Genomic DNA, 72089 nt, shown 5'->3' with positions numbered 1-72089 from the left:
GCATGAAAAACCAAAATAAATTGAATCTTTGGTTAAATATGTTCACACTTGCTTATTGCTTATAAACCACTCATGTTTAAAATGAAATGTCTAATTCTATCTGCAAATAAATCCTCTATTCTGTAAGGAAAAAAGAGTATTGTCTAAGTATGAATCATATCATTGCTATCACTATTGTTAAGGTTAATTCATGTGCATCTATAAACAAAAGAAATGATTAGTAAAAAGATCATAATGTGAATCTGAAAGAAATTAAAAACACATCTACTCAAAAAACTTATGAAATTATATGGAAATTCAATCTACTGAAGACGATAAAAAATCCTTACTACTCAACAAGGACCTCCATGAGAAGTAGGTAACTCACACTATCAATCAAACAATCAAGCACACATGGAAATGAAAAGGTTCTTCCTAAACAGAATTAAAAACAAAGTTTTAAGTCTTCACTGTGCATATATAAATCATCGTTCTTATGTTTGTTTCGAGATATTTTTATAGTTAGCCCATATCATTAAATTTTTAGAGCTCTAATCCCAACCTTTCTAACGGAATGCTAAAATTAACTATGAAAATATAACATTAGAAAATTCGCTCATGATTTCCTATTAAGAAATAAAATCATGAGGCAAATATCTCATTCCTCGCTCACCTATTATAGCTGACAGAGTTGATTTTATCCTTGATCAGGTAACTAGAAGCTCCTTTAAACAATATGGTTCATGAAGGTAGGAGGGAATCATTGAGTGAATTGATCGCCACCTGTCCATATATTTCGCTCTCCAGCTGGCACCTTGGAACCTATCAAACCATGGACTTGGCTGCAAAATTAGACATTACCTACAGAATCATCCTAATTCGGTAGCTAAAGAAAATATTACACTAATAATAAAGAACATTAGCAACTTACGAAATACAAGACAATTATATACCTACCATGCCATAAATCCTATGATTTGATGCTCACTGAGTGATTATGATGGTCATAGAAGAATAAGATAGGTGAAAAAGGGTGTCAAAAAGAAGCAATTATGAGGCTCAACATTCCCCCACACGGAGGTCATTCCATGTCCCCATGTAAGAATTCAAAATTGATAGCCTTTCTATGTCACTATACTCCTTCATAAAGTTGAGCTACAACATCCAAGTTTATTTTCTTTACCTTCTTCTTAACAGCTGCGATCCCGGGCTTCCTCGCCAGAATTTTGTATTTCAAACTTATAAGCTTCCTCTTGAGAGACTTATTCTTTTCCTTTAGATTTTTATTCTTATCATACCACAGAGGAAGATGTAAGAAAATGTTGTCATTTAGAGTCCTTCGTATTTCACTATGCACTTTCAATGTTTCATGTTCTTGCTTTAAGTGGTTGTTTAGTGTCTCCAATTCAAAAATTTATTGTTTCAAAGTATTCATAATTGGAGGCTCTTGTGGACTATTAGACTGAATTCCTTGATTTGAGGATGTAGTTGGCTTTTCTGTAGATTTCTTCTCCAGATACTCAATGCAGTCATATATCTCTTGTTGCATTAGGTCAATCTCTTGTGTTATTCTCATTGTATTAGCAATTGGTGATGAAACTGGTGACAAAGTTGTTGATGGAAATATAGGCGATGGGCTCTTCAGTTCTTCATCTTCCTCCAAGTTGAAAAACTCTACAGATTTCCGAGATGATTCCTTTGTTGATTTGTTGAGTCTGGCACTTCTCCTAACAATAGATGAAGTTTTAGCAAGAGGAGTTTTCTTTTGAACTTTTTCCTGTTAATTTTTTTCATCATGGTATGGTGAGGATGGAGGTGGTTTAACCTATGTATTCCCTTGGTTGTTTATTGATTGGTTCATCCCATGAGATCCCACATTCACGCTTGTGAGTGGCACAGGGCTGATTGGATGAAAGAAAGATTTGGTTGGGCCCATGTATGGTTGGGTGGTATGTGGAAGTCCTAAACCTGGTTGGATTTTGCCTATGTTTAATAACATATAAGTTTCTATTTCTTTTGATTAATAAATTCACTTGTTATGATGTGGCTTTAATGGTTTTTGTATCATTGTTAGTTATCTGGTTATATTTTGGTTAGAAGTATGGTGACATGACAGTTCTTAGTCATGGATCTTTCCATGTTTTTACTTGTAACTGAATGAATAATGAATGCAAGACCTAATTTGTGTTTTGATAGATAATGTGAGAAGACAATGACCCTTATTGCTAAACCTAAGATAAGTTTTCAAATCCTTATGTTTCAACTTGCATTCATGAGCTATAGGTTGCATGTTCATCATGTGTTTAGCAAAATTACTGTCGTGCTTGGGATTGGTTAGTTCAACCCTTGATCAAGTTTTGTGTTAGAGAATTTTTCTTGGTGTCATTTATTGCCTTGGAAAGTCTCATCAAAGTCCAGGCAGTGATTTTGAGACTAGCCCTAAAAAAGTGGCTTAAATCTTGTAGTCTCTAGCACAAAACTAGCTAAAAAAATGCAGTATCTTTCTTGCATGCGTTGTGGGAGTGAATGGAGGATTCCAGTCACATGCATGCCTATTCATGGGAGAAGCTGAGGGTTCGATTCATTGAAAGGCTAGGCTAACTGAAGGGTTGGTCACCTAGAGTGGTGGATTAGCTGTTGGGGGTCTTGTAACACCTAAGGGCGGTCTGTAAGGTCTTGTTTTGTCGAATCCATTTCATAAGGTCATATAGTAGGTTGAGTCTTCTCATAGTGTCCCTCAGCTCATATTTACCCAAGGAAAGCCAGTGAAAGTGGGTACTTATGGGAGGAGGCAGTTACAGGGTGGCATCAAATCGTGGTTCAACAATTCAACTAGATGGGATTGATGCATGCTTTTATGCATGCATTTTCATGTTTAAGGGTTTTTTGTATGAGGTCATAACATGTAGTTTATGTCATAATAATTCCATTGGTATGTTATGAGGTTGAAATTTTGCTGAGATAGAGGAGGAGATGCAGATCATCAGAGAAAGGTTGCAGCACTAGACTTTGAGGTAAGAGTAGATCGTCATATAGGTATTGTATGTTTGGCATGCACGTATGTTGGTTAATGATTGTCATAATCATTAGGGTTGTGTACATGTATGCCAGTCTATGGTTGTTGCAATTACATGTATGATAGATGTTAGTTAATATGTGTGATCATATGTAGCTGTGTCGGTTAGTTGTGAAGGATAGTAACTTGTTGTTATATGCATTGTGGTTATATGCATGATGGTTATGGCCATTGTAATTAGGATATTAATGTTATATATATCATGCTAGTTTTGATTGGCCTATGCGAATGGTTGGGGTTATGAAATTCATGTATGAGCCGATATGCTAGTGATATTGTGTTATAATAATATAGACTTATTGTGCATATGTGATTGTTATGCATGAACAAAAACTTTTTAGGATTTTATGATGTGAACATGTTAGCTCGTTACTGTTATGGATATCGTGACCTTAATTATGTTTGGGTTGATATGTTGTGAGTTTATATCATGCTAATCTAGATTGATTGTGCATACATGACAACCTCCCCTGAGATACATTGAGGTATGAGTTTGATTATGTCATCTATTTCATGTTTGAGTGTTTGATTATGTCAACTATTTGGTATGATTTTTATTATGTTGTCTACTTGGTGCTTGAATGCTTGATTATGTCATCTATTTGGTGTTTGAGTGTTTGGTCTTTATTATGTTGTCTATTTGTTGGTTGAATGTATGACTAGTTGAATGATATGAGTTTGTATCTATAAGATTGAATGAAGGAATGAAATTGTTCAATATGCTTGCACTAACACATATGTGTTGAGAACAACTGATATGCACTTGAGTGTAAGTAGGTGATAGTTGTAGAATTATGTATTATGACTGATGAATGTGATTTGATTGTGGATTATGAAATGGTTGTTAGACTTCATCAAGGTTGATTTCAAATTAATAAATACGATGTCATGATCTTTGGAACATGTGGCTTACATGTGTGTTCAATTACAAAGCAGCGTGCTTAGCACAACAAGGTAAGATATCCGGTATATTTTTATATTTATTTTATGCACTCATAGTTATGTTTTTATGTAAGTATGATATAGGGAATTGAATGGCGAAGAGACCGCGATGAATTCTTGGAGAAGGCTCAGGTTGAGCTTTCCTTTGGAAGTATTGGGAAGCCATGGGGATTGAGTCATGGTGTTTGTTGCTAGTACTTTTATTATGGTCTTTTGTGATTTGTTCTGATTGATTGTGACTTTGTTTATGTCTAGTGTATGGCCATACAACTTTATTTGTCATGTCATATTCCTATTGGTTTTCCTAGGTTTCTTCTTGCATGCTTTCTATTTTTTCCTTTTTCGTTTTAAGGGTCTTGGGGATTGGTTGGGGAAAGAGGTATATTATTTGAGATAGGGAAGAGAATAATGAACTCCAATAGGTAATATAAGACTAGGATGAAGCCTGTTGCATGTAGAAGGGCTATTGAAGGAAAGGGTATGGAAACTGGTTGTCTTGGTGGGGTCCATTGGGGTAAATGGGTGGTGGTATGACAATCATGAGAAAGGTAATAGGAAAGCTAAGGTAAATGGATTTGAGGTGTCAAATTCCTTGGTTGTGTTGGGAAATATTGTTCTCAATGTTGTGCATGCGTTGCATGGATATAGGGAGTTCTCTTAACCTAGACCTTATGAAATGTGGTAATTGTGTGGTGATCATGATTATGCCAATGTGTATATATGTATAGATATTTATGCATGTATGGCGTTGTCAGACAGGGTCACCAGGGATCATTATTTATTTATTCTAATGATTACATATATGTATGTATGTATGTATGCCATTTTCCTGACAAGGTCATCACAAATCATGATTGTTTTATGTTGATGTTTATATGTGTACATATATGTATGCATGTCATTGTCTCACACAATTGGCAAGGATCACTATTATAGTGGAATGATTGTTTATGCAAGTGAATGGAATCAAGAAGTTCCTAGAATTATGTGGACATAGTAGCCCAAAAAAATCTATGAGGTTAGTATCATGTGGATATGAATTGATATTACATGTTTATAATATGAATATGTTTATTTTATAATAGGTAATGCTGAGGGATACATTAGCAGAATGAAAGAAGTCTAATAGGAAACATGTTGGGACAAGAAAGGATAGTGTAAATACACTAGAAGTAAGGTTTCCTGGTAGAGATAGTGTGGCTTCTGGTTGTGAAATACTATTGTTTTGTATCTATTGTATGTGATGTACCTATGGTGTTGTGTGCATAATGCATATAAAGTGTTGTGTTATTGTCACATATGTGGTGCTCCGTACATATAGTGTTACATTCATGTTGCATATATGGTACTATGTACATATGGTGTTGTATATGCGGCGCTATGTACATATGGTGTTGCGCACATGTTGTTTATGCAATGTTATGTACATATGGTGTCATAGGCATGTGGATATGCAGTGCTATGTAGACATGGTGTTGTGTGCAAGTTGTATATGGGGTGTTGTGTGCATTTTATATATGTGGTTTTGTTGTACATGTGGCGCTATGTGCATCTAGTGTTGTGTACAAATTGTGTAGGTGGAGTTGTGTACATGTGGTATTGTTTACACATCATAAATGTTGTGTTGTGCATATTTGGTATGGTGCTATGGTTTTTGTGCAATCATTGTATCGCGACATGTATATTCATGGAATTGTACAGTGGATACATATATGTATTGTTTTATACACAAGTTATATGTGTATGTGGCGTGTTGTACATTGGGTGTAGGTGTATGTCTGCTGTTGCAAACTAGGTGTAGGTGTATGTGTTGTGTTGTACACAAGGTATAGGTGTATGTATTTCATTGTGTAATGTGTATGTGTATATGTTCTACAGTGTGATGGGACAGACATGTATGCTATTGTCTCTTTTGAGGGTTGAGGAAATTTAGTCTCTAGATGCCCTTGTTGTTGCTATTGAGGGTTTAGGCAGTTTAGTCTCAGGATACCCTTATTGCAACAGAGGGTTGAGGTGGTTAGTCTCAAGATACCTTTGCTGCGGATATTGAGGGAGGAGGAAGTTTAGTCTGTCGATTCCCTTGTTGCTTAAAGAGAAGGCACTAGCTGCTTGTTGGTTTTGGAAATTGATTCAATGTGTGTACAGAAAGGATAAAGAACAACGGTAGAAGAAAAATAATCATTCAAAACATAAGTATCAATATTTTATTTTAGTTTTATATTTTCATGTGATCTATGAGTTTGATTTATGATGGTTACATGTGATCTATGATTTTGATTTATGATGGTTGTATTTTGAGCTAACCGGATATGATGTGTTTATAAATGATGATTTGATCAAAGAGATAGTCTTACTTGTGGTGATAAGAAGTGGAAAGAATTGAAAGTGTACCTTATTGACGGGCCACCAATAACGTATGATTTGAATTTAATTCAATTCCTTTTTAATTTAATGGAAATTATGTGCTTGGTATAGGAAGCAGGGAAATTCCCAGTTGGGGTGGTTGGAAAGCACTATGATAATAAGTAGGAGCAACAAAAGTAATTGGAATAGGAATAAGTATGTTGGTAAAGAACTTTAGGATCAAGGCCATTGTGCAACATTGGTAGCTAATAGTTTCCATTACTTTCCATGAGCATGATTTTGACCGGTAGGATGGTTTTGAGGCAAGGATGTGGCTTGGTTTTTGGTCCTTCTGATGCAAGGAAATATTTCCAATGGATGGATAGCCTAGGATAGGGGATGTTGGGAAACTTGCAAGGTGTATGACTACATGGAAGGGGGTGGTTGAATTTCATGAGGGATTGTGTTGTAGAGAAGGAAAGGTTGGAGACCGATTTGTTATGGTCATTGGCATGTCTAGATGGAATGGGATGTGCATTGGTAGTGTGACCTCAAACAATGAGTCGGTAACTATTCACTGAGAAGACAAGTGAGGCAAGATTGTAGCGTTGAACATTAGATGTAGGTTTGACTTTGGAAATGGATTCTATAATTCCTAGGATGGGGGCAAATCCTAGCATTACATTGAGGGTGTGGGTGTCAACCTTTGGATTTCCTACACCTACACCTAGTGTACAATATTAGGACCTCCCATAGGTGTCTCTTGCACTAGGATGAATGCTCATGGTATACTAGGCAAAATGACTTATGGAAAGAGAGTTTTGGGACAAAATTTGAGGGAAGAGAAGATGAAGGAGTTCAAGATGTAACTAGTGCAAGTGACCTTCCCTACAGATAAACATAGCTACGTAATCTATCACATGTATAAATCCATTGAACATTAACAAAATGAGATAACCTATGATGGAAAATATGATTTTAATTTAAATAACATTTATTTTATGCCATAACACTATTATAATCACTAAATTGACTTCTATGCTACAAAAAGAAAATGTAAAGAAGAACAACTAACATTCATATATTTCCAAGAAATCATAAACATGAGAGATGTGAGGAGTAGTCTTGCAACCACGGGGTTTTTATAGCTTAGTATCTACTGAAATGAAAGAAACTATGAACTACTTATAATAAAGAACAAAACATAAGTAAAAAAATAGGGACCAAATCCTTTGGGTTGGGCCCAAACCCAAGGGTATCAACCCTTTTAGACTAACTGAGATGTAGCTTAAATCCTAATGAGATTCCCATCCTCTGAGCAACTTGGTCATCCATGTGAATCTCTTTGATGGCCCCAGTGGCCTCCGTGATATCCCAAGTCTCCTCAAATGGTGTGCCCTCTTGTGGGTAAAAACATGCATTCCTTTCTCTCTGTGTCCACTCCCTCTGCTCTTCTTCTTCATCTCTTCCTTCTTGTAATCATAGTAGCAAGGGTCGATTGAGTTTCAGTCCTATCCACCTAATTTTTATCCTTTGTGTTATTATCTTGTAAAATAGTGCTCTCTCTAAGTCATTACTTAGCCTTTCAACTGATTGATATTCTCTGACTTGTAGCCTATCGAGTAAGACATGCCATCTTCTCTGGAAATATTGCAAACTTTATGTTCCCAACATTCTAAATGTGCCTTCAAATTGTAGAATGGATTCCTCTTGGATAGCGATGTATTTGGGTGCTAGAGCTACATCATTGGAGAGAGGCTATGATTGATGATGAAAACATTAGGGATTAGTAGCTATGATATAATATATAGGGGTTCCTTCTCCTCTAGTTCTGTTACCTTTTTCATGTCCTTAGCCCTTGTCTCCTCATGAGTAAACCAATATGGTAAACCCATTAGATTCATGTCTCCCAATCTTGAATTGTAATCCAAAAAACTCAGATTTGTCAAACTGAGATTGTGCATATAGAATTTAGCTAATTTTTCCCTATCTTCCATGTTAGTTTGGTTGCAAAACTCAATAAAATTCATGTAGTCCTAAAAATGCGTAGATCCATATTGTTTTATAGTTCTGATTTGGAACTACAACCATTGTTCTTTGAGGATGACAGCATAATAATTTGATGGCTTCTTGCAATGTAGGTCTTCCATAGAGAGACGTGCAATGGTGGAATTTTTTTTTTTTATCTCTTGTATCCTCTCTCTTAACCTTTTGTTTTCTTCATGTCGCTACTCCTTCATAATAGACTCCCTCAGGCTCAAATCACTTAACACCTTACCTATTTCAATGAATTTATCCTCCATGAGGCCCACATATTCCACATTCTTGGATTTGGAATTTTGCATCCACCTATGGGTTATGCCTCTTTCTATCTCCAACTCATATAGGAGTGGGATTGTAAACTTTTCAGGGATAATCCTTCCTCCTTCAATAAATTTTAGTAGGACCCCAAGCTAGGTTGTGGGTCAGGCTATTAGGGCCCTTGTAGGTCTTTCCAAATTGACTTTGAGGTGGTGGCTTCCTTTTGTAGCTCTTTCTTGTAATCCTATAGCTTCCCCTATTCTTCTTGTAGTAGACTCTGCCCTTCCTTTAGCCAACCCTATCTCTCTTATAGAAAACCCTAATCCTCATGTAACCTCTCTTTTTCTCCTTTCTCAAAGGAATATTGTGTCCTTATCTTCTTGAAGGTGTCTAAACTAGTGGTACACCTACCCACAAGTGCTACAGGTGACTTGGTTTTGGTATTATGAGGAGTGATCTCCTCAATCTTCCCTTCAATTGGTCCTATTTCTTCCTTTTTACTAGTGAATCGTTAATAACGATAGGGACCTTTGTAAGAGTTTTTGGATTCCCTTGTCTAATTTCAGTGATCTTCCTGGTTCTGAAATACATGGGACCTTGTCTTGATTACTCTTGCGCTTGACAGGAGTGCCCAATGTAGCTAATGTTGCAACTACCTTTCGTTCAATATCCCTTGGAGATATACTTGTTTGATGTGGTTTTTCTTCTGCTCCTTGGGGTTGAGAAGTCTTCTCATGGGTTACTCTTTCTTCTACTTCCTTCTCCCCCTCTTCTCCTTTGGTTTATGCTTCTCCGTTTTCTATCTTTGCAACCTCTTTTTCCCCTGCTTTTGTTGCTTCTTCTTCTATTGTTGCTAACTATTCCTCCCTTTTTGCTCCTCTAAATTCCTTTGTTTTTTCCTTCTCTACCTCTAACGATATAGGTTGGTGTCTCTCTAGGTATGATGGCTTGAGTCACTATGAAAGTATCCCTATCCATGTCCATGAATTTATTACATAGGATAGGGATTCTAAAGTGGTTCAAAGCATAAATCACTATTAAATTGATGAGTCCATGGTGAGCTAACTGCTGGTGTTTTCCTTCCCTCACCTTCTAACTCATCTCCATGATTGTCTGTAGGAGTAATTGGGGGAACTATGTCTTTTAGGGAGAGGCAAGCTTTCCTTGAATCTCAACTCATGCAACAACCTGAAGTGGTGGGAATAAAACACACTTAATATTCCTTCATAAGGTATATACTTGAGGATTGGTATGCTACCTCATCCTAAGGGTAAGGGAGACTTTGTATTCTCACTCCATTCTTATCTTATAGAAGCTTCTCTTTTGAAGGGAATAATTTTTTCCTACCTAGGACACTCACTTGTTTGTCTTCTTTGATCCACCTAATTCCTAGAGGAAAGGTGGTCACTCTTCTTATGGTTTTAAGACTGAGAGAGATAGATAACACTTTGATAACAATAGTGGCATTCTCTTCCTCTTGAGAATGTAATGCCATGGAAAATTCATGAGCAAGGTCATCATACCCCTTTAGCAACTCAAAGAAACCCAGCCACTGGTGTCAACTCAAGATGTCCACTACATGAGGGTGTTATTCAATTATCTTGGTATCTGAGGGTTCTATTTTGTTAAATTCTCCCCCCATTTCTTCTACCATTCCTCCTTGATTCTATGTAGGCGTGGAATTCAAAAAATTTCAAACAGTCTCACTAGTTAGCCCTGGTATTGCACCAACAATGTTGCAACTCCCAAGGGCTCCTCAACTCAAATTATCAACCTAGGCTTCGTATAAACTTAGAGGTGGCAGTGCTATATGAACAACAAATTGGATTACACTCATGCCACCCTTAGTCATGACATTAGATGAATGTGCTTAGAGACCATTCCTCATACTGAATTAAAATTAAATCTTGTTAATGAAGGTACAATTGAAAACTAATTCTATCTATGAAAGTGGAAATTCCACTTGATCAACTTGTAGATGCTAACTAATCAATTCATTAAAGGACAACGGATAATCCACTTGTAGAAAGAAAGTTATTATATGTTGCAAAATTCATCAAACTGCGAAATCTACTTACAAAAAGGAAGCCACTTTACCTTACATAATTCATCAAAATACTAATCATAATTTAATGTATCATATACCGAGTCCACACTTTCTTGAAAATTAGTAGCCTACTTGCATCATACTTGTGATAAAAAAAGTAATTCTAATCTATTTTGAGGTGAAGAAAAGTAATGGTTTGAGTCGCTTACGATCTTCCCTTGATCATTAAATCACAACTGGGGGTCTATATTCCTCTTGACTAAGCTAATGTTGAAGTGAAGGTCAAAATTGATGAAGGAAAGTGGTGAAACATTGTTAAGTATCTTGGTACTGGTGAGGAAGAAGGGTGCTTGAATTGACATCAACCAAACTATTCTTCTCTTCTTTTAACCAAAAAAAAATTCAAAAATACATCCTACTGACCGAGTGATTGTTACATGCTCATAATTTGAAGCAAACCTCTCATGAAAATGGATGTAGAAATGAGGAAGTAGGGTGTCACTTACTTCTTGTAAAAATAATTTTGTGTTTGCATGAAGGTTCTGAGACAATATCAAGCCAATGTGACTCCTTTTTCACCTAAAATTCCTACCGCGGATCTGCTCGGCCCTATTCTATCACTTTCAAGGCTTCTTGTAGCTTTCTTCCATAGCACTTATTGACAAGGTTTGAAACTACTTAGTGGCACTCTAGGTTGTATGATACAAAAGCTCTTCTTTCCTCTACCTATTTTTGGAATGAGTGATGGTCCAAATGAAGTTGATCCCATCACAAAATATCCTCTTTTCGTTAAAATCATGGAGCTCCCTAGTGACATGGCATTAACATGATTTTCCTCTTTTGGACCATTGTCCCCACTTATTGTAATGATTTCTCTATCCTCATGATTACCACCACACTCTTCAAGGACACCACTTCATTTTCAGTTGAAATTTCCATGTTCAATGGGTGACTTAACTCAAAATTAATTTTACCAGCTGAGGGTCGCCAAGTTCATTAGCCATCTCCAGCCTATTAAAACACCTTTCCTCCTCAAAACAAATTTTAGTCAATTTATGCATAGGGAGGAGTTGAGGGTTTCCATAACTGATCCTTCCTGTGGATCACATTTTTGTAGAGGGTTGCATGTTACAGTTGGGACATATATCATTATGATCGATGGAGTTGACTCTTTGACTTATTTCCTGTGCATGTCTTCATTCCTCATAATACCTTGATTGCTGATTTTGATGTGTGTGTACAGGTGCCTCTGTGATGTCCAAACTATAGTTGTTAATTGAAATCCTCCTTGAGGATCATGTGCATATTCATAGTTGTAGAAAAGACTCCATCATCGCTTATTGTGGTCGAAAAATAAAATATCAGTGACTTTTGTTGTAGTTGCACATGCTACTACATGAGAAATTTTCTTCGTGTAGCAGTCTTTTGAACCTCCCTTAGATTACTCAGTTTCCATGATGTTGATGAGGAAGATGATGAAGATCCATGAGGATAGGGTTAGAGTCATAAGGGAATAGTGAATACATAGTATAAATAGAAATTAGTGGCTTATGTGCATTTTTAGAGGTCGAATAGAGTGGAAAATTTGAGCAAATGTTTGGTGAAATGGAGTGGATGGGTGATGGATGGATCATGGGAAAAACATTAGAGGACCTTATCTATCATTTCCTAGAGTCATATTGGTATTTTGGGTTGTTCAAATAATTGGATCCCTCTCTTGTATCTTCACAGGCTCCTCCCATAACATTACAAGACCTCCTGTAGAAGTACAAGTCCTTCCTATAGCATCATGGGGAGGAGGTGAAATTCAAATTTCTTGTTGATGGGATGGTGGAGAGAGATGGTCATATGAGTGGAGAGGATGGAGATGACGTGTATGAATGGAAGAATGGATGATATCTGGTAGGATTTTTCCTAAAACCATGAAATGTGCCACTATGTGCAATCCCGGAAAATAAGAGAAAGGTTAGCAGGCATGGTATAAGCTTCTTCCTTATGTTCTTATTTTCCCATTTGTTTATTTTTCATTCAATTTTTGAGGCAAACATGATTCCTCTGAGGAGGATTTCATCATGCATTCCTACCCTAGGTACGTCATAAGAGGTTTTCACCTAGGGATATTTATTATTTTTTCTCTTTTTTTCTTTCTCCCGGGCTACCTCAGAGAGGTTTTCAACCCCAGAGTTGACATTTTTTTCAAATTTCTAAGAATGTTGTGGGCTAGAAGCTATAAAAGTCACAATCACATTTAATTATTTGCTAAATTAACTTATAAATTCTTCTTTGTACACAGGTATTCTATATATATATTCAACCTATAACCATTTACAACTAAGGGAATTCCTTCCTGATCAATGGTTTTGATCTAGAGACATCCATTTTCATGACACTTTTCTACTAGCTATGGACCAACCATCTTGTCATTAGATTCCATTTGAAATATTTGAACCTAGAATCATATAATAGGGCCCAATCCCCTTCTTGAAAAATATTTTCCTTGATATCACTAGTAGGAAATGAGTAATTAGTGAGTAGTTGACTAAAAAAGCTAGTTACCACATATTTTCCAAGTGAGATACTACCAAAAAATGAGAAATCTTAAGTGACCCAACTAAAAACAACTAACATAAATGACTAATTTAGTTATGGGTTGAAATATACAACTAAATAATAGGTAATACAACTAAAAATGACTAATGTGAATGACTGATTTAGTCTAGGAACCAAAATATGAGTACCTAACAAGTACTAAAATAATATAAATCAATTGTTTATGTTAGTAATTTTAATACGAATCAATAGCCTTATTTTACTTCCCCTAAAATTGTACAAAAGGAATAAGGTATGAAAAATCAGGCTATTTTAACCATTATCCTATATTGGGCTTTCCTTCTTTCTCTCTGACCTTACCTCTATAATGAGAAGCCTAGCCTTTCTCCGGCCTTTCACAATTATGTGCGTGCAATTGCTGCCATTGACTGAAACATTTCAAGGTTATATATATATATATATATATATATATATATATATATATATAGATTAGGAATTCTTGGGGTATTCAAACAATGACCTAAGTACCATTGGGGCATTTCTTGGAGTTGAATTTTATCTTGGATTTAACAAAATTCACTAGTACATATGGGTGGAAAATCTGATGTTGTATTTTGATAGTTCATTTGTGTTGTTGGATTTTACTTGCAAATTTTTTTAAAAGTCCCAAATTTCATCAAATATCCTATGGACACAATTATCATAAGATATTATGTAATACATTACTTAGATAACTGACACTAATTATATTCTGAGGACAATTGAATGTTTACGTGATATCTCACAAACATTCACTTTTTGTCAGAAATACAACATTTGAGCATATCAATTTTCAAGTAAAATTAACAAATACATATAACACTTTATAAATCACTAATTCAAACATGAATTTAATTCATTTACATTTAGACCAGTACCCAATTTTTCCTTGTCCTCATGTAATTTGTGAGCTTAATGATCCAAATATTTAAAGTCGTTGAAAAAATTCCAACAATCAAAGAGAAATAAATAGCTGGAAAAAGAGTTGTGAACCATCAATCATGGGAACCATTGGTTCAACACTAGAATAGGTGCTGCAAAATCAGTTTCCATAGGGTGGATGTTGCATTTAACTTGAAATTTTTAGTAAAATCTACTACTCCAAAGGCATCCTTCAAGTATGTGTGAAGTCAAAGGTTTTCATATTGAAGCCTTTAAACTATTGAACGTCAAGAAGCCTAGTTGAAAATTTTGGTTGGGTTTCAATTTTGTGTGTGTTCAATCGTAGGAAAAATAAAACCCGTTAAATTTCATACACCTAGTGATGAAAATATCTCCTTATTGATTTCAATAAACTCAAGGGCACGAGCTTAGAAAATTCCATATCGTTGTTAGGGTTTAAATTATATTGGTTTTGTACTATTGAAATCGAGTTGGAATTGGCACTCCATAATTGGAAGATCAAACCCAATTCTCTGATTGGATTTTCTTAGAAAATTTTGATTTATATGAGAGGTATTCCTTGATCCCCATAGTATCCTTCATTTTGACTAAATGCAATTGTGTGTACATTGTATGATATTCCAATGATATCGAAACATTATGAAATTTAATTATGTAAATGATTTATTAGCATGTTTACATCTATTGTCTATTTCTCCATGTCTATAATCTTGTATTGACCATAGGCATACACATGTCTAGCTATGGGATGTTGGTTTCATTCTTAAGCTTGTGTTTTCTTATCATGATGGTGTATTTTTCTATAGGCATAATTGAATGAAGTGGATTCTCACCAATAACTTTCATGGCAATTTGTGCATGTTGATTTGGTTCGTTTCATTTGAAGGCCTTAATCTAATCACTAACAAAATTTCAATTTTGATATTTAATGCATTTTTCCATTGATAACAATACTTTTACTAATTGAAAATGTTTCCTATCAATATCTCTCCCTTCTTCTTTGATAGAGAAAAATATAGTTAGAAAGTAATACGAGGGAGGTAACCTAGAATTTAATGAACTAATGATACCTATCCAACCATCAGAGGTTTGTTCAAAGCCATGTGAATTTAAGGATGAGTTAGAGGTCACTCAAGGAAAGAAATATCCTTCAAATGGTAGTGTGGAAACTTTGGTTCCAATGATATTTGAGAAAAATGTCATTCATCGTGACATAAGTATACGTGTATATAGGATTGTTTAGCGACAATTTTTTGAGAGTTAGGATAAAATTAATTAAGTATTTTACAAATTCCAATTCTTCTATAAGAGTGATAGAAAAATTATAATGGAAAGTTTAGATGGTATTTATAATATAATAAAACAAAGTAATATACAAAATTATAGGGGAAAATTTACATGATATTTATAATAAAATAAAAGAAAGTGATATACAAAATTATAATGGAAATTTTACATCATTTCTGAATTCAGGCTTTTGTGATCCATAATGAATTAAGAGAAGTTTTTCGATAGAAATCACATAACATAAACTTTTGGCCGATGCCTTTAGAACCAACCAGTGTGGTTCATCATCAGGACTAGATGAAGAGATGAAGAGGCAGACCATGGAAAAGGCTTAAATAGAAAGACATGTATAGGAAGGACTACATGGAGCCTTTGCCTCTACATTGTTATATCCTTTTTCATGGTCTGCCTATTCATCTAGTTCTCATGATGAACACACTGGTTGGTTCAAATCACGTCGGCCAAAAATTTCTCTTATGTGATTTCTATCATTTTTTTTTTCTTAATTTATATGATATTAAGAAAAGTGTTAGAGAGAATTTTTTAGATTTTCCATTTAACTTTATATCAGTATAGATTCACCTTAACCATAGAATTATATAAAAAATAGATAAAATTTGTTAAGTGTAAACTTATTTTAGAGTAAAAAAATAATGTGTAATTTTTTTATTGCTTAAAATATATTTTTGAATGCTATAGAGATTATATAACATTATCAGTGAGCTATTTCATCAGCACACATTAAACTATTTTTTTTCTTATTAATATATTTTTAATTATACACATATATTAATTCATATTAAAATATTTTATTTATAACCCATGTTTGATATTTTATTCTATACAACATTAAAATATTTGATTTCTTTTTAAACTTTTAATTACTTTACATGAAATTATATTAGATCATCTGCACAATTAATTAAATATGCACAACATATTTTTTTCGTTTTTATTATAGATCACATTCTTTTTCTATTTAGAAATTATTTTATTTTTATTTTAAAAGGGATGGGCATACTTACACATCACTTTCACATGGAGTGGTAGAATGAGCTCCTAACACTAGATGTAAGGAGTTGCGGTAGAATGAGCTCCTAACGCTAGATGTGAGGAGTTCCTAACACTAAATCCAAGATTGTTACCTAAGTCTTTGACTTTGAATTCTTGTTTGGGGTTAACATTAAATATGATTAATTTAAAGAACCATGGTCACACATTTGTTAAATTACATATGCCATTTGTTTGACTCTTCTTTTACGTTCTACCATTGTTAGTTTTCCCAATTCTTAGAATTCAAGAAATCATAATCTATGATGGCGGCTTATCTTGCACTAAGATTTCCTTTACATGTGTTCTTCTTAATGACCTATCGTTTATCTCTATTTATTTTAATACTTCTCATTGTGTCAGTTCAACGAGATTAATTGCATATTTTGTCTTTTGTAACTTTCATGTCTAGTATAGTCTCATTGAATATGTTAATCATTTTCCAGCCACATACCTTTTGTCATAAACCTTCCCCTAAAACCATTTACATGACCATTTTTCTAGTGAAAAAATATTTAATCATATAAATAATCTATCAGATGGCCTTTAGTGCTTCTCCCTAGTAATTCAACTCTGGAGATTTGTAAGCAATAAAACTATTATGTAATTTCTATGTTGTCATGTCGGGAGGTAACTCCATGAAATTGAATTGTATTTTAAATTAAGATGCATCATGAATATATAGATGGAGAGGGAGATTATTTGGTTTCATCTCCTAGTGTCTCTTCGGCTTCCAATTCTCATTATTTTCCTATTTACAATATTTAGATAGATTTACCTAATCCCAAAGATTAGGTGGCAACAGTTCCCCCTTAATATGACGGGATGCTAGTGAGTCCAAGCATCATTTTGAATCCTTCAAACTTTTCTCTTCCAAGTGGTTTAATGAAGATGTTTGTGATCTGGTCACCTATGGAACAATGGTGTAGGTGGATTGTCTTGACCTCAACATGATTTTGAATCAGATGGTATTTTCTATTGATGTGATTCATCCAATCATGGAACTTTGGGTTCTTGGCCAACTTTATTGTAGAAGAATTTTAAATCAAGAGACAAGTTCAACGCACTTGCTTCTCTTGCAAATCTTCTAGAATTTTCCTCAGCCACACATATTCTACCTTAGTTGTGGAATCTGTTGGAACTGATTGTTTGCATGACCTTTAGGACAGAGCCACTGATCCAAGGCTCATAACATAACTTGAAGTAGATACCCCAGTTTCTTTATGTCCATCAAAGTGTGAATCAGAGTATCCAATCAAGTTGAAGTTTCCCACCTGTGTATACTGAAGTCCAAATTCTTGAGTTCCCTTGAAGTACTTTATAACTCCTTTTACAGTAGGCTAATGACCCTCACAAGGAATTTTCATAAACATGGAGAGTATTCCAACAGAAAATGAAATGTTTGGTTTGGTAGTAGTTAGGTAGTTGAGACCTTCTACGAGTTGTCTATACCTCGTTCCATCCTCAAAAAACTTTCCTTTAGTGGATGCGAGTTTTAAGTTATATTCCATTAGATTAGTTAAGGGATTGCACTTAGTCATGGCAGACCTATTCAACACATCTCCAATGTACTTCTTCTAAGAGAGGAATAGAATCTTTGGATGTTGAGTTACTTCAATACCAACATAGTAGTCAACATAGCCCAAATATGTCATTTCAAAACCTTTCCTCAATTCCTTCTTTATGGATGCAATGTATCTATCATTATTCCTTATCATCTTAAGATCATCTACATACAACACAAGATATACAATTGTTTTCCAAACTTTCTTGAAAAATAAAGTTGCATCATCAAGATCATAATATTTGAAGTTGAGTTTTAGAAGATGCCCAATTAATGTCTTGTACCAGGATCGCGATGCTTGCTTGAGGCCATACAAGGATTTTACAAGCTTGCATACTTTACGTTCCTGAGCTTTCAGAACAATTCCTTCTAGTTGGGACATAAAACATTTATCTTTCAGATCTCCATTCAAGAAAGAAGTTCTTACATCCATTTGATAGACTTTCCAACTGTTTTGTGTTTCTAATGCAAAGAGTCTCTAGATGGTAGCCCATTTTGTTGTGAGGTCAAAAGTCTCCTCATAGTCGACCCCTTATTTTTGTGCAAAACATTTTGCCACAAGCTTGTATTTATTCTTGTCAAGTGAGCCATCTACTTTATACTTGTTCTTGAAGACCGACTTGAATCCTATCGGTTTGGTTCCCAATGGAGGATCAACTATATTCTAGGTGCCATTCTCTATCAAGTCATCATATTATTTCTATATTGATTCTTTTCATTAACCATGAGAAGTTGTTTCGTTGAAGGAAGTTGGTAAGTAAACTATTAGAGTCGGTCTGGTCAGCCCTCCGTCAGAGATCAAAGCTCTTTGTGCATTTCAATTTTAGGTGTCCCGCTCCATCCACTCAGCTGCATTTCGCTAGGGACATTCCATGATCTAATAGATATAGCCATGCTAGTCATTTTCCCTCATCTCTGGCCCCTATTGGTTTAGGTCTTGGTCCATAATCACTGAAGTTCATGATAGTCAAGGTCTGGTCCTATTACAGGACAAAGACATTGTTATTGTTGGGTTTAGGAAATCATCAATGTGGTCTTTGAAAAACATGTCCAGAACAAGCCATCCAGGCCAGAGGGAGACCCTATACAGCTACAGTTCAAAAAGCTTCATCATCACCTGAAGAGACATCGACTCTTCTTCAAAGCTCTGTTTTGAAGAAAAGTCAAACAAGGTCAACTATGACAAAATTTTCCAAAAATTGACAGTTGACATTTTCAGATGCAGTTATGGATTTCGAAGCCAGAGGCCCAGTCACATAGTCCCCACAAAGAAATGCAAAAATTTTTATCATGAGAGCCAAAATTTCAAAGAAAAAGGGAAAAAGAAGAGTGTTTTAAAGTCAATAAAAAGTGCAAAACATAAACATTATAAAGTGGGTTTTCAAAGAAGAAAAAATTGAACCCAACTCTCTGAAAGCCTATATATATTTGTTTTGACCCAAAACTAAGTCATTGTGATAAGGAAAAGCTTGAGAGAGGCATTGTTGAAGAAAAGAGAGCTAAGTAGGAGGAATTTGAGTAAGGAGGGCAGATTTCTAGGTGGTGCGGCGCATAGACCAGGGCGCACGGCGCACTGGGCTTGGCGCGTGAAACACACAGCCAGGGAGCTCAAAACACTTGCAAATTCATTCTATATCCCAGTTGAAGGCTAGCAAACAAGAGGTAGGCTCGAATGAAACCCCTCCTCTATAAATTTGGTCAATGGTTGGTGTTTCTAAGATGTCGAATGAGATCCAAAGCATATTGGCCATCCATGCAAATAATCACCAAAGAAAAATGATAAACAGGGTTTGCAAATTTGTGAAGACGCTACCAAGGTTGCTCCCATCCCCTTGTCCCCTCACTCCTTGTCATTTGCCACCTCCATTCCACCTTGCCTCCTAAGGAAATTTCCCTAAAGCCCTCTCCCATGTTTTTCCAAGAAAATTAACATCGTTTGACAGTGTGCGGCGCACACACAAGGTGGTGCGGTGAACTTAGGGTGCGGGGTGCACTGGGAGCCCGACCATAGTGTTAACACTACATTGGCACGACGCATACCTGACGCGTGGTGCACTGGGCAAAGCGCGTGGTGCACAAGCCTGTGAGCCTAAAAAATCACTGAATCGCCCAAATTTTCATAAATGGCTCTCAAAATTGCAAAAGTGGCCCTAGATATTTTAACCGTTGATCCTTAACTCAAAGAAAAATATGTTTTGGTGACCATGAAATCGAAGGCAAAATTTTTATTAACCAAACCCAAAAATGACACAAAGGAGGGCAAAAATCTAGGGTTTTGCTACAGTAACATGATTGCTAAATAAACTCCTATCCTACCTCTATCAGCTAATTCCCCTGGAGCAGTTTCCCCTGATGGTTACCCTAGCTATATTGTAATCATATCCATTCATCCCTTTTATTCCTATAGCTCAAAATATCCCAAACCCTACCCCATCAAAACCATAACCCAAACACTCCCAAATCCCTGATAAATTTCTCCTTTAAACCCCTATTCCCCTTTTCATCATTCCCCTCCTAACACTCCCATATTTTATTGTCCCCTTGGTGACAAATTTTCAGAGCATTCATCAGTTTCATTGGATTCAAAGGCTAGCATAAAAATCAAGGTACAAGCAGCAGTAATGGCATCAGGAAATTCATCATATTATGAGGGGGATACACACAATGACACATCTTTAGGAGAGAGGGCCCATAGGAGACATCACCAGAGTGGCAAACATCTCAAAGACGAGCCAAACACCCTCACAGAGCTACAGGCATGCCCAATTGCCATGTCTTGTTTCCAGCACTTGGCATGTTATGAATTTTGTCAAAGGGTGTCGAATGTCAAAGTCCATCATGAGTTGGCCCCCCTTTTTACAATTCATCTATAGGGAGGCCAATCTGTCCTGGATGGGGTCACTTTCACCTTGACACCAGAGGCTATATCAGTGGCAACAGGGATACCAAACATTGGGGAGCAGTGGCATAAGAAAAAGAAGGTGGAGAGGCATCACTATGAGCCTTACATCAAGGACAACTGTTTGAGCCAGCTCACCAGCATTTTTCCATTCAGGTTTTTGAGGGACGAGTATGCCCCACTCATGAGATTGATCATGAAGTATTTCAGTTGCGAGGGGAGGTTTTCTCGCCTTTATGCCTATCATATCTGCTTGCTCATGCACTTCACCAGGGTGCGGATGATGAGCCTCCCATTCTTCATCTGGAACAACATTGAGAAGATGAAAAAATTCATGGAGTGCAAGACCCCACAACAGCAGCTAAACAGTGTCTATCATTTTTCTCTCATCCGGATTTTAGTTGACCATCAGTTGGGATTGCGGGGTATTGCTTGCGAGGACTTCATCTCCCATGATTTCTTCAGTGCTCCATTGGTGATATCAGGGGAAGAACATGAGGTGGGACATCCTTCACATCAGTTTGAGCGTGAGGCAGAGATTCCTTCACATCAGTTTGAGAGTCATGAGACTGCCACCATGCCAGTATACATCACATACCAGAAGGGCAGTAGACCATTGTTCGCAGCAGCTAGGCGAGTGTTATCTCCACCAGGGGTGGAAGGAGCCTCGCTTCCACCATCAGCATCACAGGAGCAGGGTAAGGGAAAGGAGTTAGTGCAGGAGGAAGGGCCATCAGGTGAGCAAGAGACCGAGTTTTTTCTCCTCTTGGATGACGAGACAAATGCAGAACCAACCAAAGAGGAGCTTATAGAGATCATCAGAGCAGCAATCAGAGATTGAATACTTGAACCTTGATCCAGAAAGGGCCAAGTTGAACATGAACTACCTGGAGTGGAGAAAAAAACAGCTTGAGGACCAACAGACGATCATGGAGCTGCAGAACATCCGTGAGAAGCGCCAAGCTGCTCAAAGAAGAAGAGTTCCGCTCACCTCTTTGGAGCAAGAAATCAATGAAGACCGGGAGTGCAACCTTAAGACGGTCAAAATGCATTTGGAGAGGCTTTTGGACAAAGAAAACAGGGAGAAAGGCATGCTGAGGCGCATGGCTTATCACTTCCAGGCCCACAACATGAGTTCCAAGGCAAGAATCAAGAGCCTAAAGGCAAAATTGAGCAAAGCAAGAAAAGAGGCAAAAGAGGCAAAGGAGGCTAAGGAGCAAGATCAGATTCGAATCTTGGCTGAGGCTTCATTGGCACAATAAAGCACTTCATAGGGAACCTCCAGCCCAAATTTCAAAAAATTTGGGCAAATTTTGGTCACAAGAAAAAATTTTGGGCACAAAACAAGAAATTTCTCCCTATGCGTCGCGCCACTGGCACGACGCTAAAATTATAGGACTCCAATCGACGAATGACTTGCACATTTGGATTCAACATCGAAAAATACGTTTACTGGTGTCCGGGCAAGAAATTTTGACAAGTTTTTGGTCTCCTAAAGGTCACAAAACACCCAAAAATGGCCTCTCTGCCACTTTTTTGACACACAGAAAGCAATCTTGGGAGAATGAAGCTTTGGAGTGGAAAATGAGCTTTAAATTCACAAATTCCAGTTGGGTTCGAAAGTAGATAGGACAGGCTTTCCAAAAAGCCCACTTCTGTACATTTTGGACACCTACAAGTGCCCCAAAATAGGCTCCAAAGTGGCGCGACGCACAGGAAATTTGGCGCGACGCACAGGGGAAAAATCTGCCAAATTGCTCCCGTTTCGTGAAATTTTGGGTTGGGACTTCTCCAAGTGGGCCCGGTCATCTACACTTTGGTTTTTTGGCACCAAAGGTGGCATTTAAAGAGTTTCCTCTCCAGATGGGCATCTATCCAAGTGGCAAAAGAATGCAAAGGGTCACCCCACCCAAATGTCATGCTTGAGAGCGTTGCACCTGTAGCTGATGGTTGGCTCTCCATCTCCTTTTCGAAATGATTTGAGTAACTTCCCAACCCCTGGGCATTTCTTCTCTTATCTACACTTTCTATATATTGTATGCAAGTTATTTTCAAAGGGTTGGATGGCTTGTAACTTCTGGGAGACTGTCGGAAAGAAACTCTGTTTCTACACTGTGTATTTTTGACAGAGAATTAATGAAAGGCAGCGGCTCTACTTCATGAGATTCTTGTGGTCGTGAGTGTAGAAAATGTGTTCTTACATTCCATATGTATCTTGTTATGTTTCATATTTCATTTCATGCTTCATTTCAGTGAAATTTTCTAAGTGAGGTTAGGTAGAATACAATTTATATTGCTCTACCTATGGGAAAATTTCATGTGCAGTGTTACTCCTCTTTTGAAAAGGATTCATGCGACCATGCCCTTTTCACTCTCTTCAGCAATCTTTCCATTCCGTGTTACCTTAAGCTGAAATTGTTGCGCTTTCCGCCTACCTTGCCTCACAGAATAATCCTTTCCTTCATATTCGATTCTCTGTTCTTTGCTGAGCACGAGTCGCATATACATCCCAGAAGCTCGGTCACTTCATAAAATCTTTTCCAAAATCCCTTTCACTTACTAGCGTAAGGTAAATATTGTGTTGTAAGTCATTTCAGACCATTTTGCATATCCATTCACTGAGTGTGACTCGGAGAGATCCCTCTCCTGCTCTAGTAGGGCTAGCTACCAGACTGAGCGTGGTTTGTGGTTACCCTAATTTTTGCCTTCCTTCAGCTTAAGGTAGATTTAGGTGCTAACATAGTGGCGACCATACTGGGGATGAAATGGTTTACTTGTAGATTTTTTTGCCCCAGTACATATCTCAAGTTCAGAGCTAATTGTTGATGGTGAACAACGATCAGACATAAGAAGACGGCTGAAATCATTCACCTGGCCACTCCATTCACTGAAGAATCCATGCAATCAATCTTTCATGGTGACTCCACTGCAGAGGGATCAGTAGCTTTGAGATTTCTTATGTTGGATCAGATTGCAAGAAGATACGCTCCCATGAGCCGAGATCACATCCCAGGTTTTCCAAATAAAATGCCCAAGGTAGATTGGTCAAAGAATTTGCCTGTGTTCAGAAATGTGGAAGGTAATGACGCTGCTCTTCATCTGGTGAAATTTCACATTCACGTGCATAAATTAAAGATCAATTTTCCTGAAGACTGTTTGATGAAAATGTTTATGGCTACTCTGGAAGACGAAGCCCAATCTTGGTATGAAAGTTTGCCACTTGCTTCCATTTATTGTCTAAAGGATTTTCATTCAATATTCTTTGAGAAGTATAAAGAATCTTATCCATCATTAAATCTAGTTCATGACTGTTGCAAACATGCTTCTACTTTTATTGAAAGCCTTGAAAAATATTATGAAGATGATAATTTCATGGATGATGAGATCATGGAAGCCCTATATGAAAATCCCTTTCAGCAGCGTAAAGACAATCATGAAAATTTGCAGCATGATCAAGATTGTAGTACGGTGGAAGATGAAAGAATTCTGCATCTTGACAGTCAACATGAATTATATGAAATAGATCAGTAGGTTGAAGAGTTCCATATGGCTGAAGTTGATGAAAGAAAAAGTGTTGGTTCAGATCTGTCAATAGAAGAAGACGACATGCAAGTAAGTTTAGTTCTAATTCCAAAATGTCATAATGTCAGGATAGCTATTTCAGTTCCAGATTCAGACTGTGATGACCAAGAATGCCTAGTATGGAATCCTATGAAAGAGAACTCTGCTACTGAAATCATCTAGGATGAATAAGACAAAGTTTTGGATCCAAATGTTCTAAGTTCATTAGAATACAGCCTTCATGAGGAGGTAATCTAGTTAGTGTATGAAAAACAACATCAGACCTTCATTCAATACATTCACACTACAGAAGATCAAAACATTCAGGATTTCCATTCAGATTCCTCTTCATATGTTTCATGTGTTGAAATGTTTTTCCAAGAAGATATCTGCTCATCTACCTGTTCAGAGTTTTTTGAAGCCCAGGAGCATAGTTTTACAGAAGCACATGATGAAGGAAGATCAGAATTTGAAGCAAAGGACACCTTGTTTCTTCAGCAGGAAGAAAATCTTCACGTTCTTCAGGATCCAATGGCAGATTTACTGCAGTCAGCCATGAAGGTGATTATTGCAGTATTCGGTGATGAAGGAGATCAGGGTCAATTAGTTTTTTGGATGCCCATTTATAAGTATCTATTGTTGACTAGAAGATCTGATCAAGAGAATCAATCAAGGAGGCATCTACTTGATTGGTTACATTGGAAGACACATTACAAATGATTGTACATATTGCATTAGTACGGAGGTGGCTGTCATCTTGATTTGAAACCCTCGAATCTTGATGGACTACTGCCATTGAACAAGCTTTGTAAATACTTGTTTTAGTTAAGTCATTCATGAGTCATTTCCTTTTGCATAGAGTCAAGTTTTTCAGTCATTTCAGTTCTCATTGAGTCAGTTTGAGTCAAGTTTCAGTCAATAAATTGAGTCATGTTGGTTTGTCAGAATAATGGACTCCATAGCCCAATGGACGAAGGCACTGTCTACTCACCCAAAGATCTGCAGTTCTTGGAACCTCCAAGGAGCTACCATCCCCCATTGGAGCCAATGTTAGAGTGAGTCTGGTCAGCCCTCCATCAGAGATCAAAGCTCTTTGTGCATTTCAATTTTAGGTGTCCCGCTCCATCCACTCAACTACATTTCGCTAGGGACATGCCATGATCTGACGGAGATATCCATGCTGGTCATTTTCCCTCATCTCTGGCCCCTGCTGGTTTAGGTCTTAGTCCATAATCACTAAAGTTCATGATAGTGAAGGTCTGGACATGTTACAGGACAAAGTCATTGTTATTGTTGGGTCTAGGAAATCATCAATGTGGTCTTTGAAAAACATGTCCAGAGCAAGCCATGCACGCCAGAGGGAGACCTTATATAGCTACAGTTTGGAAAGCTTCATCATCACCTGAAGAGACATCGACTCTTCTTCAAAACTATATTTTGAAGAAAAGTAAAACAAGGTCAACTATGACAAAATTTTCCAAAAATCGACAGTTGAAATTTTTAGATGCAGTCATGGATTTCAAAGCCAGAGGCCCAGTCACACAGTCCCCGCAAAGAAATGCTGAAAATTTTACCATGAGAGCCAATATTTCAAAGAAAAAGGGAAAAAGCAGAGTGTTTTAAAGTCAATAAAAAGTGCAAAACATAAACATTATAAAGTGGGTTTTCAAAGAAGAAAAAATTGAACCCAACTCTCTCAAAGCCTATATATATTTGTTTTGACCCAAAACTAAGTCATTGTGATAAGGAAAAGCTTGAGAGAGGCATTGTTGAAGAAAAGAGAGCTAAGTAGGAGGAATTCGAGTAAGGAGGGCAGATTTCTAGGTGGCGCGGCGCATACACCAGGGCGCGCGACGCACACAGAGGGTGCGACACACCGGCAGCCAACCCACAGTGATAAATCAGCAAGGGCACAACACACTCAGGGCGCGTGGCGCACTAGGCTTGGTGCATGACACACATAGCCAAGGAGCTCAAAACACTTGCAAATTCGTTCTATATCCCGGTTGAAGGCTAGCAAACAAGAGGTAGGCTCAAATGAAACCCCTTCCTCTGTAAATTTGGTCAACAGTTGGTGTTTCTAAGATGCTGAATGAGATCCAAAGCATATTGGCCATCCATGCAAATAATCACTAAAGAAAAATGATAAACGCGGTTTGCAAATTTGTGAAGACACTACCATGGTTTCTCCCATCCCCTTGTCCCCTCACTCCTCCTCATTTGCCACCTCCATTCCACCTTGCCTCCTAAAGAAACTGCCCTAAAGCCCTCTCCCTTGTTTTCCCAAGCAAATTAATGTTGTTTGACAGTGCGTGGTGCACAAACAAGGTGGTGTAGTGCACTTAGGGCGCGCGGCACACAGGGAGCCCGGCCACAGTGTTAACACTGCACTGGCGTGACGCATACCCAGTGTGCAGCGCACTATGAAAAGCACGTGGCGCATAGGCCTGTGAGCTTAAAAAAACACCGAATCGCCCAAATTTTCATAAATGGCTCTCAAAATTGCAAAAGTGGCCCTACATATTTTGACCATTGATCCTTAACTCAAAGAAAAATATGTTTTGGTGACCATGAAATCGAAGGAAAAATTTTTATTAACCAAACCCAAAAATGAAACAAAGGAGGGCAAAAAGCTAGGGTTTTGCTATAGTAACATGATTGCTAAATAAGCTCCTATCCTACCTCTATCAGCTAATTCCCCTGGAGCAGTTTCCCCTGACGGTTACCCTAGCTATATTGTAATCATATCCATTCATCCCTTTTATTCCTATAGCTCAAAATATCCCAAACCCTACCCCATGGAAACCATACCCCAAACACTCCCAAATCCCTGATAAATTTCTCCTTTAAACCCCTATTCCCCTTTTCATCATTCCCCTCCTAACACTCCCTTGTTTTATTGTCCCCTTGGTGACAGATTTTCAGAGCATTCATCAGTTTCATTGGATTTAGAGGGAAGCATAAAAATCAGGGTACAAGCAGCAGTAATGGCATCAAAAAATTCATCAAATTATGAGGGGGATACACACAGTGACACATCTTCAGGAGAAAGGATCCATAGGAGACATCACCGGAGTTGCAGGCATCTTAAAGATGAGCCAAACACCCTCACAGAGCTATAGGCATGCCCACTTTCCATGTCTTGTTTCCAGCACTTGGCATGTTATGAATTTTGTCAAAGGGTGTCGAATGTCAAAGTCCATCATGAGTTGGCATGCCTTTTTTCACTTCATCTATAGGGAGGCCAATCTATCCTAGCTGGGGTCACTTTCACCTTAACACTGGAGGTTATATCAGTGGCAACAGGGATACCAAACATTGGGGAGCAGTGGCATAAGAAAAAGAAGGTGGAGAGGCATCACTATGAGCCTTACATCACGGACAGCTATTTGAGCCAGCTCACCAGTGTTTTTCCATTCAGGTTTTTGAGGGACGAGTATGCCCCACTCTTGAGATTGATCATGAAGTATTTCAGTTGTGAGGGGAGGTTTTCTCGCCTTTCTGCCTATCACATCCGCTTGCTCATGCACTTCACCAGGGTGCGGATGATGAGGCTCCCATTCTTCATCTGCAACAACATTGAGAAGATGAAAACCTCCATGTAGCACAAGACCCCACAATAGCAGCTAAACAGTGTCTATCATTTTGCTCTCATCCAGATTTTAGTGGACCACCAGTTGGGATTGCAGGGTATTGCTTGGGAGGACTTCATCTCCCATGATTTCTTCAGCGCTCCATCGGTGATATCAGGGGCAGAACATGAGGTGGGAGGTCCTTCACATCAGTTTGAGCATGACACAGGAGGTCCTTCACATTAGTTTGAACTTGAGGCGGAGAGTCGTTCACATCAGTTTGAGAGTCATGAGACTGCCACCATGCCAGTATACATCACATACCAGAAGGGCAGTAGACCATTGTTCGTAGCAGCTAGGCAAGTGTTATCTCCACCAGGGGTGGAAGGGGCCTCGCTTCCGCCATCAGCATCACAGGAGCAGGGTAAGGGCAAGGAGCTAGTGTAGGAGAAAGGGCCATCAAGTGAGCAAGAGACCGAGTTTTTTCTCCTCCAGGATGACGAGACAGATGTAAAACCAACCAATGAGGAGCTTATAGAGATCATCATGGAGCAGCAATTAGAGATTGAAGACTTGACCCTTGATCTAGAAAGGGCCAAGTGGAACATGAACTACCTGGAGCGAAGAAACAAATAGCTTGAGGACCAACAGATGATCATGAAGCTGCAAAAGATCCATGAGTAGCGCCAAGCTACTCAAAGAAGAAGAGTTCCACTCACCTCTTTGGAGAAATAAATCAATGAAGATCGGGAGTCCAACCTTGAGAGGGTCGACATGCATTTGGAGAGGCTGTTGGACAAAGAAAACAGGGAGAAAGACATGCTGAGGCACATGACTTATCACTACTAGGCCCGCAACATGAGTTCCAAGGCAAGAATCAGGAGCCTAAAGGCAAAATTGAGCAAAGCAAGAAAAGAAGTAAAAGAGGCAAAGGAGGGTAAGGAGAAAGATCAACTTCGAATCTTGGCTAAGGCTTCTGTGGCATAGAAAAGCACTTCATAGGGAACCTCTAGCCCAAATTTAAAAAAATTTGGGCAAAATTTGGTCACAAGAAAAAATTTTGCGCATAAAACAGGAAATTTCTCCCTGTGTGCCGCGCCACTGGCGCGACGCTAAAATTATAGCACTCCAATCGAGGAACGGCTTGCATATTTGGATTCAACATTGAAAAATATGTCTACTGGTGTCCGGGCAAGAAATTTTGACAAGTTTTGTGTCTCCTAAAGGTCAAAAAACACCCAAAAATGGCCTCTCTACCACTTTTTTGACACAGAAAAAGCAGTTTTGGGAGAATGGAGTTTTGGAGGGGCAAATGAGCTTCAAATTCAGAAATTCTAGTTGCGTTGGAAAGTAGACAAGATAGGATTTCGAACAAGCCCACTTGGGTACATTTTGGACACCTACAAGTGCCCTAAAACATGCTCCAAAGTGGTGCGACACACAGGGAATTTGGCGTGGTGCACAGGGGAAAAAACTGCCAAATTGCTCCCGTTTCACGAAATTTCGGGTCGCGACTTCTCCAAGTAGGCATGGTCATCTACACTTCAGTTTTTTTGCACAAAAGGCAGCATTTAAAGAGTTTTCTCTCCATATGGGCATCTATCCAAGTGGGAAAAGAATGTAAAGGGTCACCCCAGCCAAATGTCATGCTTGAGAGCGCTGCACCTATAGCTAATGGTTGGCTCTCCATCTCCTTTTCCAAATGATTTGAGTAACTTCCCAACCCCTGGGCATTCCATCTTTTCTCTACACTTTCTATATATTGTATGCAAGTTATTTGTAAAGGGTTAGCTGGCTTATAACTTCTGGGAGACTATGGGAAAGAACTCTGTTTCTGCACTGTGTATTTTTGACAGAGAATTAATGAAAGGCAGCGGCTCTATTTCATGAGATTCTTGTGGTTGTGAGTGTAGCAAATGTGTTCTTAGAATTGCTCATACCAGCTAGGCACGTGTTATCTCCACCAGGGGTGGAAGGGGCCTCGCTTCTGCCATCAGCATCACACGAGCAGGGTAAGGCCAAGGAGCTAGTGCAGGAGGAAGGGCCATCAGGTAAGCAAGAGACCGAGTTTTTTCTCCTCCAGGATGATGAGACAGATGAAGAACCAACCAATAAGGAGCTTATAGAGATCATCATGGAGCAGCAATCAGAGATTGAAGACTTGACCCTTGATCTAGAAACGGCCAAGTGGAACATGAACTACCTGGAGCGAAGAAAAAAATAGCTTGGGGACCAATAGGTGATCATGGAGCTGCAGAACATCCGTGAGCAGCGCCAAGCTACTCAAAGAAGAAGAGTTTCTCTCACCTCTTTGGAGAAAGAAATCAATGAAGATTGGGAGTCCAACCTTGAGAGGGTCAACATGCATTTGGAGAGGCTGTTGGAAAAAGAAAATAGGGAGAAAGACATGCTGAGGCACATGACTTATCACTACCACGCCCGCAACATGAGTTCCAAGGCAAGAATCAGGAGCCTAAAGGCAAAATTGAGCAAAGCAAGAAAAGAGGCAAAAGAGGCAAAGGAGGCTAAGGAGCAAGATCAGATTCGAATCTTGGCTAAGGCTTTTGTCGCATAGGAAAGCACTTCATAGGGAACCTCTAGCCCAAATTTCAAAAAATTTGGGCAAATTTTGGTCACAGGCAAAATTTTTGGGCACAAAACAGGAAATTTCTCCTTGTCTGCTGCGCTCCAATTGAGGAACAGCTTGCATATTTGGATTCGACATTGAAAAATACATCTACTGGTGTCCAGGAAAGAAATTTTGACAAGTTTTGGGTCTCCTAAAGGTCAAAAAACACCCAAATGGCCTCTCTGCCACTTTTTTGACACACAGAAAGCAGTCTTGGGAGAATGAACTTTTGGAGGGGCAAATGAGCTTCAAATTTAGAAATTCTAGTTGCGTGGGAAAGTAGACAGGCCAGGCTTTCCAACAAGTCCACCTGGGCACATTTTGGACACCTTAAAGTGCCCCAAAACAGGCTCCAAAATGGCACGATGCACAGGGAATTTGGCACAGTGCACACGGGAAAAAACTGCCAAATTGCTCCAGTTTCGCGAAATTTCGGGTCGCAACTTCTCCAAGTGGGCCCGGTCATCTACACTTCAGTTTTTTGGCACCAAGGATAGCATTTAAAGAGTTTTCTCTCCAGATGGGCAGCTATCCAAGTGGCAAAAGAATGAAAAGGGTCACCCCAGCCAAATGTCATGCTTGAGAGCGCTGCACCTATAGCTGATGGTTGGCTCTCCATCTCCTTTTCGAAATGATTTGAGTAACTTCCCAACCCCTGGGCATTCCATCTCTTCACTACACTTTCTATATATTGTATGCAAGTTATTTGTAAAGGGTTGGCTGGCTTGTAACTTCTGGGAGACTGTGGGAAAGAAACTCTGTTTATGCATTGTGTATTTTTGACAGAGAATTAATGAAAGGCAACAGCTCTGTTTCATGAGATTCTTGTGGTCATGAGTGTAGGAAATGTGTTCTTATGTTCCATATGTATCTTGTTATGTTTCATATTTCATTTCATGCTTCATTTTAGTGAAATTTTCTAAGTGAGATTATGTAGAATTCAATTTATATTGCTCTGCCTGTGGGAAAATTTCATGTGCAGAGTTACTCTTCTATTGAAAAGGATTCATGTGACCATGCCCTTTTCACTCTCTTCAGCAATCTTTCCATTCCACGTTACCTTAAGCCAAAATTGCTGCGCTTGCTGCCTACCTTGCCTCACAGAATAATCTGTGCCTTCATATTTGATTCTCTATTCTTTGCTGAGTGCCAGTCCCATATACATCCCAGAAGCTCGGCCACTTCATAAAATCTTTTCCAAAATCCCTTTCACTTACTAGCCTAAGGTAAATATTTGATTGTAAGTCATCTCAGACCATTTTTCATATCCATTCGCTGAGTGTGACTCAGAGAGAACCCTCTCCTGCTCTAGTAGTGTTAGCTACCAGACTGAGCATGGTTTGTGGTTACCCTAATTTTTGCCTTCCTTCAGCCTAAGGCAGATTTAGGTGCTAACATAAACTATATTTTTAAATTTAGTTCACAATCATAAGAAACATCTAGAACAACTGATGAATCAGGATTGTCTACATCAGCTGCATTTTGTTTAGTTGAGCTTCTTGTTCCTATCTTTCCAACCTCATCAGGATGAAATATTTCAAGTGTCTTTGACAACAATTTTAGAGCACCTTTCTAAGATGACCCAGGCTACTCAGTTGACTGAGTTGGGGCTGAATCAAGATTTAGTCTCCCAATTCTATCAATCACATCACTCAAAGTGTCATCAATGGTTGGAGATTCATGTGAGGGAGAGAGTTCTTTAGGATGAGATTCCACAGATTGATACAATAGAAGAATCCCCCGTTCAAGTTGTGTAATCTCATTATCAAATTGTTCAAAAGACTTTGCATGTCCAAATCTATCCAAGTGCTCAAGTTGTCACTCAATAACATTGTGAGTCTTGGAAGATTCAAGAAAGATCACAAGTCTAGATATTATAGACTTCTTCTTTACTTCGTCATAGAGACGATATGTTTTGGAGGTATTTTAGTACCCCAATAAGATACATTTGCAACTCATTTTACCAAGTTTGTTTCTCTATTCCTTGTGTATTAAGGCATAACAGGTGGAACCAAAGGGTCTGGGATGCCTCACGGAAGGAATGTGGCCATACCACATTTCATAGGGAGTCATGTTTTTTATAGTAATAGATGGACACATATTATTTATATACACATCACATAGAACTGCATCAGCACAAAACATTAGCTTAACATTCTTGAAAAACATCATGGAACATAGCCTATCTAAGATTGTCATGTTCATTCTTTCAACTACTTCATTCTGTTGGGGATTATAAGGCATGGTTATTTGATGTTGGATCCCATGTCGGCAAAGACAGTTTTTGAATTTATTTGAAGTGTATTCTTTTCCATTATTAGTGCGAATAGAGTCAATGTGTGGCTGAGCATCATTTTCAAGCGATGCATGAAAGTTCTTGAATGTTTCAAAAGCATCAAATTTGTCCTTCAATAAATAAACCCAACACATTTTTGTGTAGTCATTAATAAATGTCATCATATATTCATTACCATTTGCAGAAGGAACAAGCATTGGGCCACATAAATGATAATAAATGAGTTCAAGTTTTCTATGTGCTCTAGAAACAGAATCATGAAAAGACTGTTTGTTGTGCTTTCCGAGAATACAAGCATCATATTGCTTAAGTTTCATAGGAATTGTAGGAAAACCAGTAACACAATTTTTCTTCAACAAATGAAGGTATTCACTATTCAAGTGTCCAAATCCATCATGCCGTAAAATAATTAATGAAAATGTACCTTTATCATAGTGAGAACTGTATGGGAAGTTATGGACATGAGAAAAGGCTCCTTGTACCTTCAGAATTATTTCTTCTTCTATCCTCATCATGGCAAGTGAGTGATCTAATTCTTTTTTGACCTCAAGGTTGCCATCAAATATATGAATGGAGTGTCCTTCCTAGCAGATGTGGACTAAATATAGCAAGTTTCTCCTCATCTCTGGGAGATATAAAACATCATGTAGAAGAAAGTCTAGAAGACTTGGTGGTTTGAGACTGATGGTTCCAAGCCATGATGGCATGAGTTAATATTTTTCTGCAAGGTATGCTTCTCGATCAACATTTTGAGTAAATTATTCAAATAAATCTCTCTTGAAGTGATGCGACAAGTTGCTCCTGAATTAACGAACCAATCATATTTCCATGAAGCAAGTGAGGCATTTAACAAGTCTTCAGTTACTCCAATGTTGCAATGTGATACAACATCATGAGTGGAATCAGGTGTCTTTCCTTTCCCTTTGTCATTTTTTTTTCCTTTCCCTTCATTTATTTCCTGCTCAATTTAGTCCCAAGGAAACTTACAAGTGGAAGCATCATGTCCATCTCTCTTGCATCATATCTAATGAAGATCATACTTTTCCCCTTGGAACTGTCTGCCCCCTCCGCCTCTAAAATTACTCCTGCCTCTTCCTCTTCAACCACCTCTTACTTTATAATAATCTTGTGCATGATTCTTCTCCTTTTGTACAAGGCATATAGTAACTTTTTTTAGTAGACTAAGGAGCTATCTTCTTCCCAAAATCCTTCTCTCTCTCAACAAACTTCTTCTCAAGGGTGTCAAAGGTAATCTTCTTAAGGTTTCCACCTTCTTGCGATGACTCAAGATAATGTGAATAAGTGCAATATAATGCTTTGAAATAATCTATCAGAGGAATATCTATCTCAACACTAGTGGATTTTATATCATGCATAATAGATCTTACTTCTAATGCTAAGGTAAGAGGGTCATAATTTTAAAACTCAAGACTAAATACCTTTATCATCAATTGAAAAACTTCAAGTTCAGAGTGTGAGTCATACAATTCCCTCGGTCTCTTTAAAGATTCAAGGTAAATTGAAAATGGTGAAATATGTCGACTCACCTTTTCATTTACTAACAGTGCAATCAAGACACAGGCCTTGCAGTTTTCATTTTCCCCCAATGACAAGGTCCTTATCTGAAGTGCGCTTTTTAGGTGCATTTTCTCATTCTCCTTCACAAACCCCTTTCCAAAACTCATTCAAAATGAGGGTGTTTTTTATCTCTCGGGACCACTGAGGATAGTTCTGATTATCAGATAGAACCACTCCCACAATGGAAATTAGTGAATGCATCATAAGGACTAGTTTGTGCCCAAAATAATTACAGTAATTGCAAGTCTTTGTAAAATAATTAGTTGTCTTCAAAAAAAAATTCAACTAAGACTGTAAGCTCTCAATATACTTCCAACATATACGTTCCATAGACCATATATGTAATATCATTATACGAAGCATAATCAACAACATATACTTATTTAAAAATAAATCTTTCATTAACTTCTTGAGCCATACCATATATGTATTATTAAAAAAAAAATGCATTTATAAAAGGGCCAATGCACTTTCAGTTATGAATTCAATACTTGTGCACTACATACCATAGATATGGAGTATTAAATATGTATCAATGAAATTAAACACATGGTCATACGACCTCAACGTATATACCTCGATTGGTCAACAACACCACAAGATTGCACTAAGGTTGCACCATAGTTACATTGCACTATGTTCTATTGTGCTTCATTCCTATGTGAGGGAACCACAATTTATCATCACACTCACTTCATTTTGAACTTGGATCAACTCAAGGCTCTCATTACCATATAGAAAAAAATAAAATTAGGGGTTGGCTCTGATACCATGTCATACCAAGAGGTAACTCCATGAATCTAAATTGTATTTTGCATTAACATGGAACATGAATATATAGATGGAGAGGGACACTATTGGGTTTCATCTCCAAATGTCTCTTCGTCTTCAAATTCTCTTTATATTCCTATTTGCAATATTTACATGCATTTACCTAATCCCAAAGATGAAGTGCCAACATATGTGAGGTGTGATCATTAATTGAAAACAATTTTAGAACAATTATAACAAACTAACAGTCAAGTATACACATTTTTTATTCTATCTAGGTACTTAAAGGAAAGTACAATTTTATTCACTTTAAATGAATGAAATTATAAGCATTTTAAAATATCTCACATGTAGCATTGCCAATACTAATCATACCAATTGACACCACTAATGTAACAAATGTATTAAGGATTGGATAAAAATATAACCAAATGTTGTGAAATAGATTGATGAGTGATGTTCCACCCATTCGTATTCAATTGATAAGCTAAAAATCTCTACTGAGACTCCCCAAGCCTAGGTTCTGATTTTATAGTTACGACTTCCTCCTGTCTATTATTAACTCGGCATATTTCACTTGCAAGTAGTAGATGACATAATTAATAGATACAACCTCAGCCGAACATATTCCAGTTGTCTTGTGGCTTAAGACTCCCTCATTTTCCTTAGGTTCTTCCGCACTCAACCTTGACCCCTCCCGGTCTCATAGAATGGAAAACACTTCCCACTAACAGTTATTTATTGCCTAGGACTTGTTACACAATCAACCTATATCCCCTTTATGTTAGGGAGCCCCTTAAAATCTATTGTTTGTCCTGTTATCACTCAGAATTTTCTCAAGGTTGAAGAAAGAAATTTCTGAGGTAACCACAAACCAATCATTTAAATATAGAATCTAGCAAATCTGTACTCAGAAATGGCTCTTTCTTTACGATTTAGCTTTTTTTTGTGAGATATTAGGTTAGTTATGAAAGCTTGGGGGGTTTTGATTTTGTTTGTTGGTGGAATTCAAGATTAGATAGATAGGACAAGGTATTTCAGGCCCCTGGGCTATGGAATCAACTGAGGATGGCTTAACTGGATATGGTTGATTCAACAAAGGAGGGCTTCACAGGGTAAGATAGCTCAACAAGATACAAATGATAACTTGAAAGGGTGAAATGGTTTTGAAAAGGAGGAAGGGCAATTAAGAATCCTTCAACAAAGTTCGAGAAGAGGGACGGTGGGTGATCATTAACAAAGAGCAATTAAGAATTCTTTATTAAATGGCCACAGTGATAAACTAAAAAACAGGGAGCAATTAAGAATTCCCTATCTATGATAGCTTAGAAGAAAACATGAAGAATATAAATGATTTTAAAGACAAAATGTAGTAAAGCTCTTTCTGAAATATAATTTTTCCTTTACCATTAAGATATGGAACACATATGAATATTTAAACCATAAAACTGTAAAAACATAAGATATAGAATACTTATTTGTTTCTTGTTTGACACATGAATACTGTAAAAGCCTTTTCTTTATTACTTTGTCCAGCCAGTCATACAATAGTTGTTCAATAGCACTTCTATTCAAAAATAGAGAGTCTACAGAAATGTCTAAAAATCCACCCAAAATACTTCAAATGAAGAAGTATTTATACTAATTCTAAACTAAAATATCTTGAAAATATATCAATATTGGTTTACAAATATCTCAAATTGTTTTACAACAATAGAACTTAAGTAAAGGACATTCAAAACTAATGAATCTATTTGGAACTATTTCTATGGATTTATGGCAACAAAGAAGAGAAAGTTGAATTTGATAGTAACTCTTAGTTGATGATGAGGCATCACAGTCACTAACTGCATCCTTCCTTTGTGCATTCTGCCTCAGAAATTCTGCAAACTTAGGGTCCAATGATATGCTTGTATATCTCAATCCGTGATACATATGTCAAAATTGAAAGAGGTTATTGTAGATAAGAATGATTATGAGACAAAAGTTATCCCATTTTTCAAAAATTCATCTCCAGATGTCCACAATATGCTCTGCAAAAAGATGTCAAAAATAAGACTTTGCACAAACTAAAAAATAGGCTGTGAAGACATGTGCTTATCTCCCTTTTGGTAATACCTGTGTAAAAAGCGAGATAGGTTTTTGTAAATTAGCGTGCTAGGAATAAAAAATCTCCTCTCATTTTTCTAAATACTTCTTCAATTGGCCACAATAGTTTTTACAAAACTATGACTTAAACAGGAAATTTCTGAAGAATGTGCAATTTTTTGCTCTAATTTCATCTTTTAGCCTTGAATTTCTTTTAACTGTTTTTCATTTTTACTTTGGATAAAATTCATTGTTGCTGGTGAAAGTTTTTTTATCTCTGTTTAAACCTTAGTGTCTCCATGTTTATTTTTACTTTTTACTATTTACTTTTTACTTTTACTGCTCTGTTTTTTCATCTGTCTTCACTTTGACATGAATCTGTATGTTATGCTTTGTAAGCGTGTTCCCTATTGTGTATCTTCATGGTAGCTGATTTAATTGAGTTGGTTTTCAATCTGATACGTTTTAACTCTAATACACTTTCATTGTTCTTTACTGTGTCCTTTTACCTTCCATCTCTATTTGAATAGATTTGATAACAATCTCGGAGTAAACAGGTCTTATGACTAGTATTAAAATTGTTTATCCAAGGTTGCGGTCTTTTGATTACCTGTTATGGAGTGACTGGTAATGGTGTACTCATTGACTTAGAAGCACACCGTGGACTGGAGTAGTGTCATGCAATAAATTTCACGGTGGTTGATGGTTTTGAGTACAGGTTGGTGATTTTCTACGTACTGGTTGCATGCACGAGTTTTTCAGAATAAGGAAAAAAAATGGATTAACTTTGTTTTTATGCAAGGTCAAAATTTTTGGCACGTTTCGTGACACGGACAGGTTATGTCAGCAGGGGTGACTATATATTTTTCCATTATCGAGAGGCAGTAAGCGGGTTTCATCACACCACTTATGGAGGGTAACTGCTATTTGGGGGGACCATGTGATTCCATACATTGCTCGACACGTAGCATTGGCACTATTCACAAAACCACTCACATCGCGCAGTAAAGGTCAACCAAAAGGCCTGCGCGATATGAGCGAGGGTCGTTGGATCTAAAGGGTCTGATCGAATAGTATTCGAGGTAATGACATGACTGATGTATAACAGTGGCGGGCCCGATATTAATTAAAGTGTTAATCATATCGGGGATAAAGCGATTGATCCGAAAAGTTATTAATTAATCGTGGGGATTAATTAATTTTTTTCTAGCATGGTGGGGGTTTCAGGTTCTTAATTAACCACAGATTGGTTAATTAATTCCATTTATTGATTTTGTTAAGGTTATATTTAACCGTGGGATGGGATATATAAATATTTGGGGTTTTTGTATAATATAATAATACGAGTGTGGGTAATGTCATTTTATTCGGGAATTACATAATAATAACATTAGTGGTTAATATGACCAAATGAATGGGAAAGCGCTAAGTCTAATGTTTTCCGAAAGTATTTCATCATACAACATCTATAACTTAGGCTAACGAATATGAGGGTTTTGAGATATGGAAATGTTATTAATTTCCCTAAGTAAAATAAGGATTTTACTTAGGAAAATATTTTAAAGGGGATGAATGAATTTATGAAGGGGTAAATATTGATGAAAGGTACTTAAGTACTTTAGGCATTCCAAATTACTGGGCTGAGGGTCCAGTCCCTCCAAAAGTCAGAGAAATGCTCTGAGCCCCTCTAACCTGTTGTAGATACCTTTAGTACTTAGGAGAAATTAGTGAATTTCTAGGGGAAAATGAAGTAAGGAAGTTAATTAATTTGACTTTGTTTCCTTGATATGCCATTTGCAATGTGAGTTGTTCTTTGTCCAAGTGATGAAAGCAAAAGATTTAAGCGTTAAACTTAACCATTCACTACACATTTATTCTGCAACCATCATCTCCTTACCCTGCCTACTTTATCCTAGCATTCTTACTTCTTTATTAGGGTGCACTTAGACAGGAAAACCCTCATCAAACGTTCTTTTCTTTTACAATGAGGATCCTAACTAACTCTAACCTTATTACATCCAAGGGCTCAGATTAAATGTTTGAGCTCCTTTTATTTACTCTACCTATCTACTTATCTGCCAAGATTAAATAGCTTGGTCAGATTTTTATTCTCTATCTCTAAAACATGAAATTGAAAACATGGAATAACCAAGTTTAAACTATTTGGCTAGCATGGATTGTGGCATAGATGACAAGCTGCACATAACTTTTATTACACAAAAGTAAAATAGTAGTGGCATTTGGACTTGCACACTTTCATGGTGTTTTTGTCTTTCTTGGGGTTCATTTTCTTTCAGTTTTTCTGACCTTTTCTTCATTATTTTTGTCCTTTTATTCTTTTTCTAGGGCATACACTCTTTATATTTTTTAATTGTTTGATCTTTTACAAATATGGAAAACATTTGCAGAAAGCAAAGGTAGGTACATATTTTAGAGCTAAACCAAGTCAATCATGATATATGACACCTATTAGTATAGGAATCTAATAGCAGCTTCACTTAGGGATGGAATTTCCTTGTGAAATGTCAAGAACACCGTTGACTAGTAGCTTGATCCATTGGGCCATTCCCACACATGTGTATGCTCTGTTCTATAATCATTTGACTGAAAATATTGAACTGAAATTGCATCATTTCTGCAAACTAAAATCTGATCTAACATAAATTTGTTGTTAAAAAATGAATTTATTCAAACTGAAATTTTACCTACTTACTCTAATTAGCTTTCTGACTACTGGCTAGTTAAAATGGAACAACCAATGCAACCGTCCAAGCATTATATATATTGATGACCTTGTTGCTTGTGCTTGTTGGTGTTTAAAATTGAGTTCTTGCAATCAAATATAGCTTTGTTAACCTTTGAGAAGATAAGGAAATTCTCGATCTCCTTTATTGAATGTAAAAACTGTACAAAAAGATCTTGTAAAATATATACACTTTTCTTGAACTAATTCAAACAACTGCATATTTGTCATGTATGGCCTACATGCCGTGAAACTGAAATATCACTTTTATCTTTAACACCCTGTAGACTTTCATATGAGCTTTGTGATGATATTTCTACTGATTGTAATATCTGTCTAGTGAGACCATTATCATCTTGATTTTGACTCTCATAGTCTAATAATGGAGAGAAATTATGATTGCATTCATCATCCAACCTATCAGCTATAGGATCATAAAGAACTTAGAATGATTGCTGCAACTTATTACATATATGTTCAAATGGAACTTCATAGATTTCTACAACCTGCTCCTCCTTTTCTTCAAAAAATTTATACCACATTTCCTTTAAAAATTGAAATGATTCAAAACAAAGAGGCAAGGAATCATCTTGGATCATTTGATCATATGTTCCAGCTTCCAAGTCTTCTTCTGCAACCTAACATTCAATCGCATTTTGGGGTTGCAAATCTAGATATGAGAAGTCTTGCACAAAGATTTTATTGCCCTCAAGATAGTTAATATAAAGACTTGTTGACATTTGATTTCTAATTGCATGATAGTTATCTCTGATAAACTGAAACTAAGAAAAACAAAATGGTAAATTTCCTTCACTGATTTCAAAATTTTCTGCACTTTCCTCCTCATTCTCATAGCTGAAATGAACAAGTTGATCACTATTTTGAAGTTGTTGAACCTGAACTTCATTATTCCTCAAATTAGCTTTTGATTGCTCTGTAAAGTTAGTTTGGATTTGGAGAACATAATTATCATCATACTGATCATATTTGGGCAAATCATCAAAAGAAGTAATTCCATCAAACATACACATTAGATTAGCAGATTGCCTCTCCACATATGGTTCTATAACTCTATCTTCAGATTTATGGTAGTTGGAATTAACATGGATTTATTCATGGATGTCAACCTCTTCTTTTTGTGAAACTAATGTGTCATGGTTATTTTGAACAAAAAATTCAACTTTCATTGTGATCTTATGAATCATTTCCTCTGTTTTCTTTATCAAAATGTCGATTTTTTCCTCTTTTTCTACTTTCAACTTTTCTCTTCTAATTTACAAATTAACTTCTACATCTACTGTCATGTTCTACATTTGTTCCATTGTTGAGGGGCTTCTTTCTCTTAGATGAAATTCTATCTCTGAATCAAATGCTCTTGGGTAATCCAAAAGAGCTGAACCAAGGGGAGGTCTTATATTTAATGGTATTAAATAATAGGCTTGATTAAATCTGTTTGAAAATTATTGTATTGTTTCATCTGGATGTCTTTTTAACTAATTATATTCTTCTATGATTACAAGAAGATTGAATTTAATTATCCATTTATCAAGGAAGAGTTTGAGAAACTACTCAAGATTTGAGATGCTTACCTCAGGCAGGGTTTTGAACCAACTCTCGACTTTGTCTTGCAAAGAAAGAGAAAAAAGCCTAATACTGACATCCTCTTCATCTACTTCAAATAAGTTAAGATAATCTTCAAAAGCTTGACTATGTTTTTGGGCAATGATACCATTCTCTCCATTAAACCTAGGGAGGTGCTTAGGATAATCGTTAGGGAAAGCATGGAGTGTAGGAGGTAAAATGAGTGGTTTATATCTATCAGGAGCTTTATATGGTATTGGAATATGTACAGGGATTGTATGATCAGTCTTAATTATTTGATTCTCCTCAATTGGAAAATGATCTTCATAAGAATTAGAAGAATGTTGCTTAAATGTGTAAGAAGATTTTATATCTACATTTTCAAAGGAAATAATAAAAAGTTAATCTAAAATATTCTCTAAAATACAATATACATTGAAAAATTTTATCAATGATAAAGAACATAATGTGTTGGATAACAATCTAAGTTAAAAGCCTGATATTTTCACATAGTTCTTTCAAGTTCATTTTTCCAGTGGAGTTGATTGTGAAATTGATTTGGAGTCGCCAGGTGGATGATTGTAACCTTTGTGTGTCTGATCACTGTCCACCATCATAGATCAGATCTAAACCTGTAAATTTTTTTTGAAGAAAATGTTAGTTCTCCCTAGCGGAGTCGCCACTATGTTATCACTCAAAATTCTCTCAAGGTTAAAGAAAGAAATTTCCAAGGTAACCACAAACCAATCTTTTAAGTACAGAACCTAGCTAGTCTATACTCAGAGAGGGCTCTCTCTTTATGATTTAGCTTTGTTTTGTGAGATATTAGGCTAGTTATGAAAGCTTGGAGGGCTTTCATTTTGTTTGTTGGTGGAATTCAAGAGCAGATGGATAGAACAAGGTATTTCAGGCCATTGGGCTATGGAGTGAACTGAGGATGGCTTAACTAGATCAGGTTGATTCAACAAAGGAGGGCTTCACAGGGTAAGATAGCTAAACAACATACAAATGATAACTTGAAAGAGTGGAATGGTCTTGAAAAGGAGGGAGGGAAATTAAGAAGCCTTCAACAAAGTTCAAGAAGACGGACAATGGGTAATCATTAACAAAGAGCAATTAGGAATTCCCTACCTATGATAGCTTAGAAGAAAACATGAATAATAGAAACGATTTTAAAGACATAATGCAGTAAAGCTCTTTCTGAAATATAATTTTTCGTTTATCATTCAGATATGGAACACATATGAATATTTAAACAAGAAAACTGTAAAAACATAAGATATAGAATACTTATTTGTTTCTCGTTTGACACATGAATCCTGTAAAAGTCCTTTGCTTTATGACTTTGTCCATCCAGCCATACAATAGTTGTTCAACAACACTTCTATTCCAAAATAGAGAGTCTACAGAAATGTCTAAAAATCCACCCAAAATACTTCAAATGAAGAAGTATTTATACTAATTCTAAATTGAAATATCTTGAAAAAATATGAAGATTGGGTTACAAATATCTCAAACTGTTTTACAATAATAGAACTTAAATAAAGGACATTCAAAACTAATGAATCTATTTGGAACTATTTCTATGGATTTATGGTCACAAAGAAGAGAAAGTCGAATTTGATAGCAACTCTTAGTTGATACTAAGGCATCCCAGTCACTAACTGTATCCTTCCTTTGTGAATTCTGCCTCAGAAATTATACAAACTTAGGGTCCAATGATACGCTTGTATATCTCAATCTGTGATAGATATATCAAATCTGAAAGAGGTTATTGTAGATAACAATGTTTTTGAGATAATTCTTCTTTCAGTTTCCCAAAATTGATCTCCAGATGTTCACAATATGCTCTGCAAAAAGATGTCAAAAACAAGACTTTGAACAAACTGAAAAGTAGGCTGTGAAGACATGCACTTATCTCCCTTTTGATAATACCTGTGTAAAAAGTGGGATATACTTTTGTAAATTAGTGTGTTAGGAAAAGGATCCTCCTCCCATTTCTAGAAATACTTCTTGGATTGGCCACAATAGTTTCTACAAAACTATGACTTAAACAGGAAATTTCTGAATAATGTACCATTTTTGGTCTAATTTCATCTTTTAACCTTGAATTTCTTTTAACTATTTTTCACTTTTACTTTGGATAAACTTCATTGTTGCTGGTGAAAGTATTTTTATCTCTGTTTAAACCTTAGTGTCTCCATGTTTACCTTTACTTTTTACTGTTTACCTATTACTTTTATTACTCTGTTTTTTCATTTGTCTTCACTTTGACGTGAACCTGTATGCTATGCTTTGTAAGTGTCTTCCCTGCTATTTATGTTCATGATAGCTGATTTACTTGACTTGGTCTTCAATCTGATACTTTTTAAACCTGATACACCTTGACTGTTCTTTACTGTGTCCTTTTACCTTCCATCTCTATTTGAATAGATTTGATAACAATCTCGGAGTAAACAGGTCTTATGACTAGTATTAAGACTATTTATCCAAGGCTGTGGTCTTTTTATTACCTATTATGGAGTGACTCGTAATGGTGTACTGGTTGACTTGGAAGCACTTTGTGAACTGGAGCGACGTTGGGCAACAACTTTCAGGGTGGTTGATTGTTTTGGGTACGGGTTGGTCATTTTCTACATACTAGTTACATGCATGAGTTTTTCAGAATAAGGATGAAAAATGGATTAACTTTGTTTTTATGTAAAGTCAAAGTTTTTGGCGGGTTTCATGACACGAATGGGTTACGTCAGCGTGGATGACTTGACATTTTGTCACTAGTGGGAGGCAGTAAGCGGGTTTCATCGAACCGGTTATGGAGGGTAAATGGAATTTTTGGGGAGCCGAATGATTCCATACGTTGCTCGACACGTAGCATTAGAACTGTTCACAAAACCGCTCACATCGCACGCTAAAGGTCGACCAAAAGGCCTGCTCGATATAAGCGAGGATCGTCAAATCTAAAGTGTCCGATCGGACAGTAGTTGGGGAAATGACATGACTGATGTATAATAGGGGTGGGCCCGATATTAATTAAAGTGTTAACGATATCGAGGGTAAAGCGATTGGTTCGAAAAGTTATTAATTAATCGTGGGGATTAATTAATCCTTATTTTAGCATGGTGGGGGTTTCGGGTTCTTAATTAACCACAGATTGGTTAATTAATTCCGTTTATTGATTTTGTTAAGGTTATATTTAACAGCGGGACGGGATATGTAAATATTTGGGGTTTTTGTATAATATAATAATACAGGCATGGGTAATGTCATTTTATTCGGGAATTACATGGTAAGAACATTAGTGGTTAATATGACCAAATGAATGGGAAAGCGCTAAGTCTAATGTTTTCCAAAAGTATTTCATCATACAACATTTATAACTTACGCTAAATGAATATGAGGGTTTTGAGATATGGAAATGTTTTTAATTTCCCTAAGTAAAATAGGGATTTTACTTAGAAAAATCTTTTAAAGGGGATGAATGAATTTATGAAGAGGTAAATATTGATGAAAGGGACTTAAGTACTTTAGGCATTCCAAATTATTTGGCCGAGGGTATGGTCCCCCCAAAAGTCAGAGAAATGCTCTGAGCCCCTATAACCTATTGTAGACACCTTTAGCACTTAGGGGAAATTAGAGAATTTCTAAGGAAAAATGAAGTAAGGAAGTTAATTAATTTGACTTTGTTTCCTTGATGTGCTGTTTCCGATGTGAGTTGTGCTTTGTCCAAGTGATGAAAGCAAAAGATTTAAGCATTAAACTTAACCATTAACCACACATTTATTCTGTAAGCATCGTCTACTTACCCTACCTATTTTATCCTAGCATTTTTACTTCTTTATTAGGGTGCACTTAGACTGACAAACCCTTATCATACTTTCTTTTCTTTTACAATGAGGATCCTACGTAAGTCTAGCCTTATTAAATCCAAGGGCTCTGATTAAACTGTTCAGCTCCTTTTATTTATTCTACCTATCTACTTATCTACCAAGATTAAATAGTTTGGCCAGATTTTTATTCTGTATTCTTAAAACATGAAATTGAAAACATGGAATAACCATGTTTAAACTATTTGGCTACTATGGATTGTGGCTTAGGTGACAAACTGCACACAACTTTTATTACAAGAAAGTAAAATAGTAGTGTCATTTGGACTTGCACACATTCATGGTCTTTTTGTTTTTCTTGGAGTTCATTTTCTTTCATTTTTTCTGATCTTTTCTTCATTCTTTTTGTCCTTTTATTCTTTTTCTAGGACATACCCTCTTTAAATTTTTTTATTTGTTTATTTTTTACAAATAAGAAAAACACTTGCAGAAAGCAAAGGTAGGTACATATTTTAGAGCTAAACCAAGTCAATCATGATATATGACACCTATTAGTATAGGAACCTAACATGTCCCAAACCAAATTTCCCTTTATTGAATCAAAGTTCTTGGACTCATCGTTTGTCTTCATAGTTTTCCATCAATCAAGCATAATCATATTATATAAAATGACAATTCATACTCATTAACATCACTCATCAACATGTATCTATTTATTTATTATTATTTAAATCAAATTGTCCGTAATATTTGTTACAATGTTCAGTCACTTATTCATGTGCCTTAATTCAAGATAATAGTTCACCGTATTTTTTAATATGAAAACTTTTAGGTAGTACATCACTCCTTTTGGGGTATGTTTTGTCTTTTATCTTCTTTCTCCTCGTGATATTCTACTTTTTATTTGAGCTCGATCTGAATCCCACATCCCACATCCCACTTGTTGAAGGAAGAATAAAGATATTTTTCTTCTATGTAAAACTTTGTTAAGGTGTGCTACATACTGTGACAAATGCACCACAAGTAGAAGGAACCTTATGATTGACATTGATTTTCTATATACTTTTAGAAGAGTGATTGAACTTGGCTATATAGAACTAGCACTTTAAATTCAACAACATCAAAATCTCAAGCCCACTCAACATAGTTCTTATAATATCGTACAATTAATGGTACCTAATACCACCTTCATGTTGGGCCTGCATTCACATATTAGTTACATGTCATAATTTCAGATTTTCATCCTCCCCTTCCTAACAGTAGTGATCTTGATATATAAACTAGATCCACTAGGTAATAGCACATCAACACTTACTTGATGGGTCATAAAAGAATTTTTTCCACTTAGTTAAAGTGGTTGTTCCAATACTCTAGTAAATATATGGGAAAATGTATTATATTTATCCTTATATAATTTGTACTTTATTTGTATGAGTCAAAGTTCTTGGACTCATCGTTTGTCTTCATAGTTTGCCATCAATCAAGCATAATCATATTATATAAAATGACAATTCATACTCATTAACATCACTCATCAACGTGTATCTATTTATTATTATTTAAATCAAATTGTGTGTAATATTTATTACAATGTTTAGTCACTTATTCATGTGCCTTAATTTAAGATAATAGTTCACCGTATTTTTTAATATGAAAACTTTTAGGTAGTACATCACTCCTTTTGGGGTATGTTTTGTCTTTTATCTTCTTTCTCCTTGTGATATTCTACTTTTTATTTGAGCTCCATCTGCATCCGACATCCCACATCCCACTTGTTGAAGGAGGAATAAAGATATTTTTCTTCTATGTAAAACTTTGTTAAGGTGTGCTACATACTGTGACAAATGCAACTCAAGTAGAAGGAACCTTATGATTGACATTTATTTTCTATATACTTTTAGAAGAGTGATTGAACTTGGCTATATAGAATTAGCACTTTAAATTCGACAACATCAAAATCTCAAGCCCACTCAACATAGTTCTTACAATATTGTACAATTAATGGTACCTAATACCACCTTCATGTTGGGCCTCCATTCACATATTAGTTACATGTCGTAATTTCAGATTTTCATCCTCCCCTTCCTAACAATAGTGATCTTGATATATAAACTAGATCCACTAGGTAATAGCACATCAACACTTACTTGATGGCTATTCCAATACTCTAGTAAATATATGAGAAAATGTATTATATTTATCCTTATATAATTTGTACTTTATTTGTATGACATAATTTAAATTAATTACTCAAACACTTTGTAATATTTTATTAAATACTTGGTCAAATTTAATCACTCTCTTTTCAATTCTATATATTATAGATAATAAATATAAATAAATTTAAAATAAAAATAAAAATCTCACAAAAAAAATTAATCCAAACATAGATTTAATATAAATCTCAAGTCAAGATACACCCTTTATAATATTAAATGATATCTAATAAGATCAATATATATCTTCATCATCTAGCAAAGTTCTTCTTTCAAACAAACACTAAATAGTTGAGGATATATAAAATTTACTTCCCCTCTCACCTAAACATTATTCAAAATAAATGGATGTTGCAATCAAAATTGGAATGCGAAAACATATCTATTCACACTGGCATGGTTTTATAATATATTAAAATCTATTTAAGTATATTTTTAAATTTAATAACGCATATTTTTTTAATTCATCATATTCATAAAAGGTAGGTTATATAATTATTAATTTGTTATTAGTTTAGATAAATTTTATATTAATAAACTTTATTTATATATATATATATATATACTTAAATTTGTTTATTTTGTAATTGATTAGTTAATACATAATTATATTGTATATTACTTTTGCTATTTCCATTAATTATTTTTGTTTTCCTTTTTCTCTTCCATTTTACTGTTTCTAAATTTTTATCATCTTGAATAAACTTTTTCTGTATTTTTTTCCGATTCAATCACTATAATATAAATATAACTTACGCTACAACCCTGGTTTGATATGCCAATTATTTATTAACTTTCAAATTAGTCATCAAATGTTATCCTAATTCTTAAAAAAATGAACACCAAACTCCATTCCTTAAATGAAACCAAATTAAATCTGCCTGTATTGTAGATTCTTGTTACGCGAGAGCTCAATGACAAAGACAATAGTTAACTTTCCAAACAGTTGAATCATAACATATTTTATCCCATACCATTGATTTCTGCATCTTCACCGCAGAAAGGTCCTCGTTGATTTCCACATTTCTTCTATAAAAGCACCGAAACAGACTTGGCAGAAATAACTGGACGTTTAAAGCAAACTGTAGCTTTAAATATCATTAATAAAATTTCCAAACTAACAGCAGGTAGCTACGTCGTTGAATATTGACAATCATTTTATACTTTACCTCTTAAAAGCTCAAAAACCCAACACGGTGTCTATCGTTTTGCTCGGTACATTCGATTTTCAGTAGCACAAGGAAAAAGGAAACTTCTATGGGCATAGTGTCTTGTTAAATTTGTTTAGTACGATTTTTTTGGGATCAGACCTATTCTCATGATTTTTCTTGGGTGCTGAATGTATATACGGTGAAAATGTATTTTATCAAAAAATTCTTACTAAAACTTCTGAAATTTTTGGAATCAGAACATTTCTCATGATTTATACTGGGTGCTAAATTTATATATAGTAAAAAATATATGTTTAACCAAAAAATTATTTTACCAAAACTTATAATAATGAGGAAGCTCAACAAACAATTGCAGAGTGATTTACAATTCTAACACCCAAGAATGTGGAATTTCAATCCAAGTTTCATAAATTTATTGCAGCCATATATAGTATATGAAAACCCGTTTGTCTGAGAATGATTGAAGATACTTCATTCAATAAAACCAGTAACAGTCCAGACCACATCTCTTGCTTTGAGTGTCCTCCGGGCGTCTTCATATACAGAGAACGAAGTTATTCCACTGTGGTCACGTTGCCTGGCAATGAGTTCATGAGGTGGGATCATCTGTCTCTCACATTCCCCTCCTCCATCGTCATCGCTGCTATCATCGTCAACCAACCCAGGAATTGTACTCCAGCCATTCTGATTGTTCTTTTCCTCCCATGACATCTGAGACCACTCCGGGATATTCACAGGTGTAGAAGACTGGAACCTCATTCTCCTCTTATTATTCTCTTTATTATTTGATTCCTTCCTCTGAATGTTTACTGATCTCCTGCTATTGTCATCATTTACCCCCTTTTCCATCGATCTACTCACTGCAACACTAATACAGCCATTTTCCTTAAAACCAACCTGCTCGGAGGTCTCAGTATCATTATTACCCCATATATCCTCATTAAACTCTTCCATACTCTCAGATTTCTCCATCCCTCCAGATTGTTGAAAATCAAAGAGCTTGTAAATATGATTATTCTCCTTAAGCCTCCCCAACATCGATTTCCTCCCTTCCACTGCAACCCAAGAGCTGTCTGCTATGGTTTTCTTCAAAATTTTACCAAAATTGCACTAACCCAAGTCTTCATCCCTGCATACAACCACACCCAAATCCTAAAATTGATCTAATTTCAACCCTGCCTTGTCGGTTACTCCCAACAGACCCCATCTTATAAGTCATAGAGATCATACTCCTAATTGATTACCAATACAATAAAATAAAATAAATCCTAATTGATTACCAATACAATAAAATAAAATAAAGCAAAGCTGAGTTCAAAATTTGATCACACCCCTAATTGATTACCAATCAGATAAAATAAAATAAAGTTGAATTCAAAATTCAAGTTTAACTATGGCCAATATTGGTTTTTGACTTTTGATGTAATAAAATGAAAATGAATTCAAAAATTAAGATTAACTGGTTAATGCTATTTTTCTTTAAGTTTGGAGGTTGTTGAATTTTGTCTATAAATATTCTTAAAACAGTATAAACCATATGCAGAAAATATAATAGCTACATCAAAATGATGACAGCGCAACATGTAACTGTCGAACCGAGGTGGGGAAGCGAATAGGGCGCGGGATATCGCCCATGTACACATTGGCAAAGTATATTATTAAAGACTAAAATGTTTTACCATTCTTCTTTCATTGGATTGTTTTTACAATATAATTTCCTAAGTCTATTTAATGTCTTCATTATCATAAAAACCAACCTATATCCATCTTAACTCCACATCTACCACTCTCAGGGGGATGAAATCTATTTATCCCTCTGAGCACTTGGTAGACCCAGAATTAAGATGGATCTAAGATGATAGAATTTTCCCTTTAAATAGTCTATGCTCACATGAATACCATGGTATTACCATGGGTCAATACCATGGGTCAATACCATGGGTTATCATAAACCTGGAGCTTAAAAATTACTATTAGTAATTTATAAAAATTAATAAAACTAATAGTTGATTTTTATTTTATTTTTTATTTTAACCAAGCTAAAATGTTTAACATACATTAAACTACAACATCCATTTTTACTTTTGATCGGATCAAATATTTTTTCACTCTATGCTAGTTTGCATATCACGATATTTGATACCTCTTGGGGGTTAGTAGATCCATAGTAAAGATGGATCTATGCTCGTTTAATTCCCCCATTTAAATAGGCTACATTTCAGATGAATACCATGGGTCAATACCATGTGCCATTTTGGTGAATATCATGGGTCAATACCATGTGCCATTTTTATTGTGCCATTTTTATTTTTATTAATACTAATATTAGGGTTAATAATGTTTTTTGCATGGTATTAATAACAATCTAGTGTATTTGTCCCATAGTATTTTGCCCATAGGTTTCACCTAAATATAACGCATTTTTTTAGTGTTCGTAAATATAAGGTGACTTATGGAGTAAATATAAAAAAATGTTTTATTTGTTTACCACACCTCTCGTTTATTTATATTTTTATTAATTTACCATACCTCTTTTACAAATATGGTATTTGGCCCATAGGATTCACTTAAATAAAACCTCTTTCTTGAGCCTTCATAAATAGAACGATGGTTATGGACTAAATATAAAAAGAGGTTTTATTTATTTACCATGCGTCTAGTTTATTTATATTTTTATTTATTTACCATACCTTTTGAGTAAATATAAAAATACGTTTTATTTATTTACGATACCTCCACTTTACTTATATTTTTATTTGTTTACACCCTTGCATGTATATAAGGTGACTTATGGAGTAAATATAAAAAAATGTTTTATTTATTTACCATACCTCTCATTTATTTATATTTTTATTAATTTACCATACCTCGTTTATAAATATTGTATTTGGGCCTTTGGCCCATAGGATTCACTCAAATAAAACCTATTCTTGAAAATGGGCAAATGGATTCGCTTAAATAAAACCTATTCTCGAAAATGGGCGAATGGAAGGTTGTAACTCATAATTTTAAGGGCTAAATTTACCTTTTTTACCCTCTCCCTTAATATAAGGTGGGCTATTTGAGGTGATTTGTAAAAATGTACTATGATACAAAATATTCGCCCACTAAGAATTTAAAACCCCTTAATTTTGCCAAAGGGCGAACATTCGCCCCTAAAATTTTCTATGAGCCCAATCTGAATTAGGAAATCCTGCCAACTCAACATCAGATTCATCAGCCTACAAAATACCAAAATAAAATGTTCCCTTCAGATATCGAAGGACTTCATGATACAATATGCTATATCTGGTTGGTAGTGGTGAGGTAGTTCAAAATTCGTACCAATTGATGATACAAAGTTCCATTCACCTCTTTAGATCCATCATCTCTATACAACTTCGCATTATGTTCCAAAAGAGTAGATGCTTGCATTCAAACATATGAAATATTTCAAGGATTGTCCTCACATATTTTCTTTGTGTGATGATTGTCTTACGATATTCCCTCCAAATTTGAATACCCAAACAATAATGCAATTCACCAAGGTTCTTGATTTCAAATACTTGTGACAATTGAATTTTAATTTCTTCAATCAACGTAAATGCATTGTCTCTTATGATAAGATCATCAACATGTAAAGATATCAAGGCAATATTCCCATATTCATCTTTGTTGATGTACATGTTAGGATCACCTTTTCTTCTCACAAAACCTTTTTCATAAAAGCATGAATCAATTTTCACATACCAAGATCTTTGTGCTTATTTCAAACCATACCGAACTTTCTTTAATCTGCAAACAAGATGCTCATGTCCCTGCTTTACAAATCCTTCAGGCTAAACCAAATAAAATTATTATTTTAATTCAGCATTCAAGAAAGCATTCTTTAATTTGCAAACAAGATGCTCCTGTCTATGCTTTACAAATCCTTCAGGTTGATCCAAATATCTTTTTTCTTTTAGCAGATTTGACATCTAACTGATGCATTTTCCAATTTTGTTTTGTAGCTAATGCAATCATGATTCTAATCTTATTATGTTTAGCTATAGGTGAAAAAGTATCTCCAAAACAATGCCTTCCTTTTGTGAATAGCCTTTTGCAAACAATCTACCTATATACTTATCAATATTGCCATTAGCATTAAACTTTATTTTGAACAACCATTTTGATCCTATGGGAACTTTATTTTTAGGCAATTTTGTTAATTGTCATGTGTCATTCTTCATTATGGAGTTATATTCTTTATTCTTTGCATATCTCCATCCTCTATATTCCTTAGCTTCTTTATAACTTTAGGGTTCTACAACATTCATCACATGAGACATCAATGCACAATGTTTATACCAAATAGGTGGCTAAATCAGATGTGATGTCACCACTGGAGTTTTATTATTTTCATCCTTATTTCTACTTTGTGGAATCTATTGTCCTCTTCTTGGAGTGTCATGACTACTATATGTTTCCTACTTTTCAACCTGTACCTGTTCTTGTACCTATTCATGTTCCTATTTAAAAATTATTTCTATTTTGATATAATCATTAGTTTTTCATGCACTAATATGATTGTCTTCATCTAGATTCTCATGAAACACCACATTCCTACTTGCAAGTAATTTATGTGAACTTGAACTAAACAAATTGTATATTTTTTATCATCACAATAACCAATGAATGTGCACTTAATTGTTTTTTCATTGTTTCATGTTTTGGAATATGAGCAAGTGCCTTGCATCCAAAAACTCTTAAATGATTCAATTTTGGTTTATATCCATAAAATGCTTCAAAATGTATTTTTAGATCTAAACATTTTGTTGGACTCATATTTTTCAAATAAACAACAGTATTAATGGCTTCAACCCTAAAATTAGAGATATTTTTACCTTGAAGCATGCTCCGTGCACATTCCACTAGTGTTCTATTTTTCCTCTCAACAACTCCATTTTCCTAAGGTGTATGAGGCACTATAAATTGTTGTAGAATCCCATTGCTTTTACAATATTGATTAAATTCTCTTGATTTGTATTCTCCCCCCGATCAAATCTAAGAATTTCATGTATTTTCCAATTTGTTTTTCCACCATGTTTTTGAATTTCTTTAAGTACTAAAAGTACTCAAAAACATCAATTTTATTTCTTATGAAGTAAACCTAATTATATCTAGATCTATCATCAACAAAAATAAAAAAGTACATTGCTCCTCCAAGAGATCTAGTTTGCATAGGTTCACATACATTAGTATGAATTAATTCAAGTATTTCTCTTTGTCTTTTTTCTTCATGTACAGGAAATTCTTGCCTATGTTACTTTCCAAGTGAACAAGCTTCACATTCAACATTATTATTCTTCATAAGAGGAATACCTTCAACAATTTGGCATTTCTTTTCCTTGAAGTAACATTAAATCATTGTGATAAATATTTTGTTGAAATTGTTGTAGATGTTAATGCTTGATGTCATGTCATGGTCAAATTCAATGTATACAAGCCTCCAACTATGATACCTATAACAATAACCTTTTAGAAATCCTTGATATCTTTAAAAACCCAACATGGTTTGATAAATTCCACCTTTAGATCTATATTAGGAATAGTACAAACATAAATTAAATTCTTTTTGATATTGGGAACATACATCACATCATGGATTTCTCTCTCTTGTCCACTAGGCAACATCACACCTATCATTATATAACTTGGAGATTTAAGGGATATTTTATATCCTATATAAACACATGTTCCATCAATGTTCTTATCATTTTCATCAAACCAATCTTTATTACACGACATATGGAGTGATGCACCATAACCAATGAAGCAAGCATTCACATCATTAGTCTCAGCAGACAATGGATGATCAGAAGCAAACAATCTGAGATTTTTAAACACATAATTAATTGAGGTTTCTTTGTCCACAAAATTGATATTATGCCTGATGTTTCTCTATTTATACTCAATATATTTTCTTTTATAACAACCTTTAGCATGATGCCCAGTTTTTCCACAGTAATAACAATCATCATTTCTCTTATCATGCCTTGGAAATTTAGATTGTGCTAGACCTTTCTTCTTTTCTTGAAACATTCCTCCTTTGTTTTTGTCCCATGGCTTACATTTGTATGGATTTTTACCCTTGGCTACCAATTCCATATCTGAGCTACTAGAGCCCAAATTGAATTTCTTCACCCTCTCTTGCTCTTGTAGAAAAATACCTGTCAATTCATCTAAAGTAGCAGGCTTCTCTCTAGCTGAAAGACTTGAAACAAAAATTTTATAGTCTTGCACCAATCCATTCAATGTGATGGTAACTAAATTAGTATTGGACACCTTTCACCGGTGTCTTGATTTATCACATAGCTCTTTTCCATGGGAAATGAAATTTCTTATACTTTCATCTACCTCCATTTTAATTGACAAAATATTGGTCTTTAAGAATAAAGTCTAGTTGGTATTAGATGTTTCATGCAATATTTTGAGAACATCCCATGTTTATTTGGATTTCTTACAATCACTAATATGAGGAACGATGTTGTCCCTAACATACATTCATAGAAACACCTTCACTTTTGTTTCTCGTTTCTCCCAATCTGGAATGGTTGTAGTAGTAGTGGGTTAGGGATCCACCCCACATACTTTGGGACACAAAATGAAACCAAATAAATCTTCAAAAATCACTCCTTATTTCCCCTTTTTACCAAAACTCTATTTACAAAACTTTCTTTTTCCTTTTATTAATAAATACACCTTTTTATTAGAAATTTTTAACTTTCACCATTAAAAAAGAATATTTAACTCCTTATACCTCATAAATTGTTTTCACCATGAAAAAACTAATCCCTCATGACTCCCTTAATCTATGTGCACTATACTTTTCATAAAAAAACAAATTCACTTTATGGATTGGCTTGGTTTTGGAAACACAAAATGAAACCTTTGACTCACCACTATGGAGAGAATAAGAGTTGAATGAAACATTAATCTACTTCTCAAACCTTCTACAACGTACGTGGAGTTTTACAAATAGTTTCTGCCAACTTGACACCACCCATGGTTCAATGAAATGGATCAAATTGTCCATAATTTTATGCCACAAAGAATGACAAGACTGATCACACCTTTGCAACCACAACCATAATCTTGTAACATCTAGAAACCTCGTGTTAAAAGTTCATGTGATAAAGGCTAACCATGGACAAGGGTCACTTATTCCAAGCTGAACATTGGGAAAAATATCCTAGTGGGCATTAACTAATGTGTTTATGGCTAAAGGGAAATTGGAAAAGGCAATGGAAAAGGCTTTCAAAAGGAAAAAATACAATTTTGTCACTTTATTTATGAAAATAAGGGAAATTAGGAGAAAAGGGAGGTGAAAGGTCACAGGTTGCATGTGAGGAGTAAAATGAAGGAAAATAATGGAAAATTAAAGGAAATAGAGGCATCAATGATAAAAATAATTCTAAGGATCAATTCACAGCCTATTTTTTAGTTTAGTTTTCGAATTAGTCTCAGAGAGGAGAGGGAAAGTAAGAATGTAAAGGAAGGACAAGGAAAGAAAATGAAGGACAAGGAAAGTGAAGGAAGGAAAAGGAAAGTAAAGAAAAGAAAGGATAAAGCAAGAAAATGTTGGATCAAACAATGTTAGTTGTAATACTTGTAGGTAATATGTTGCATGTATGACTTGCTAGCTAGTTTTTACATGCATGGTATGTGCATGTTGGTATTCTCTTCATTTGATTCCATTGGCATAGATTTTTCTGGGTTTTCTACAGTGGATTTTAGCCTCACCTTGCCATTTATGGATATCCATGGTTTGAGGGGACTTTTCTTGGTTTGAGCTTTGGATTGTCAAAACATTTTGGATCCGGGTGAGGTGGTCTCAGGAAAATTCTCTAAGGCCTAGAAATCTCTTGACTGGTAATGGAGGGATACATGGTAAAGACTGAGGGTGGGGATGAGAAAATTTCTCAAGGTATTGGAGAAGAAATTCTAATGCATCCAAGCTCGGTTTGGTTTTGTGATCTGGCCACCGGTTTAGGTGAGATCACAATATGGTGAGGGTGGAGGTGGTTTAACCTATGTATTATATTGGTTGTTTGTTGATTGGTTTATCCCACATTCATGTTTGGAAATGGAATGGGGGTGATTGGCTGAATGAAACATTTGGTTCAACCAATCTATGGTCAGGTGGTACGTGGAAGTCCCGAACCTAGTTGGATTTTTCCTATTTTTAATAAGAGTTGAATTTATATTTCTTTCAATCACTAAGTGTACTTGATATGATGTGGATTTAATGGTTGTTCTATAATTGTTATTTATCTGGTTACATGTTGGTTATAAGCATGGTTATATGAAAGTAATCAGTCGTGCATATTTTCATGTTTTTACTTGTCACTGAATGAATAATGAATGCAAGACCTAATTGGTGTTATGATAACTAATGTGAGAAAGAAATGACCATTCTTTTTAAACCTAAGATAAGTTTTCATATCCTAATGTTTAGACTTGCATTCATGACCTGTATGTTGCTTGTTCATCATGCATTTGAAAAAATGACTATCATGGCTGGGCTTGGTCAGGTCAATTCCTTGATCAAGTTTTGTGTTAATGTCTTTGTCTAGGTGTCATTTATTGATTTTGAAACTCTCATCAAGTTTCAAGTAGTGCTTTGGGGACTAGCCCTCAGAATGCGGCTTAAATCGCGTAGTCTCTAGCATAGAAATGGCTAAAAAAGACCGCAGTATCTCCCTTAACGGAATTGTGGAAGTGACTAGAGGGTTCCATTTTCATGCATGCCTTATCGTGGGAGGGACTAGGGGGTTTAATTCATTGAAAGGCTAGGTTAACTCAGGGGTTGGGCACCCAGAGTGGTGGACTAGCTCATGGGGGTCCTGTAGCACCTTATGGAGGTCTGTAAGGCCTTGTTTTGTAAGTCCATTTCCCTAAGGTTATATAGGAGGCTAAGTCTTCTAATAGTGTTTGGTAATTTAGTTAAACTTAGATTATTTGCATAAATTATTGTTTAGGGATAGTAAGTTGATGAAGTGTAAGTGTATTGTATACATTGGAAGTCCTTTATTATTCACATCAATTCTAAATTAAGCTGACCTATTGAAATATAAATTCTAAACTAATTTATTGAAATTCACGTGAGAAAAGCAACTATTCCAAGAAAATAAAATGATCACACTCTTTTATTGAAGACTACCTATGGAAAATATCACACTTTGCTTCAAAACAAAATCTCACAACTCTACATATAAATAAATCAATCCCACACTTATTGTAAATGAAAATTAATTGCACTCTTAGAAAAATTATATCTAATTATGAAATCCACACAACCAATAAAAATATCAGACTTATAAATCAATCTCACACTTGTAAAATAAAACACACACACTCTGCTATATATCTGAAATGTGCTTTGTAAGAATTAACTCATTTATCAATATATTACACTCTTGCATGAAAAACCAAAATAAATTGAATTCTAGTTAAATATGTTCACACTTGCTCATTACTTATAAATCACTCACGTTTGGAAAGAAACGTCTAATTCTATCTGCAAATAAATCCTCTATTCCGTAAGGAAAATAGAATATTCTCTAAGTATGAATCGTATCATTGCTATCACTACCATTAAGCTTAATTCATGCGCATCTATAAACAAAAGAAATGATTAGTAAAAAAATCATATTGTGAATCTGAAAAAATTAAAAACACATCTACTCAGAAAACTTATGAAATTATATGGAAATTTGATCCACTGAGGATGAATAAAAATCCTTACTGCTCGAGGGGGGCCTCCATGAGAAGTAAGTAATTCACACTATCAATCACATAGTCAACCACGCATCCTAAAGTGAATTAAAAATAGAGTTTTAAGTCTTCATTGGGCATATATAAATCATTGGGTTTATGTTTGTTTCGGGATATTTTTATAATTAGTCAGTATCCTTAAATTTTCAGAGCTCTGTGCCTAACCTTACTAACAGAATGCTAAAATTAACTATGAAAATATAACATTGCAAAATTCGATCATGAATTTCTATTAACAAAGAAAATCGTGAAGTGTATATCTTGTTCCTCGCTCACCTATTATAGCTGTCAAAGTTGACTTTATCCTTGACCATGCAACTGGAAGCTTCTTTTATGATTATGGTTCATGAAGGTAGGAGGGAATCATTGAGTGAATTGATCACCATCTTTCCATATATTTCGCTTTCCAGCTGGCACCTTGGAACCTATCATACCATGGACTTGGTTGCAAAATCATCCTAATTTGATAGCTAAAGAAAATATTAGACTAATAATAAAGAAAAGTATCAACTTATTAAACACAAGACAATTCTGTACTTGCCATGCCATAAATCTTGTGATTTGATGCCCACTGAGTGATTATGATGGTCAAAGAAGAATAAGAGAGGTGAAAAGGGGTGTAAAAAAGAAGTGATTATGAGGCTCAACATTCGCCCACACAGAGGTCATTCCATATCCCCATGCAAAAATGAAAAATTGATCTCCTCTCTATGTCACTGTACTCCTTCATAAAGTTGAGCTACAACATCCAAGTTTATTTTCTTTACCTTCTTCTTAATAGCTCCCATCGTAGGCTTCTTCATTAGAATTTTGTATTTCAAACTTATGACCTTCCTCTTGAGAGACATTTTATTTTCCTTTAGCTTTTTATTCTTATCATACCACAAAGAAAGATGTAAGAAAATGTTGTCATTTTGAGTCCTTTGTATTTCGTTATGCACTTTCAATGTTTCGTGTTCCTGCTTTATGTGTTTGTTTAGTGTCTCCAATTCAAAAATTTACTGTTTGAGAGTATTCACAATTGGATGTTCTTGTGGAATGTAAGATTGAATTCCTTGATTTGAGCATGTAGTTCACCTTTTTGTAGATTTCTTCTCCAGAGACTCAATGCAGTCATATATCTCCTATTGGACTGGGTCAGTCTCTGGTGTTCTTCTCATTGAATTATCCATTGGTGATGAAACTGATGACAAAGTTGGTGATGGAAATATAGGCGATGGACTCTTCATTTCTTCATCTTCCTCCAAGTTGACAAACTCTACAGATTGTTGAGATGATTCGTTTGTTGATTTGTTTAGTTGGCACTTCTCCTAACAATAGATGAAGTTTTAGTAAGAGGAGTTTTTTTTTGAACTTTTGCTTGTTAATTTTTTTCCTATTCCATTTCCTCTAATTCCTTTCTAGACATACTTCCTTCCTTGTCACTGGTTTTCTTTGTTTCCTTTGTTTTATTTTTGGGTGAAATTTCGTCTTTTTCACTAGATTTCTTTCTTCTAACACCTTTTTTCTTTATGTTTTCTTAAACATTTACAAGGGGAATTTTATCTTCTAAATGTTTCTCTAGTTGTGGAAGTGGGTTATTAGTAGGGTTTTCATACAATCTTCTTTTGCTTCTCTTTACCTTACTGCTACGAGGTTCTTCTTGCTCTATTTCCTTAAAATGATTTATGATTGGAAAACTCTTACATTTATCCCCTAATCTCTCAAGATGGACTTCAATAAGAATTTTGACAAGACCCTAATGATACATAGTATTTTCAACAAACTGTACTTTTCTTTGAGTATTGCCAGACATCTTCCTCAAGCTATTAAGTAGAAAATAGGGTAAATTGATTTCATTTCTTTCAAGAAATTGCATCATTAAACAGACATGGTATAAAATCATGCTACCAAATCTACCCTCACAAGTAATGAACTTTTGAATAACTAACAGTAAATTCCTCCATTTAATTTTGATAATTGTCCATAAGCTTTTTAAAGATAGTAGTATCCATACTTGGGTTTTTTAGAAATGCCTTCCATTCTTTCCCTTCAATTACCCTCTTTTGGAAGCATCTCTCACCAACCCTGGGTAGTCTAGTTACCTTGGCCGTGAAGGATTTTGTCCCCACTATTTTGATCTCTATGATTTTTGCTCCAGTTCCATCAAAGGCTCGAGCAAAAGACTTGGTAACCCATATGTCATAGTCATCAAATGTTTCTATAAAATCGAACCACTATGCTTTATGTAGCATCTTCTTGACCTGTGGGTACCCTTCCATTAGCTTCTTTCCATTTGGGTCAGTTCTAACAATGACTCCCATGTTGGTGAAGTTCTACCTGAGAATTTGTTATTTGAAAAGGTTTTGGAATGACATCAATTTCAGAAATATGAGTATTGACGAGAGTGAGATGGTAAACGAAAATGAGTAGAATGACTATTGAGAAAACATAGTATGAATGAATCTAAGTGAGTGGAATTCTCAATGAAATAGGGTTTTGAAAATGAAGTGTTTGTGTAATGATGAATGGAAAATGTGTGTTTTCAGCTAACTTCATTCATATGACATGACATTTATAACTCATTCCAAGTTATAACAGTAATCATTATTTTGAATGATGGTACAATGTCTATATTATTTCATAATATAATGTTTTTACCCTTATTATTAGATCTTTACATACCTTCAAGTTTTTTATTCTAATACTTGATTGTACTTTTCAAATTTTCCTCAGGTGCTTTCAATTGTAGGCTTTATCATTCCCTTCTTCTATAATCTTTAATTATCCCAGTCAATGATTCCTGTCAATATCAACTGCAGTATTTTATCCAAGATGTAAGTTCTCAACAATTCTATACTTACTTATTCTGAAAAGAAAAAGAGGGATATAAAAAAATGGCGATTAGAATAGGATTGAAAAAGAAATTTAGGGTGCCAAGAATTCTTGGCTTTCATCCTAAATTTTCTATATAAACATGTCAGCAGAGTTGTTTTCAAATTTATATAATTTTATTAAATATTTTTTTTAAGAGAACAAAAAGGTTTACAAATCAAGTTGGAGAGGAAGGAAAATCCTTCCTAATCATCTTCAAATCAATATTTTCTTTCCGGTTTTTAAAAAATTCTTCCTTTGTCAATAGTTTGCGATAAATTATCAATCGATGACCATTTACAAGGAAGGTCACTCTTTCTTCATCAATGGTTATGATCTTAACTGCACCATTATCAAAGACAGTTTAAATCTCATAAGGCCGAAGCCAATGAGTTTCAAATTTTCCTTGAAAATATTCAAAATTTGAGTAGAAAAGTAATTCCCAATCTCCTGGCTGAAATTTTCTTTCCTTTATGTGCTTGCCATGCCACCTGTATCTTTGTTGTTGAACTACGTTGGTCCTATGAATAGCATCTTTTCTTATCTTATCTAGTTCATTTAGTTGCTCCATTCTTTGTTTTTGTGCTTCAGACAGGTCATGACCTAATTTAACTATTGGTTTGAAGGTCTTTAACTAGAACTCAATAGGAAATAAGACTTGCTTCACATAAAAAAGTTCATAGGAATTATGTCCTATAGTGTTTCTCCATGTTGTACGGTGTGCCCATAAAGCTTGTGGAAGCTTTTCCACCCTATCTCTTCTATGCAGATGCACAGTCTTGGTAAGAATTGCTTCAATTACTTTATTGGTGGATTCCACCTACCCATTTTCCTATGGATGATATGGAGTGGACTTCTAACATTTGATTCTATATTCGTCCATTATATTTTGTACCAAATTAGAGGTAAATTGAGATCCTTGATCTATCACAATTTCCCTTGGGACACCAAAAGGAGTAAAAATATCCTTGAAAATAAATGAAACTACAACATTTTCAGTAGAAAAAGAAAGTGCTTTAGCTTCTACCCATTTTGTAACATAATTAGTGAAAAAAAGAATGTACATTTTTTATTTGGATGCTGTATTAATTGGACCAACAAAATCCAGAGCCCATTTCTCGAAAGGTTGAATGAGTACCCGAGGTTATAGAAGAATTTCATCTGAAGGACTAGGTTCCCCATTATTTCCCAACTATCACATCTCTTTACGTATTCTTCGGATTACTTGAAAAGGGAAGGCCAATAATATCCTAAGAGAAGGATTTTGTAAGTAATCATTTTATCAGCGAAGTGTCCTCCGGATGGTTCATCATGACAAGCCTTTAATATCTCTTGTACTTCATCTTCTCTAACACATCTCCAAATAATTAGATTTGGTCCTATTTTGTACAATTCTCCATCTATCCATGAGTAAGACACATTAATTTGAATTACCTTTATTTTCTCCCGCGGAGACAAATATAATAGCAACTTATGCAAACCAAGGAGATTTGGTAGATACTACAAAAATATATTCATTAGGAAAATTATCTTCTACATGTAGATCATTACTGTCATTTTGAATCCTAGATAGAAAGTCAACAAATGTATTTTATTTCTCACGTCGATCCAAAATAGTAACATTGAATTCTTGTAACAACAATAACCATATTGTAATTATTCCATTAGTAATTGGTTTATTCATGAAGTACCAAATTGCAAAATGATCTGTATGTACAAAGGTTTCATAGACAGTGATGTAGTGTTTGAATTTATTGATGGCATAGAAAACAGCTAAAAACTCCTTTTCAATTACAATATAATTTAACTTTGCAGGAGTTAAATTTTTACTGGTATAGTAAATGGCATGAGGAGTTAAATATTTTTGTCCTAATACAGTTCCTAATGTTGTATCTGAATCATCAATTGAAATGTGAAAACATAATTTCCAATTTGTCGCTCTTAGAATGGGTGCTTCAGAAACCTTTTCTTTCAATGTTTCAAAAGTTTTTTGGCAATCAAAATTCCAATTGAATTCATAATATTTTGTGAGAAATTTGAAAAATGGAGAAGCAATTTTTGTAAAGTTTTCTATGAATCTTCTATTGTAACCAGTAAAACCAAGAAAACTTCTAACATCTCTTTCACAAATTGGTAGTGATAATTTAGAAATAACTTCTAGTTTAGATGTGTCCACTCTAATTCCATTTCCTGCAATATGGTTTCCTAAAACAATCCCTTTAGTAAGCATCATAAAACATTTTTAATGGCTTAATGAGATATTTTCTTCCTTACATATAATGAGAACTCTTTCCAAATTTGTAAGAGCTTCTTCAAAAGAATTTCCATAGACAATAAAATCATCCATGTAAACTTCCACACAATCATGAATTAGATCCAAAAAAATCATAAAACTTCCCTTTGGAGTGTTGCTGGTGCGTTACATAACACAAAAGGAAGTACTCTGTAGGCATAGGATCCCCATGGACAGGTAAAGTTGGTTTTATCTTGATCTTCTGGAGCTACCTAGATCTCAATATATCCACTAAAACCATCTAGAAATGATAAATATTTATTTCCTGCCAATGTATCTAAAATGTGATCTATGAAAGGAAGTGGAAATTGATCTTTTAAGGTAGCTTTATTCAATTACTTATAGTCAATGCATACTATCCATTTTCCATTCTCTTTAGGAACAATTACCAATGGTGGAAGCCACTAGCTATCTGATATTGGATAAATGAAATTCACATTTAACAATTTTTGTAATTCTGCTTTAATAATTTCTGTCAAATTTGGATTCATTGTTCTCTGAGGTTGTCAAATTGGTTTAGAATTTTCTTCAATGTAAATATGATGTATACAAGTATTAGGACCAATTCCTTTCATGTCAGTCTATTCCCATGCATAAGAAGAGGAATGTTCTTGTAACATCTTTATTAAATATTTCTTTTGAAATTATTCCAGATTATTATTGATATTCAAGGTTTTTTCGTGGAAGATTTCTATTGGATAATTCCCAAATTTTTCCATAGAATGTAAAGATAATTGATGAGATGATAAATATTCAATATTTCATTATTATTGAAAATTTTGATTAGATTCACAGTATTTTTTTTCTCGTTAAAGCTATTCTATTATATACATAAACAGAAATCAGTTACATCATTTCAAGACAGAAAGAACTAGTTGCCTGTAATGGCAACTAGGAACAACTGAGACTACAGTGTCCGAGGACTTGACCAGACCAAAAATAACCAACCCTCGCAGGGGTGCTAGCAGAACATCAGAATAATCCTGCGCAGGGGAAAACAGACACATCCCAACCATAGAATAAGGTCCCGATACCCAAGACCCAAACAAAGACAGTTTGCCGACATAACAAAAACTTAAGACCAAAATATAATCAAAGCAGCAGGAGAGGCCAAAAGGCTTAACAGATGTGCCACAGAGACCTTGAACGATGGCACCGCCATTCGTCCGGTTCCTCCTCAACCACCCGGCACCACCCGTATTCCTCCACCTCCACTACAGTGGGAGCAGTTTCCATGTTGACGTCTACGCCTTTGCTAATCATCGCCTCCTGAGCCAGAGGGCGATTTGAGACATTCTCTGGTGTTGCCGCAGGCATTTTCATGACTGTCTCTAAACCGTCAGCTCGCTGCATCCCCCGACCATCTTGAGAGTCGCTGCCATCCTAGGAAGCTTTGATGAAGAGAACCGAGACATGGGCACTGATCCGGGGGAAGTTCAAAGAACTATTGAAATTGAAAATGGCAGAGCCGAAGGCGGGCGAGGAAGCAAAATCAGGAGCGCTTGAGTCTAGGAATTGACTTGACTGAAGGGGGTGGGCATCAAGGGAACGATGACAATTGCAATGGCAGTAATGGGGATAGGTAGCATCTGCAGGAGGGCACGAAGACCCCCCACGGGAGGTGCCTCGACGGCTGAGCATTCGTTGTCAAGGCCTGACCATAATTGCAGGGTCCGAATGGAAAATGCACAGCGTGAAATTGAGGATCAAACCAGTCCCGGGGATACCAAAAACCTATGGTGAATTGGCCCAGACGGTAAGATAGCCTCTTGGAGCTGCACGGAGCTCCAGAGGTAGCATAAACATACCTTGGGGAAGAACCATGAACAGACCATGAACCGGCGCAATGAGAACCAATGCACCATTGCTTTTAACATAGCTGCTTCCACCTCAAAACCTGTCCACCATTACTGCAACCTCCATGCGAGGTGAAGAGCCAGACAGAGCATTTAAGCACTTCTAGAAAATATCAACCATTTCATTCCCGCGCGACCAAAGACAGGCCTGCGCCCATGTGTTTCCCTTGCGACGACGCATGGCTGGCATGTGGCCGCGTTTAAATGCGCGTCCCATCTGAGATATCACCCACATCCGGGGAGATTCACAGTATTAGGAAGAATCATTATTTTCCATTAAATTCAAAATCTAGTCTTCTTCATCTATTTTGAAGTAACAAGCATTGGTCGTATATCAAAATCATAATCTATCCATTCTTCACTTTATACTTCTATTGTTATTTTTGTAGCAGGATATAATGTGAATTTCTATGTTGAAATTCCATCAGAAATAAACATATCACGATATCTGCAACTTATAAAAGCATCAGCTTTAGCGAACCATGGTCTTCCTAGAATCAATGGATGTCCTCCTAAATTACTCTTGGGTGTTAGAATAATAACATCAATAGGATACTACCAAGAATCTAAGGATACAAATATCTCTTCTAACACACCAACATGTTTACTAAGAGATCTCTCTACTAATTGCAACAATGTAGGTGTATATTGAAGATTAGGAATTCTCAGTTGATTCATAGTTTTTTTACTCATACTGTTTATAGATGCTCCTAAATAAATCAATGTATTTGGAATTTCAATACAATTGATGTGTGTTTTCACAATGGGACTTCCTAGATCAAGACATTTCTAAATTGTTGTTTTCCCATCATGATATCTACAATTTTTCCAACTAACTAAATTCCTTTGATTCCTTTTCTCTTTCTTCTTGGCCTTTTGACACTCAATTCCCTAATTGTCTTTGTAAATATTGGTATTTATTTAATGGCTTGTAGCAAACGAATTTTTATACAAACATTATTCAGTTCATCTATCATATCATAATCGGGCAACAAAATCTATTTTTATACCCCTTTATCAATTTTTAATCTCTGAGGAAAATGTGGGGTTTGGATAGATATTGAAGGTTGTTCTATGGTGGTTTTTTTTTTTTAGATTTTCTTCCTGAATAACTGACTTCTCTTTCTCAGAGAGATTCTTCTTTTCAGATTAATGAATAACAACTGATGGGGACTTCTTTTCCAATACTCTACCAGATCTAAGTTGGAGATTGTTTATATCTTGTGGAGTTATCCCATAGGTTTGGAAATTCTTTCCTTCCATATTTTAAATAAGTTGTGAATTTTTATTATTATTTGGATTTGGAAGTGGTTGAGTAGACAATTGATTTGGTCTTTGTGGGAATGGTAATGAAATTTGTGAATTTGGATTCTGAGGTTGAGTTGGTTGAACATCATGAGGAAAATATTGTGGTGGAAAAACATGATAAGGTTGTTGATATTGAGGATATTTTCCATAAGGACTTTTCCATCCTTGTGCCCAAGGTTGAGGTCAAGATTGCCAAGGCATGGGTGTAGTCCAATTGCTTTTTATGGTTGTACAAATGCTTGAGTTTTAAATCCCTTAGTCATATTTGGTTGTGTATTTTTCCATGGTCTCTTAGAAATAAAACAGAGGGGATCTACTTTATTTGGTATTATTTCCTCTTTATAAACAACTTTAAGACCTGGTATTGAAGGAAATTTTTTATTATTATTAGTTTTTACAAATATAAAATAGGTTTATACATGTTTTAAGTCAACATGGAATTCTCTCAGGCCATGTTTACTTCTACATCTAGAAAAAAGATTGAAAATGCAACATTTTCATCATTTTTCTTGTTTTTCACTTTAATGGCATCTATTTCTTCACTATGACTTCCCAATATGTCCATTTTAAAGTTTTCAAGAGAATTACATAATTCAGTACTACTTACTGTCCTAGCTATAGATTTATTAATCCTAGACATGAGAGGATCTCTTCGATTCTTCCCAGTTCTTTCCTTACCTCTTGACATATGTATACATAACTCAAAAATTTCTCCAAATTCTCATTGATAAATATCTCCCTTACCAATCAAATTAAGAAGATCAATCCACTCATCTCTGATGGATTTTAACAAGAGAGATTTCAAAGCATCTTCATCTAGTTCATGCATTTTAGCCCTTTTAAGATTATAAGAAAATCTTTCAATGAAATCTTCAAGATTTTTATCTTCTTTCTACATAATTTTAAGGAGTCCATCCTTAAGATTATGGGCCATATAATAATCCTTATATTTCTCTAATAATGTAGTTTTCATTTCTTCCGATGTTCTTATATAATCTGCTCATAAGCCCATGAACCATTTTAATGCTACATCCTTTAGAGTTGTTGAAAATAATTTCAGCTTTTCAGGGTCAAGCAAATAATCATAAGATCTACACAAAACTTCAAAATCAAAGAGAAATTTTTTAGGATCCTCACTTCTTAATCCATGAAAATTTGGAAGGATGGAGGGTGAGACGTTTTTCATTGTAGTTGTTTTATCTTCATCAAGGATAGGAAATCCAAAGGGTTTTGTATCTCATCTACCTCCTCTTCTCTCTCTTCCTCCACCTCTCCCTCTTCCTCCACCTCTATTTCCTCCTCTTCCTCCTCCAATCCTAGTTTTTTCACAATTAGCATTATGTACCTCTCCTTCCCTTTCTCCAGCCATTCTAGATTCTTCAAAACTAATATAAGATTCCAAAATTTGGTTTTATGGTTCTTCTTCTAGCTGTTCTAGTTTTGGTTCTTCTATCAATGTTAAGTTAAAATAAGTTTCTTTCTCTTATTCTTCATTAGATATCTATAGTTCTTGTCCTATAAGTCTTTCTCTATTTGAATATTGGAAAACTTCTCCTTTTGTTGGGGATGTAGGATCTTCTTCTTCTATTGCTGCTTCAATTGATGACATTGATGAATCTCTAGGTTGGATTTCAGATCTAACTACCTCAGGAAGTTTATGTTTTCCTACAAATGATGGAATATGAGTTTGAGTGGGTGGTGTGACACTGCGAGGTCATGGTGGGGTGAGTGATGATGTTGGAATTAAACTCTACCTATACCTACAAATCTACTTCTAGAGTCTCTTTCCCTATGCATATCATTTTTGTTTTTTTTAATAAAAATAAAATAATCCTATTTACACTTCCTTGGCAATGACACCAAAATGTTTGGTAATTTAATTAACCTTAAATTACTTCCACAAATGATCTTCCAGGGATAGTAAGTTGATGAAATGTGAGTGTCATGTATATACTATAACTCTTTGATTATTTGCACCAATTCTAAATTAAGCTGAGTAATTGAAATATAAATTTTAAATTAAGCTATTGAATTTCACATGAGAAAAGAAATTATTCCTATAAAATAAAACGATCACACTCTTTTACTAAAGTCTACTGATGGAAAATCTCACACTCTTCTTCAAAAGAAAATCTCAAATGAAAATTAATTTCACTCTTATAAAAAGTATATCTAATTATGAAATCCACATAACGAATAAAAATCTCAGACTTATAAATCAATCTCATACTTGTAAAATGAAATTCAATTCATGAAACACACACACTCTGCTATATATTTGAAATATCCTTTGTAAATGTTGACTTAGGGGGTCCTGACCCAGGTTCGGAGTTAGTTCCGCTAACCAAACAAACCCTACACTACTGGCCCTTTTGGAAACACCCCAAGTAGCTTAGGCTACAATCCCACTCGAAGTAGTATGGTGGGATACTAGAACCAAGTTTCTGCATCCAGAGACGAGTGTGTTGTATTTTAGTGCCTCGGATCTGCCTTCATGCAGATCAATAATCCCTTAGGGCTTGCTACTGCAACTCTGTTAAAACGGCCTTCAAACATCCGCGAAGGTCTACGATCTACTTTTGTAGACCCTTATTAGTCGATTTATCCACTTATGCGCATCAGAGAAAAATTCTAGATTAGAGTTCGCACATATCTACTTAAGTTAATTATAAACCATAACAAAATTCATCACAGTCTTCACGAAAATACTTAACATGCATTGCGTACATCTATTAAGACTTATTCAAGTGAATTGTGGATCATTAGATTAATATTTCATAAACACATTATTCATCCTCAACATATATCCTAAACAGATGTAAATATAAATAAGTAGATATACACAGGAATTCTTTAATAATCTTCTTTATTGATCATCAATAAGGTATTACAGATTCGAAACTACCTTGCGCACTCAGCTGGAGGGGTCTACACAAGCAACTACGGACTCTACCAAGGCCTCTGTACACTTAGTGGCAAATTCTTTCTCTCCTATCTGACCCACTTCTTTGCGTTATCACTTCTAAGGCTTCATTCATTATCCATTCTTGTCTACCTTAGACTCTCTGAGATACACCTATTTATAGCTTTTTACATACAATCCCATGCTCCACGGACCATGGGTGGGTCTCAAAGAAGACTCAAGATTTACATAAACAAGGTGCTAAACCCCTTTGAATCCTAACCATCTATGAACTCTGCATCCACAAATCATGGATACCTTATATAATTTTACAAAAAATACATCAAAGCATTGGTTATTTTAACCCTAAAACTGATTGAGGGGACGCCATCCCAATAGGCCCCCAACACAAAGATTGTGACTCTCCCTTGAGTCACTTGGCTGGCATTGTGATCTTGCTGTGAGGGGCCCCCAGCTCCACCTAAAATACTGCAACCTCGGTAGCACTCTGTGTGGTGGCTTGCTTGACCTCTTTGACTAATTTCTCTATAGCTGGGCCTTCTACAACCAACTTCATTGTTTGTTGCATCAACTGCAAGCATGTTAGCTTCCCTTGAATATTGGTCGTGACATGGTAAGCCTCGTCTAACCAATGCTACAGCCTAGCCTTAGGAAAGGCTTCCTTCTTCTGTGCCAGTTGTACCTGTGTGAGGAGCTTCTTCACGTCCTACAATTTGGCTAGGCTCTGTGTTGGTGAAATGGAGTGCGTCGTTGCCTTGACTTTGTCATAATACCTCTACAACTCCCTATCCTTTGTATTCAGTTTCTGTAGGTTTGGTTCTTCTTGGAGAGTTGTCTCCAACTGCATAGCTTGATCAAATAATGTCGAATAGTTAGCAACTATGGCATCCACGGTGGCCATTCCTTCTCTGATGGTGGCTTCACGATGCTCCTGGACCTTAGGCAGAGTCGTGGGCTACAATTTTAACCGAAGCTTACTTATTTTCATATTAAGTTTGAATTGAACTCAACCAACCTCTACCTTTTCTTCATGCACCCCAATGGCCAATTTTTTGATCTTCACTTCTAGACGTGTGTCCTCAGGAATATGTAGCTTAGGTATTGTTCTGCATGCCTCTGCGACTACAGACTCCAGTCGTGAAATCTGTGCCTGTAGTGTCTCATTTTCTTTGAAGGCCTATGTCTTCTCGATGAACGTTTTCTCATTGTTCACTCTGTATTCTCTGATAAGGTTGACATCACGTTTCTCCCAAGCTCTCAATTCCTATGTTACCACTACATGGAGTGCATGAAGAATCTCATTCGAGAGTGTTGTTATGTTGAACCTGAAATTCTTGACTGTGCTTAAGATAATTTGATCATCGACTGACTCCATGCGAATGGACCCTTCTCATAATGCAATTTTTCTAAGGTCGAGGTTACTTACTAACTTGGTTGCTTGACTCGTCCCTGGTGCGAGGCTCACTTGTTTTACACTCGCTTGACTGACATCCACCTGTATTCTACTTGTTTAGATTTGTAGCTTACATAGATCCTTTTGGACACTCCCCAGTGTCTTCATATACTGTTGCTCGAACTGTTGTAGCACTTCAATCGTGGTTTCGCTTATTTTATTCCTGATCTGATCGAGATCACCCTCCATCAAGACCATGGGATTATCCTGGGACTTGTTTAATTTTATCTTTCTTTGGGGACCTTCGTGCTGCCCCTGTCTATGCTTCTTCAGAATGAAGGGGGTTCTCTACCCCTCATCTCCTCTATCACCTTGTTTGGATAGTTCTTCCTCCTCAGTCTCTCGCGAAGGTTATTTTCCACTTCTTTTTGACTCACTCTCCTCTTGTTCTGCATGCTCCTTGGCAGCACACTCTTTCTCCATTTGAGCCTTCTCAGCAATTTCCTTCTTCCTTTGTCTGGCGAGGTTCTTCACAACCTTCTTAGCTACTTCCTTTCTCTTTTGTGTTGTTGATCTTCCTGTGCCCTTACTTTTTCTAGCATCTAAGTCTGAGGGGGCACGCCACTCTACTGGACATCATGTGATCATCTCCTGTAC

The sequence above is a fragment of the Pinus tabuliformis genome, chromosome J, assembly GCF_031772625.1.
Source record: "Pinus tabuliformis cultivar Carrire ecotype Pingquan chromosome J, CPIR1, whole genome shotgun sequence".
Taxonomy (NCBI): domain Eukaryota; kingdom Viridiplantae; phylum Streptophyta; class Pinopsida; order Pinales; family Pinaceae; genus Pinus; species Pinus tabuliformis.
Note: the sequence above shows the minus strand (reverse complement) of the source record.